Source organism: Bufo bufo, chromosome 2 (genome assembly GCF_905171765.1).
Source record: "Bufo bufo chromosome 2, aBufBuf1.1, whole genome shotgun sequence".
Taxonomy (NCBI): domain Eukaryota; kingdom Metazoa; phylum Chordata; class Amphibia; order Anura; family Bufonidae; genus Bufo; species Bufo bufo.
The window spans coordinates 368,070,111-368,142,199 of NC_053390.1; positions in this window are offsets into that span (position 1 = coordinate 368,070,111).

Sequence of the window (72,089 nt, forward strand, 5' to 3'; positions counted from 1 at the left end):
GTGTGATATACCAGTTGCCTCCAAAAAAATACTGATTGAGGCCGGGGTGTGATATACCTATAATATAATTTATATATAGTGCATTTGTATTGTGCTGCATTTGTGTGCAGTTCTACTGAGATACCGCAGCTATACAGAGGGACAAACGCTACTGGAACAACTAATTGCAACTGGTGTGATATACCAGTTGCCCCCAAAAAAACTCATTGAGGCAGGGGTGTGATATACCTATAATATAATTTATATATAGTGTATGTGCAGCATTTATGTGCGGTTCTGCTGAGATAACGCAGATATACAGAGGGACAAACGCTACTGGAACAACTAATTGCAACTGGTGTAATATACCAGTTGCCCCCCAAAAAACTGATTGAGGCAGGGTTGTGATATACCTATAATATAATTTATATATAGTGTATGTGCAGCATTTGTGTGGGGTTCTGCTGAGATAACGCAGCTATACAGAGGGACAAACGCTACTGGAACAACTAATTGCAACTGGTGTAATATACCAGTTGCCCCCCAAAAAACTGATTGAGGCAGGGGTGTGATATACCTATAATATAATTTATATATAGTGTATGTTCAGCATTTGTGTGCGGTTCTGCTGAGATAACGCAGCTATACAGAGGGACAAATGCTACTGGAACGACTAATTGCAACTGGTGTAATATACCAGTTGACCCCAAAAAAACTCATTGAGGCAGGGGTGTGATATACCTATAATATAATTTATATATAATGCATGTACAGCATTTGTGTGTGGTTTTGTTGAGATACCGCAGCTATACAGAGGGACAAACGCTACTGGAGCAACTAATTTTAACTGGAGTGATATACCAGTTGCCCCCCAAAAAAACTGATTGAGAAAGGGGTGTGATATACCTATAATATAATTTCCATATAGTGTATTTGTATTGTGCAGCATTTGTGTGCGGTTCTGCTGACATACCGCAGCTATACAGAGGGACAATTGCTATTGCAACAACAAATTGCAACTTGTGTGATATACCTGTTGTTGCCCCAAAATAAACTGATAAAGGGGTTTGTTATACCTGCTTCCAGCAAATACTCATAAAGAAGTTCTATATACCTTCTTCTACAAATACTGCTTTTCTATAGGGACTTTTTCATAGGGTCATTTTGAAAATGACAGGCAGAGGAAGAGGCAGGCCATTCCGCAGGGGTGGTAGGGGTCGGGCAGGGGCACCAGGCCGGAGCCTAATTGGGAAGTTGGAGAAGATGCGTGTGATTACATCAAAGGACGCACCAGAGCAGGTTGAAGGCTCACTCAGCCTTCTGCTTCTGCACCCTTCTCATCCTCTGTATCTGTACCCTCCTCACTCTCTGCTGTGTGCACCTCCAAAGACACCACCACCATAGACACTCTACTCGAGTCAGAGGAATTATTTTCTCATCAATTCCCAGACCTTACCGATGTGCAGCCACTATTGGCATTGGATGAGGAAGAGGAGGTAGCAATTGCTGCCACCCAGTAGTCTTACCACAGTACCAAGATCAGCCCAAGGAGGGTGGTCCCCGCTGTTGCTGCAAAATTAGAGATCTCTAATGTCAGTGTTGGTGAAGGTGACAATGATGACGTGTTTATGGACGTCACTTTGGTGCCCACAAGAGAGGAGGAGGAGGGGAGTTTAGAGGGAGAAACAGAGCAGCAGATAGGGAGGAGAAGGAGGAGAATCAGGCAGAAATCGCAGTGCACAGGAGGGAAAAAGCACACTGCAAATGTATGTGGAGGGAGCCATCCACCATGCACCGTCACATCTGTCGCTCCGATGAAGCCGGCACATGGCTCCGCAGTGTGGGCTTTTTTTAACACAGCAGCTGACAATAGTGTTGCCATCTGCAGCCTGTGCTGTCAACGCATAAGTTGCGGTAAGTCCAACACTCACCTAGGGACGACCGCCTTAAGAAGGCACCTGGCCTCCCATCACCAAGCCCAGTGGGAGCAACGTTGTCAGAATCCACAAAGCCACGCTCCCGGCGCTTCACGTCCTGCCTCTTCTCCTTCTCCTCTCTCCTCCCATTTGTCCTCCACTCCACCTTCCACTGTGCCATTGTCACGTTCATCTGGCAAAAGGCAGGCTTCCATGGCCCAAATGTTAAAAAGTAAAAAGCTGATGACGCCGGATAACCCTCTTGCACAATGACTGACCGCTGGCTTGTCGGAACTGCTAGCACGCCAACTACTGCCATATAAACTGGTGGACTCAGAGGCCTTTAGAAAATTTGTGGCCATTGGCACACCGCAATGGAAGGTCCCCGGAAGGAAATATTTCTCCGAGGGGCATCCCAGAGCTATATAGCCATGTTCAGCGGTAAGTGAATGTATCTCTGGCACATAGAGTCAGTGCCCAGATACATCTGACCACAGACACATGATCTAGCAAACACGTGCAGTAAAGGTACATACAATAACTTTTACTGCCCACTGGGTGAACCTTCTGATGTCCATCAAGCATGTAACCTGTGGCACCCGTGTGGATTTGGTGTTACCGCCATGGATTGCATGCAGGCCTGCCTCTTCTTCTTCTCCTCCTACTCCATCCTCAGTCTCCTCCTCGGCTGACATCTCCTTTTCCACTGCTACCACATCTTCATCTGCACCCCCAAAGCTCCCCAGAACCTATTCGACGTGCCAGGTGAGACGTTGCCATGCTATGCTGCAGCTGTTGTGCCTGGAAGCCAAGAGCCACACCGATCCTGCACTTCTTTCAGCTCTGCGGTCACAGGCCGATCAGTGGCTAACCCCGCTCAATTTGACAGTTGGTAAAGTGGTGTGTGACAACGGTGCCAATCTGCTGAGTGTGCTGAAACAGGGCAAAATGACACATGTGCCGTGCATGACACACGTCCTGCAGCGATTCGTTGCCAAATTCCCCCAGGCAAGCCAGGAAAATCCATTTTAGAAGATCTTACTATGGCTCGCCTTGCTGACGTTCAGTGGCGATACCACTTGCCCATCAGACGTCTGATTTGTGACTGCCCGACGCACTGGAACTCCACCTTGCATATGCTTGATAGGCTGCTCCAGCAGAAATGTGCTGTTAATGACTACCTGTACGAACTCTGCAGCAGAGCAGGTTCTGGGGAGCTTTGTTTTTTTTCCCTGCAACAGTGGCTGCTCATGCGCGACGCATGCAGACTTCTGCGGCCATTTGATGAGATCACCAAATTGGTCAGTCGTGTCATTGATCAAGCCATCGAGGAGCAGGAAGATGCGGAAGTCACAATTCTGAATGAATTCCCAGCGGGGCAACTCCATCTGAGACATGTCAGCAGGAGTCTGAAGAGGAGTCAGAGGAGGATGGTGCCTGTGGGGATGAGTAGGAGCAAGAACTTTTCTGGGATCCCTGGTGTTTTCCGTGGATGGGTGTAGGAGACCGAGGACAACATTCTCCTGGGTCGATGAGCTGGAGCCAGGCCGCTCCACCGCTTCCAATTTAGTGCAAATGGTGGCCTTCATGCTCCAGTGTTTGAAGAGGGACCCCTGTATAAAAAGCATAAAGGGCAAGGACCAGTACTGGGTGGCAACGTACTTAGACCCCCGGTACAAACACAAAATGGCGAACATTATACCAAGATCACAGAGGGCTGTTAGAATGCAGAATTTCCAGGCCTTGCTTCGAGAGATGCTGAATTCTGCTGTTGCGGGCAGAGGAATTTTAACCCACAGAGAAACAGTTGCGAGTACCAATCCTACAGCGCATGCAAGAAGAGGGCGGTTTGAATGATAATGTTGGTCATGTCCGTCATGTCGGATATGAGATCATTCTTGCAGCCAACCCATCGACAGCCGCCCTCCAGATCCAGCTTAAGGGAACGCCTAGACCGACAGGTTTCCAACTATATCTGGTTAACGGCCGATGTGGACGCTCTGAGAAGCTTGGAACCTTTTGACTACTGGATGTGCAGGCTTGACCTGTGTCCAGAGCTGACACAATTTGCCATGGAACTCTTGGCTTACCCCTCGTCGAGTGCTCTGTCCGAAAGGGCGTTCAGCGCAGCAGGGGGAATAATGACTCGCCTAGCTCACAACAGTGTGGACTACCTCATATTTATAAAAATGAATGAGGCATGGATCTCGGAGGATTTCAACACCTGTGACGACCATGTTTGATTGAATTTCCTCATGCCAGCCCACACATATCCACCCCCACACAGAACAAATAATGGTCCCTGTCTTATGTAAATACAGTAGCATAAAAGGCATTTTCTGTCCGTTGAATGCCTAATGTTTGGGGCATCGGAGGAAATCAACACCTGTGATGATCACGTGTTATCGAATTTTCTAGTGCCTCCCAGCGTGGGAGGAATCAATTGTGTCGGCGGGACCCAGTTCTGGACCGGGGGGCCAGTCCGCCGTCCCCAGCGGCTTGCAGCAGGTATTCTGGAGCAGGTGCAGCGGTACCCCCCAGTTCTGGAGGTGGGGGGAGGCCCGCTCGGCGAGGCAGAGGCAGCAGTGGTGGGCATGGGGCTGCGCAGGGTGAAGCTGGGAGCCTGCGCAGGCCTCTTCAGTTTGACGGACAGCCTGCGGTTGGTCCCGCCCATGGAGAGAAGGAAGAGGAAGATGAAATGGAGAGGAGAGCATCCAGCATGTCCGAAGCTGGGATGCAGAGTAGCGGCGTTGGAATGCCGGCGGGGAGGATACCTGTTGAAGACCGGCAGGAATCCGGACCATCGGCTGGCGGGTCCACAGCACCTGAGCAGCCAGGTGAGGCAGCATTGGAGTCATTTTGAGCATTGGTTCAGGGTTTGGGGGTGGGTGGTTCTGGCGGGCTTCGACATGATTTAATTGGGGGGTTAGGACAGTTGTGGGTGTAGGGGCTGGCGTTGGTGGGACGGCGAGTGGTTCTGGTGTCGGTTCAGGTGAGTTGGTGTCTGTGCAGAGGAGGATAGGCCCAGGGTGGCTGATGCTGAGAAAGGGGAGGTGTATGTGTGTTTCGAGGGCCCCCTCAGGGTGCATTTCAAGCAGGAGGTACGTGAGAGTATTTGGCAGGGGGAGTATGTGGAAATTTTTTCTTTTCTCCCCTTGGAGCGTTTTTACCTGGATTCAGTTAAGAGGGATGGGTGTAAAAAGGAGGAGGAGGATTCCGCGCACATTTGGGAATTGGCTGCAGGCGTTTGCGACTTTAGCGAGCGTGATTGGGGAAAAGTCGCCAGACTGCTGTTCGGCTCTTTTCTGTTATTTGGATGCTATAGGTGAGGCTTATAGTGTGTACGCGGGTTTGGGGTGGCTTAGGTATGACGAACAATTTTGTCAACGGAAGGCGGTCCGCCCGACCATGCGGTGGGATCACAAGGACATCGGGTTGTGGATGAGGGTGACAGCCAAATGTCAGCCAAGGGATTGTGCTTCCTGTTCAAGGAGGGTAGCTGCAAGTTTGGGCAGAAGTGTAAGTTCAAGCATGAGTGTTCATCATGTGGGGGAGGTCATGGGGCTAGCCGGTGCTTTAAGGGCGGCAGGCAGAGGGGGGACAATGTTGTTCAAGGGGCGGAGCCCAGTCCAGGTGGGAAAGATGTTGGGGTATCTAAATAGATATCCGAAACGGGAAGCCGCTGTGTTTTTGGAAATGGGTTTTTCGGAAGGGTTTCGTTTTCCGTCTAACCCTTTGCCAGTGGGAGAGGCAAGGAAAAATCTGCGTTCGGCGTTGGAGCACCCGGAGGTGGTGTCAGATAAGTTGGTGAAAGAGGTGGCGTTGGGGAGGATGGATGGGCCTTTTTCGGAGCTTCCATTGGCGAATTTATGGGTTTCTCCGTTGGGGGTGGTTCCCAAGAAGGAGATGAATAAATTTCGGCTCATTCAGCATTTATCGCTTCAAAAGGGTGCATCGGTCAATGAGGGTATAGATCCTGAGCTTTGTTCGATGGGTTATACCTCCTTTGATGCGGCTGTGAAGTGGGTGCGAAAATTGGGTCCGGGAACTCAGTTGGCAAAGACTGACATTGAGGCAGCGTTTTGACTTTTACCTGTGCATCCGGAGAGTTTGCATTTGTTGGGTTGTTTTTGGGATGGCGGGTATTTTGTTGACAGGTGTTTGCCGATGGGGTGCTCTGTGTCGTGCGCATATTTTAAAACATTCAGTTTGTTCTTGGAATGGGTGATGGAGGACGTGTCTGGTTGTTCCTCCATTATTCATTACCTTGATGATTTTCTCTGTTTGGGTCCGGCGGATTCGCGTGTTTGTGCGTTGTTGTTGTCTGCGTTACAGTCGGTTTTTACGTTGTTTGGGGTGCCTTTAGCGGAGGGTAAGACGGTGGGCCCGACGACCGAGTTGAGTTTTTTAGGTACAGTTATAGATACAGTTAAGATGGAGTATCGTTTGGCGGAAGACAAGGTGCAGGATCTGAGGGCGGCGGTGGCGGTCGCGTTGCGGGCAAAGAAAATAAGGTTGAGAGACTTGCAGTCTCTGTTGGGGAAAAATTGAATTTTGTTTACCGCATTATCCCTAAGGGCCGTATTTTTTGTAGGCGTTTGGCGTCGGCTACAGGAGGGGTTGTTTCCCCTGCATCATTTTATCAGGCTGGGTCAGGAGTTCAAGGGGGATTTGACGGTGTGGGACGTTTTTTTACAGCAATTTAATGGTAGGACATTGGTGAAGGGTTGTCATGAGTAAGGGCTAAGATTGTATTGTGCCCGAAACATGTAGACCTGCATTCTTGTACCTGGATTTTATTGAATATTGAATAAAGCCTTTGGATTACCACGAATACAAGCTGGACCAACCAATTTATTTTCTTCATACTTATATTTCTCCTATTTCGGGTGAAGGAGCCGGTCCGTGCTATACCAGTGGAATCCCTGGCAGGTGAGAGCTGCTCAAACCTCTGATTTTTACATTGGTGATGGAGAGTACTGTCGATAGTTTTGATTTTGAATAGTTTACGGACGCAGCGGGGGGAACTGGTTTTGGGGCATATTGTCAAGGACAGTGGTGCGCGGGGAGGTGGCCCGAGTCTTGGTTTGTGAGGGGTTGGGTGAGGAATGTGGCATTGTTGGAACTGTTTCCGATAGTGGTGGCAACAACGCTTTGGGAAACTGAGTTCAGAAATAAAAAAGTTTGTTTTCATTGTGACAATCTGGGGGTGGTGCAGGCTATTAATGGTTTGACGGCATCTTCGCCTCCGGTAGTTCGATTATTGCAGCATTTGGTTTTACGTTGTTTGTCGCTTAACGCTTGGATTGTGTCTGTCCGTGTGCCAGGGATTTTCAATGGCATTGCTGATGCTCTTTCTCGTTTACAGTGGGAGCGTTTGTCAGCTGGCCCCAGAAGCGAATGCAGAAGGATTGGTGTGGCCAGAGTCCCTGTGGGAGCTCTTGGAGGTACGGTAGTGGGACTTTTGAGGAATTGTTTGAGCGAGGGGACTTGGCGGGCTTATGATCGGGCGTGGCGTAGTTGGGAACAGTGGTGTGGGGAGTTGGAAGTGAGTGTGGATTCCGGGGAGGTACCTTTGCTGTTATTTATTGGGAGTGTCGAGGAAAAGGGTTGGTCGGTATCTCAGATAAATAGTTGTATGGCTGGTTTGGCGTTTGGCTTTAAGTTATGGGGTTTTCAGGATGTTACTAAAGCGTTTTTGGTCAGGCAAGTTTTGAAGGGGTGTAGGCGGGGTAGGCGGACAGTGGATTCTAAGCGGCCAGTGTCTTTTGCGTTACTGTTACGCTTAAGTGCTCAAGTGGGTTTGGTATGAAGGTCACCGAACGAGGGGCGGTTGTTTAGATTGGCATTTTCCCTGGCCTTTTTTGGAGCATTTCGTTTGGGGGAATTAGTTTGTAAGAGCGTGCGGTGTGAGGGTGGTTTGTTTGGAGAAGATGTGGATCTGTATGGGGACAGGGTGGTGGTTCGTATTCGTTTTTCAAAAACGGACAGGGAGGGTAGGGGTTGTTTTGTCACATTGTTTGAGGTTCCTGGGTGTGTGGTATGTCCGATTAAGTGCGTGAGGGAGTACAGGTTGGGCTCGAGTTTTGTGGGAGGCCCCCTTCTTAGACATGAGGATGGGTAATTTTTGTCTCGATTCCAATTTGTAGCGGTGTTCAAGAAGTGCTTCAGAGCTTTGGGAATGGACTCTGGAGATTTTACGGGTCATTCCTTTGATATCGGTGAGGTGACGGAGGCGGCTTGATTAGGCATGAGTGATGAGGTGATAAAAAAAGATTGGTAGGTGGGAATCATCCCGTTTTAGGTCGTATGTGAAATTGGGTGTTATGTGAGGGTTCTGGGTTTTGTCATTAATATGTGTGTTTATTTTTTGTGTTTCAGGGACCGTGGCGGCGCTTGTTTGGATTTTAGGCTATTCCTTTGTGTTTTGGGGGCCGCTGAGAGCTGATGTGCGACCGAACGGGCGGCAATTGGGGTTGGATCGGGAAGTGGCGGTAATTAGGTGGCTCGGGTGTAGAGGTATATTGTGGGGTTCAGTGTTGCGGGAGGTGCATCGTTATGCACGGTTGGATAGGGTCCCCGACATCCTAGTGTTACACGTTAGGGGTAATGATTTGGGTGTTAGGCCGTGGAGAGAGCTGATCAGAGACATTAAATTCTATCTTTTGCGTTTGTGGTCCCTTTTCCCGGCCGTGATAACTGTGTGGTCAGATACTGTGCCTAGGAAGTCTTGGAGGGAGGCGAGATCGGTGGAGCGGGTGAATAAGGCCAGGATTAAATTGAATTGGGCGATTGGGCGGTTCTGTGCAAGAAACGGTGCAGTGGTGGTGCGACATCCCGAATTGGAGGCTGGTAGCAGTGTTTTTTGGCGGATGGATGGGGTACACCTGAACGCAGTTGGTATAGATTTATGGTCACTGGGTTTACAGGGTGGTATTGAGAGGGCGTTGAGGTTGTGGAGGAACGCGCAAGCTTGAGGACGGTAAAGTCAAGCTGCGCGTTGTTGGCGGTGGGGGGTCCTATAAGCTGGTGGTACAGGATGGTATAGGTGAATGGGAGGGCCTCAATGGGGGCTGGACTCTCATAGGTTGAGCACCTGGTTGATTCGGAGAGGCGTCCATCAGTTGGTGTCTCCGAGCTGATGTTACACGGCTGGAGGCAAGATGGAATCGCCATGCTGGTTGTTTATGGAGGTTTAATTTTTGGGGCTTCTACGACCTCCCTCGTCAGGTTTATTGTTAATATTAATGTTATTTATGTTATATATTTTATTTATTAATAAAACAGCTGCTGTGGCCGATTTAATTTCTAATAATTTCTAACAATTTCTAGTTTCTAAAATTGGGTCATTTTTGGATGGTTTCTATTACGTAAGCCTCACAAAGTGACTTCAGACCTGAACTGGTCCTTAAAAAGAGGGTTTTGGAAATTTTCAGAAAAATTTTAAGATTTGCTTCCAAACTTCTAAGCCTTCTAAGATCCCCAAAAAATAAAATGTAATTTTTAAAATGATCCAAACATGAAGTTGACATATGGGAAATGTAAAGTAATAACTATTATATGAGGTATCACTATCTATTATAAAAGTAGAGAAATTGAAATTTGAAAATTTTGGAATTTTTTTAACTTTTTGGTAAATTTCAGATTTTTTCACAAATAAAGGTGCAGTATATTGACTCAAATTTATGACTATCATAAATTACAATGTGTCAGGAGAAAGCAATTTCAGAATGGCTTGGATAAGTAAAAGTGTTCCAAGGCTATTACCACATAAAGTGACACATGTCAGATTTGCAAAAATGGCCTGGGCAGGAAGGTGAAAACTGGCTTCGGGTAGAAGGGGTTAAACACATGGGCATGTATGCAAACATGACATAGGTCATAAACATTTAATTATAAAGAGGTATTAGAGGGTTTTAATCGACACACATTTAAAAAAATCTATAGTCAGAAAAATGTCAAATATGACAAATTTTTTAGGACATACAGTCAGGTCCATAAATATTGGGACATCAACACAATTCTAACATTTTTGGCTCTATACACCACCGCAATGGATTTGAAATGAAACAAACAAGATGTGCTTTAACTACAGACATATCAGTTTTAATTTGAGGGTATTTACATCCAAATCAGGTGAACGTTGTAGGAATTACAACAGTTTGCATATGTGCCTCCCACGTGTTTTTGGACCAAAAGTAATGGGACAGAATAATAATCATAAATCAAACTTTCACTTTTTAATACTTGGTTGCAAATCCTTTGCAGTCAATTACAGCCTGAAGTCTGGAACGCATAGACATCACCAGACGCTGGGTTTCATCCCTGTTGATGCTCTACCAGGCTTCTACTGCAACTGTCTTCAGTTCCTGCTTGTTCTTGGGGCATTTTCCCTTCAATTTTTTCTTCAGCAAGTAAAATGCATACTCGATCGGATTCAGGTCAGGTGATTGACTTGGCCATTGCATAACATTCCACTTCTTTCCCTTAAAAAACTCTTTGGTTGCTTTTGCATCATGCTTTGGGTCATTGGCCATCTGCACGGTGAAGCACCGTCCAATGAGTTCTGATGCATTTGGCTAAATATGAGCAGATAATATTGCCCAAAACACTTCAGAATTCATCCTGCTGCTTTTGTCAGCAGTCACATCATCAATAAATACAAGAGAACCAGTTCCATTGGCAGCCATACATGCCCACGCCATGACACTACCACCACCATGCTTCACTGTTGAGGTGGTATGCTTAGGATCATGAACAGTTCCTTTCCTTCTCCATACTCTTCTCTTCCCATCACTCTGGTACAAGTTGATCTTGGTCTCATCTGTCCATAGGATGTTGTTCCATAACTGTGAAGGCTTTTTTAGATGTTGTTTGGCAAACTCTAATTTGGCCTACCTGTTTTTTAGGCTCACCAATGGTTTACATCTTGTGGTGAACCCTCTGTATTCACTCTGGTGAAGTCTTCACTTGATTGTTGACTTTGACACACCTCCTGAAGAGTGTTCTTGATCTGGCCAACTGTTGTGAAGGGTGTTTTCTTCACCGGGGAAAGAATTCTTCTGTCATCCACCACAGTTGTTTTCCGTGGTCTTCTGGGTCTTTTGGTGTTGCTGAGCTCACCGGTGCGTTCCTTCTTTTTAAGAATGTTCCAAACTGTTGTTTTGGTCACGCCTAATGTTTTTGCTATCTCTCTGATGGGTTTGTTTTGTTTTTTTCAGCCTAATGATGGCTTGCTTCACTGACAGTGACAGCTCTTTGGATCTCATCTTGAGAGTTGACAGCAAAAGATTCCAAATGCAAATAGCACACTTAAAAGGAACTCTGGACCTTTTATCTGCTCATTCTAATTGGGATAATGAGGGAATAACACACACCTGGCCATGGAACAGCTGAGAAGCCAATTGCCCCATTACTTTTGGTCCCTTAACAAGTGGGAGGCACATATGCAAACTGTTGTAATTCCTACACCGTTCACCTGATTTGGATGTAAATACCCTCAAATTAAAGCTGACAGTCTGCAGTTAAAGCACATCTAGTTTGTTTCATTTCAAATCTATTGTGGTGGTGTATAGAGCCAATAATCTTAGAATTGTGTCGATGTCCCAATATTTATGGACCTGACTGTAGATGTTTTTATGCATACATTTTAACCCCAGCCCACAAGCCCAAGTCAAGTGTCCTCTTTGTCTTGTGAGTCCCTACACTATTAACATATAACCCCACCACCCAAAACAAAACACCTAGAAAATAATAAATACTATGATAACCAGTCGAGAAATATTCACAGTCTCCCATGCATTACGTCCATCTGCCATGGCAATGTGCCCTCAGGACTTGAAAAATACTCTTCATAGAGGGCCCGAACTGCAAGGCCTGCAGTTTCATGTCATCCATTAAGAGGGTCTGGTCCAATCCTCCTGATGATTAAGATGTACCAGGTTCTAATAGTTCAACTTCGGAGGGAGCATCATGAATCCTGGCAAAGTTATGCAGGATCACACATGCTTGAATAACCAGGGTGGCATTTTCTGGCGCCATCTGTAAGGATGACAGTAATACTCTCCACTTCTGTGTGAGTATTCCAAATGCACATTCAACATAACGAAGGGCTCTACTCAGCCGATAGCCAAAGCAAGCCCTTCATCAGCCACAATTACAAATGGAGCCGATTGTCCCGCAGAACCTGGCAGAATTCTGGGCTCTGGAAGGGCAAGCTGGTTGGCTCTAAGTCACTTACACATTCTAGAAGTACTGAAAATGCACACATCTGCAGTGCTCCCATAGGCCCCAATATCCACAATGATAAACTTATAAGTACTGTCAGCCAAGGCCATCAGCACTACCAAAAAATATTGTTTATAATTGTAGTACCGGGATCCTGAGTGAGGCGACTTCTTAACACGTATATGTAGTGCCCAATGCAGTTTGGAAACTGTGCATACACAGAAAAACCCTCAGAAATTCAGATCCAATCCTCAGCCTTGGATAGTGGCATCACCGCTTCCCGGAGTAGCTGCCAAATCCAATCACAAGTTTGACAAACTATCCGAGAAATCGTTGAGACTCCTAGCAGGAACTCAAAATGCAGAGATACAAATGAATTTCCAGTTGCCAAAAATCTGAAATACACAAACAAAAAAAGTTATGTAACACAGATATACTGTAACACCCAGCATTTACACCAAATTTAGATATGAACATTATCACATTGCAGCTACACTACCACGCATATAACAAAATAGAAAAATACTATGATGTAATACTTTGCACATTCCAAAAAATATAAATTATAATAAATATACATACCTCAACGTCACGATGAGCCGTTCCTCAAGAGAAATGCAGTGCCTCATATTAGTGTCCTGGTATGTGAGGCCAGGAAGCAGAGTCGCTAACAACAAGTCAAAGCTGTTCACAAACATACGACAAAACCCATGAAAATTCTCAGGATGCTGTCGCATATCCATGTACAGCGTGTGGAAATGACCCATCATGCGCCACTGAGACACAATTGGTTGAACCCAATGCCTCCTCCTCGGTTCCACATTCAGAATAGTTGGCTGCTGTTCCTGGTCCCGAGAAATCAGCCAGCACTGGAAAACCAGTTCTTCCTCAGCCATGATACAACAGAAAATTGTAGCCAGAAACCAATGTCTGCCAAACACAGGATTCCAAGTACGCTCTCAATGCTGCAACAAGATGCATAAAATGGAGTCAGAACAATCACATGACCAAGTTAAATAGGGGGAGTGAAAAAGTAGATGTGGCAAAAAATGATGACGGCAAACTTCCTTTATCCGTTTACGATCCGAAAAAATAAACGGTTCGTAAACGGGAACAATACGGATATGTTTTTGTGGAAAAACGGAAACGGAATGGAAACTGAAACTCAACGGAACAAAAAAATGGAACAGCGGATCCGTGAAAAACGGACCGCAAAACCATACATTTGTGTGCAATAGGCCTAGATTATATGCAACTGACTGCCCAGCTGTACAAATAAAGACATTTAGTCTCTATAGACCAGTTATTCATAGCAGTGTGTGCGACTAGAATTTGTGAGAAAAAATATTTCTGGAAATATTAAAAAGTGCATCAATTCTGTTTGAAAATGTACAAACCTACTAATGAGCCTCATCCTAATTAGCCAGAAATAATACTTTTCCCTTTCCAGATGTTAAGTTTGAATAATGTAAACAATGATTTAATTATAAGAAATTAGCATTTCTAACTACGCAGATCACATTTAGTATATTATAGAAATGAATAGTTGTATTTAGAGATTGTGCATATTATTTTTTTTCTTCCTTTATTTGCTATGTTTGTGTTAAGTAGATTTGTGGACAGGTCATTATAAAGCAACTGTATAATCAATTATGCTAACTTCTCCAATTGCCTTCATTTCCACTGCCCTTTGATAAGAGCCACATTGATTCTTTTATAAGCAAAAAAATCTTCTAAATCCTTTTTTAGTTGCTCAGCTGACCCTTTATAAATAGAAATGGAATACAAATGCATTACTTGTTCTGCTTTTGATACTGTTAAAAATGGTAAAATGCGTGGTATCTATTGACAACCACAGTTCATTATTCAGATTTGGCCAAATTAATTGCATTGTATATTTGCTTTGTTGCTACTGTGTTCTTGTCAGGATAACCTGACACAACATAATGGACTAAAATAGCAATATATTCAAACAGGAAAAAATCATGGAACGCTGACCGCTGCTGTTCTCTTCTTTCCATATCCTTTAAATCTACAGCATTTTAGATGTATATGCAGTTCAATAAATAATGTAAAATGAAATATTGACCCACTAACTTCTTCTCTATTTAAAAAAAAATCTATCATCGGAAAACAATTTTTTTCAAATCTCCCCATAATGTTCCTCCATAAAAGTCAATGAGTTATCTTTTGACAGAGGTTTTTTTTTGTCTAGGTAAAAAATGCATAATCATGAAAAAAAAAATTGAAATTATTCCTACATTAAAAATGTTTAATAAAAAAAAAAAGAAATCAAGTGTATAACATGAAATCAAGAGTCCTATTCCAGAATTTAGAATGTGGTCACCTTCATCATTAGGGCTCATGCACATGACCGTGCGGTCCACAAAAAACGGAACTGCAAAAAATACGGATGACATCCGTGTGCATTCCATATTTTTCGGAACGGAACAGCTGGCCCCTAATAGAACAGTCCAATTTTTGTCTGTAATGCGGACAATAATAGGAGACATTCTATTTTTTTGTTGAACGGAAATACGGACATATGGAAACGCAATGCAGACAACTTCCGCTTTTTTTGTGGACCCATTGAAATGAATGGTTCTGTATACGGTCCTCAAATAAAAACAAAAACGGAATGGACATGGGAAGAAAACAAATTTGTGTGCATGAGCCCATAAAAAAGACCCGTTTGTACAACCCAGCACTGTGTCAGACCACACGTATCATGTGAAGATATGTGTATTAGGTTGCCTGTGAAATGTACAATGTTATTCGTTGATTTGACTGTGTTTGTGGCATCTGAGCGCTGTTTGGATATGTTAAATGTCTATGTGTACTGTAGAGGGTGGGACATTGTATATTTGAGTAGTGATGTCTGTCCTATTGTCTCCACGTGTGTATTGGCGATTTCCCTTTGTCCTGAGAGATAATTGACTTACTTCTCAATTATCTCCAGGATAGAGGGCTCTGTAAAACCGGTCCGGGCCAGATAGCATGCTTACAGCCAGGCCCAAAAATACTTTTACTAACTTCGGAACCCCTGGTCTGATTCGTGCCATTTTTTTTATATTTTGTTCCCCTGAATGGATTGATTGTGAATATGCAATTTTTATGTAAAGTTATAGTATATGTGTAAAAACTGTATTTCTCTGCCTGTGATAATTACATTTCCCATTGTGTAAGGTAATTGTATCACAGGTAGAGGGGAGGATTTTGTGTGGGCTGTAACCCTTGTTTTATTGGCTACTGTAACATAATGTGTGTGTCCCTCCCCAGCATGGGAGCACATAATAAAAAGAGCTGCATCTGGCAGCTCAGGCAGTCTTCTTCTACCCTTCATCATGTTTCGGCTGGTGTTTGGGTATCTGTGATCGTTGTGGGATTTACACTGTTCCTGTGGATGCTGCATGTTACTCTGAGGGATTTTACCAAATTTCATCCGAACAGACTAGGGAATTACTGCAACCAAGGTCCGTTCGACACAAAGCAAACGAACTACACGCTACCCCTAATAGAGTTCGTTACATATAGTATTCTGCACAGTTCTGGGCTCCTATGAACAAGACAAACATAGCAGAGCTGGAAAGGGTTCAGAGGAGGGCAACTAAAGTAATAACTGGAATGGGGTAACTGCAGTACTAGGTAAAATTATCAAAATTAGGGTTATTCACTTTAGAAAAAAGACGACTGAGGGAAGATCTAATAACTATGTATAAATATATCAGGGGGCAGTACAGAGATCTATCCCATCATCTATTTATCCCCAGGACTGTGACTGTGACGAGGGGACATCCTCTGCGTCTGGAGGAAAGAAGGTTTGTACACAAACATAGAAGAGGATTCTTTACCGTAAGAGCAGTGAGACTATGGAACTCTCTGCCTGAGGAGGTGGTGATGGTGAGTACAATAAAGGAATTCAAGAGGGGCCTGGATGTATTTCTGGAATGTAATAATAAGGTTATAGCTACTAGTTGATCCAGGGAGTTATTCTGATTGCCTGATTGGAGTTAGGAAGGAATTTTTTTCCCCCCTAAAATGAGGAGAATTGGCTTCTAACTCCTGGGGATCTTTGCTTTCCTCTGGATCAACTTGCAGGACAACAGGCTGAACTGGATGAACGGATGTCCTTTTTCAGCCTTACAAACTATGTTACTACGTCACTATGGTACTAGATGTTCTACTTAAGTACTGTTTTTCATAGTCTGCAACCATCTCCACAAAGAAATTTGACAAAAGTCACCTACTTCCTCTAGTTTCTTTTGCATTTTTTAGTATTTTTTTTTTTATAGGGGATGGTTCAAAGCTTGCTCATGTCCATAAATGAATTTACCTAAAAATTAGCGAGCTGACTAATGAACAGGCCTCAATACATATATGATATACTGCATTGTCTTTAGCTTTATGACTAGCATATACTGAATTAAAAGTATGGTTTAGTTCAGGAGCTGAATCAAAAATCTATTGTGGGTCGGGTGGGGAATTTATTATGAGGGGAGTATTTGAAGTCAGTTTTTTTAGCCTGTATTGGTGTACTTTAAGCCACATTTGTGAAATGTCACGAGTTTGATAAATTTGTGTTATGCTTAAACCTAACACTTTTGTCTAGAAAAGCTATTTTAGTTTTCCTACTCCAGCCTCCTACTAGAGTGAGATTGTGACTTTTCTTGCAACTTTTAAAAGAATTCTTCATGATAATTCTGAAAGTCATTAACATAGCTAACCACTCCCACTTTTCCATCCATACTTAAAAACTGAAGTATGAGTGGTGTAGAAATGCAAAGGGCACAAGTTTTTTGCTCATGAGTAGAGATGAGTGAAGTTATAAAAAATTTGATTTGGCCTCTTTGCCGAATTTCACAAACAAATTTGATTTGTGACAAATTACTTCATCATGAAGCACACTTCTTTATATGTAGCGGGCACAATGACAGGGAATGCGTCCCATTATTGAACCCCTCAGATGCTACATTCATCGCTGATCACAGCATCTGAGGCTACCCTTTAGGCCTTTCATGAGTTAATCAGGGTAAAAATAAAAACAAAAGAAACATACTCACCTCATGCGTGTGAAGAGGCCGCTGTGGCCATCTTGATTAAAGACACTGCTCGAAATCTCACACGGTGACATGATGACATTATGATGTCATCACACTGGCCAGGTGTGGTCACTGGCCATTTCCAGCGGTATCTTCAATCAAGATGACCATGATGGCCTTCTCACATGTAAATGGATGAGGTGAGTATGTATTTTTTTGTTTTTACCACCATTTCAGGGAAAATTGATTCGTTAACACAAAGCGCGAGACAACTCAGCTTCGCGGTGAATCAAATTTTTCCTCAAATTCGGATAGAGGTTAATTTGCTTCAGTTTGATTTGCTCAACACTTCCCATGGGCCCGAAAAATCATAATTTTTTTTACTTTTTGAAGACAGAATTGTGGAATAAAGGCATGATAAATCAGGTCCTATATTTTCATTTAGGGTAGAGCTTGAGTTTTAGTAGTATAATTTATAACAGTTATGTGAATAATCAACACATTTGATATACCGTATACATATGTAAAAATCTATATTCATTAAAACCTTAAAAAAATTAATCTATCTTCCTAATTATCTACCTAATTATATATTCTTAATGTAGCTGAAGTACATTTATCATACTGGTTTAATAGAACATATTTGAATTAAAACTGATTGTGAAATTACTTTGAGAGACCTTGTGTTTTCATTTTAGTTGTGGCATTTGCAAAATTTCACAATCAGCAAAGCATCTAATTTTCAATGAGCCTGAAATAGCTACTAAACCTTATACTGGTAATCAATTTACAGAAATGCATATTTGGAGTTTTGTATCACATGATTTTATCTGTTCGTGTCTTACCAGCATCCATTAGCTGACACTATCGCCTTACATGCCATTAGTTAAATCAGTTTTAGGTGTCAGAATGGAATCATCTATACTATAGAATAATTCACTCACTTGCAAGAACATTAATGAACTAAAAAACAATCACATTTTGGCACTCACATTTTTTTTTTTTTTTCTTTAGTTGTAAGAATTACAAAAAAGTTTAAATTCTTGATATTGGAGAGATGTTGCTTTGACTTACAGTATTGGTGACCTTCATTGCTATTAGGTCTGTAATTCTAGATAATTATCTATGACTAAGAACTGAGAAGTAATTATTGACAAATAGGTATTGAATAATTATACATATGTAATGGAGACAGTATTCAATATGTTATACTAAAGATATTAATAATGTGCTTAGATTTCTAACAATTAATCCAAAAAGAGATATGCCAGCAATAACTGATGTGTCATATCTGGCAACTTAAAGAGAATCTGTCACAATTCAGGACTATTATCTGCTGTAATACAGGGGCAGTACTGATGATAAGGAGTCCAGAACTCCAGATCTCTATATTGTTACTTTCCTTCTGCCCTCTGTTTTCTCACTGTCCACTCTCAAAACTGTGCTAAAATACACAATCCATGCCTACTTAATGGAGATGCCTCCTGCGCAAGCACATCAGTCCTGACAATATGCTTCAGCACAGCTCTGAGTGCTGACAAAAAGGGAATGGGGGACAGAAGGAAATTAAAAAAATAGTTATCTGAACTCATTATCTGCAGTACTAATCATGTATTACTGCATACTAGTGATGGACGAACATCTGCCGGGACGGTTCGCGATCGCGCTAACGCGATCAAATGTTTGCGAACTGCAAGTTTGCGGGGGGTCCCATTCATTTTAATGGCAGGCGAACCTAAAAAAACACTACACAGATTGTCCAGATTTTGGAAAATCTGAGGGTGGAGCCACATTGGCTTATAGGGACTTTGGATGTCCAATCACTCTATACCGTGATTGATCACGAACAGGGCACAAACAGCATGAAATTACAGTTGAGGAACTATGGAAACCTCAAAGAGAGACAAATTGATTTCTTGGCAGAGGGTGTGAGATATATATTAACGCATAATTATTTCTTTTTTGAGGGGGCTTATTACCTCCAGACTCGGGGCACTGCCATGGGCACCAGATTCACCCCCAGCTATGCCAATCTATTTATGGCACAATGGGAACAGGAGACCATCTTACCCAGGCTGGGGTCGGATCTGGTGCTCTGGCAGCGTTATATCGATGATATTATTTTTGTCTGGCAGGGAGATATATCTAGCCTCCACACCTTCTTAGAAGAAATCAATAAGAACGAATACAATCTCAATTTTTCCTCTAACATTAATCAGGAATACACAGAATGCCTGGATATACGGATCACTACCCAGATGGATCACTATATATGTACTACTTTCCAGAAAAAGGTAGCTAAGAACAGCTTCATCCTCTTTTCTAGTTGCCATTTGCCTTCCTGGCCATTGAATATACCCACTGGTCAGTTCCGTAGAATAAAAAGGAACTGTACAAGCCAGGTAGAATTTGAGGAGGAAGCTGTTATTATGAAGAAAAAAATTTTCAGACAGTTGTCGAAAATGCCCTGTGTAAAGTTAGAAAAATGGATAGGAAAATGTTTTTTGAAGCCAATCAAAAGAAGGATGATAAACCCACTGACGAGAATAAATTCCGTATAATACTGCCCTATAATGCACAACATAAGAAAATTGAGCAAAGTATTAAAAACAATTGGCACCTTATCCAGAAGGATAAAATTATAGGTCCTTTGATCCCACCAACACCGGAGATAGTGTATACAAAGGCCCCTAATTTGGGTCTGAAGATAGCACCATCTATTAAAAGTCAGATAAGAGAAACCGGATCCATTAATAAATGGTTAAAAAGGAGTGGGTTCCACAGATGTGGATGCTGCATTAATTGTAGGAATACGTCTTTTGCAAAAAAGACTATACGAGTGAGCTCAACACAAAACAACTTTTCAGTTGAGATAAAAAAATCTTCTCACATGCAATAGCTCAAATGTAATCTATGTTATTGAATGTCCATGTGCTAAACAATATATCGGCAGGACCAAAAGAACTTTAAAAATTAGGATAGCGGAACATATAAATAATATTAAGAAAGGATATGAAAAACATGTACTATCCAAACATTTTAAATTGATACACAATCAAGATCCTAACACTCTAACATTTGCAGCATTCGAACAGATAGAGTGCCATTGGAGGGGAGGCAACCATATTGCCCGAATGTCTAGGGCCGAGTCTAGGAGGATTTTCGAATTCGGCAGTTTGGCTCCAGCAGGGCTGAATGCCGAGTTGGAAATATTTGGGTTTCTGTGATGGGTTGGATGTCTTCGGCCCATGGGGGGTACTAGTCGGGCTGTTTAGCAGCACTATGACCCTCCCCTGGACTGGAGGTCTCCGGCCCTAGTTCATCTATACCATCCTTCTATTTACCCTGCCCGAACCATTTTAGGGGATGACCCCCATTGGGTCTAGCATGCCGCTTATTAAGAGAATCAGGCCAGTTGGTCTACTGGTTGGAACTATCTCTGCGTCACTCTCAAACTATAATGTTTATATATATATATATATATATATATATATATATATATATATATATACACAGTCATGTGAAAAAATTAGGACACCCTTTGAAAGCATGTGGTTTTTTGTAACATTTTTAATAAATGGTTATTTCATCTCCGTTTCAACAATACAGAGAGATTAAAGTAATCCAACTAAACAAAGAAAACTGAAGAAAAGTCTTTTCAAGATCTTCTGTAAATGTCATTCTACAAAAATGCCTATTCTAACTGAGGAAAAAGATAGGACACCCTTGCCCCTAATAGCGAGTGTTACCTCCTTTGGCTGAAATAACTGCATTGAGACGGTTCTTGTAGCCATCTACCAGTCTTCGACATCGGTCTGAGGAAATTTTACCCCACTCCTCAATGCAGAACTTTTTCAGCTGTGAGATGTTTGAGGGGTTTCTTGCACGTACAGCCCTTTTCAAGTCACCCCACAGCATCTCAATGGGATTCAAATCTGGACTTTGACTTGGCCATTCCAGGACTCTCCATTTCTTCTTTTTCAGCCAATCTTTGGTTGATTTACTAGTATGTTTTGGGTCATTGTCATGTTGCATGGTCCAGTTCCGCTTCAGCTTTAATTTTCTAACTGATGGTCTCACATGTTCTTCAAGCACCTTCTGATACACAGTAGAATTCATCGTGGATTCTATGATGGTGAGCTGACCAGGTCCTGCTGCAGCAAAGCAGCCCCAAACCATGACACTTCCACCTCCATGCTTCACAGTTGGTATGAGGTTCTTTTCTTGGAATGCTGTGTTTGGTTTACGCCAAACATGTCCTCTGCTGTTGTGTCCAAATAATTCAATTTTGGACTCATCTGTCCAAAGAACATTATTCCAGAAGTCCTGCTCTTTGTCAACTTTATCGCTGGCAAATGTCAGTCTGGCCTCGATGTTTCTCTTGGAAAGCAAAGGTTTCCTCCTTGCACACCTCCCATGCAAGTTAAACTTGTACAGTCTCTTTCTGATTGTAGAGGCATGTACTTCTACATCAACAGTAGCCAGAGCCTGCTGTAGTTCTCGAGATGACACTTTAGGGTTTTTGGATACCTCTTTTAGCATCTTGCGGTCTGCTCTTGGGGTGAACTTGCTGGGGCGACCAGTCCTGGGCATGTTGGCAGTTGTTTTGAAAGCCCTCCACTTGTAGACTATCTTCCGGACAGTGGAATGGCTGATTTCAAAATCTTTTGAGATCTTTTTAAATCCCTTCCCAGACTCATAGGCTGCTACAATCTTTTTTCTGAAGTCCTCTGACAGCTCTTTTGCTCTCACCATGGTGCTCACTCTCACTTCAACAGTCAGGAGCACACTAAACTAAATGTCTGAGGTTTAAATAGGGCAAGCCTCATTCAACATGCAGAGTAACGATCTACTAATTATGTGCACCTGGTGTGATATACCTGTGTGAGATCTGAGCCAATTTAAGAGGGAATACATGTGAGGGTGTCCTATCTTTTTCCTCAGTTAGAATAGGCATTTTTGTAGAATGACATTTACAGAAGATCTTGAAAAGACTTTTCTTCAGTTTTCTTTGTTAAGTTGGATTACTTTAATCTCTCTGTATTGTTGAAACGGAGATGAAATAACCATTTATTAAAAATGTTACAAAAAACCACATGCTTTCAAAGGGTGTCCTAATTTTTTCACATGACTGTATATACACACATATATATATATATATATATATACACTAACCTAAAGAATTATTAGGAACACCATACTAATACAGTGTTGGACCCCCTTTTGCCTTCAGAACTGCCTTAATTCTACGTGGCATTGATTCCACAAGGTGTTGATAGCATTCTTTAGAAATGTTGGCCCATATTGATAGGATAGCATCTTGCAGTTGATGGAGATTTGAGGGATGCACATCCAGGGCACGAAGCTCCCGTTCCACCACATCCCAAAGATGCTCTATTGGGTTGAGATCTGGTGACTGTGCGGGCCATTTTAGTACAGTGAACTCATTGTCATGTTCAAGAAACCAATTTGAAATGATTCGAGCTTTGTGACATGGTGCATTATCCTGCTGGAAGTAGCCATCAGAGGATGGGTACATGGTGGTCATGAAGGGATGGACATGGTCAGAAACAATGCTTAGGTAGCCCGTGGCATTTAAACGATGCCCAATTGGCACTAAGGGGACTAAAGTGTGCCCAGAAAACATCCCCCACACCATTACACCACCACCACCAGCCTGCACAGTGGTAACAAGGCATGATGGATACATGTTCTCATTCTGTTTACGCCAAATTCGGACTCTACCATTTGAATGTCTCAACAGAAATCGAGACTCATCAGACCAGGCAACATTTTTCCAGTCTTCAACAGTCCAATTTTGGTGAGTTTGTGCAAATTGTAGCCTCTTTTTCCTATTTGTAGTGGTGATGAGTGGTACCCGGTGGGGTCTTCTGCTGTTGTAGCCCATCCGCCTCAAGGTTGTGCGTGTTGTGGCTTCACAAATGCTTTGCTGCATACCTCGGTTGTAACGAGTGGTTATTTCAGTCAACGTTGCTCTTCTATCAGCTTGAATCAGTCGGCCCATTCTCCTCGGACCTCTAGCATCCACAAGGCATTTTTGCCCACAGGACTGCCGCATACTGGATGTTTTTCCCTTTTCACACCATTCTTTGTAAACCCTAGAAATGGTTGTGCGTGAAAATCCCAGTAACTGAGCAGATTGTGAAATACTCAGACCGGCCCGTCTGGCACCAACAACCATGCCACGCTCAAAATTGCTTAAATCACCTTTCTTTCCCATTCTGACATTCAGTTTGGAGTTCAGGAGATTGTCTTGACCAGGACCACCCCCCTAAATGCATTGAAGCAACTGCCATGTGATTGGTTGACTAGATAATTGCATTAATGAGAAATAGAACAGGTGTTCCTAATAATTCTTTAGGTGAGTGTATATATATATATATAGGTATATACCCTGCAGTTAATATAATACCTCAAAATATTTTATATTTTATTTTACATATTTTATATATTTTTTAAACCTAATACAGATGTCCCCTACTATTTAATATATTCATAATATATTTTTAATCTATTATTAAATAAAGGATTTTTAAAGTTAATATAGTATCACCACATATGCTAGTTAATATAGAAAACAAACAAGGAATAAAATGTCAAGGGACCCTATAATATTATATAATATTTTATTTTATAGACTATAGATTTTATATATTCAATTTTATATGCAGAAATGTGCTCTTGAGAATGTATGACATTTGATCTAATTACTTATATAAGATCAAAATGCAACCAGCTACAACAAAACTAGATATGAGTAATGTTTCTGGTGGACTCAAGATCACATAATACAAAAAAATGCATAAATGTATAAAAAACCGCAGATGTACCGCAGGAATACCGCAACACATGAAAATTGTATCTGTGAAATCCAGATCTTTTTAGATCCATCTCGGGTTTAACATAGAGTCCCCTGGATGTAAAAATGAATAAATAGCCGGCAAGTTAGTCAGATCCAACTGAGCCACTGAGGAAGAAGGAGGATAACCTTCGAAACGCGTCTGGCGTGGAGGAATTGGACCTGACAAAATACCGGCTAAACTTTCAACTATAATAGCTTGTTATTATTTGCTGGACTGAGAAAGCGCTTTCCAAGGATAAATGAACCGCGGCTTTCTTTGGACACAGTGCAGCGATTGACGGGTGAGATTCAACCACCTGTGCTGATCCAGATAGGTGGAACACCTACTTTAATCAAGGAAACTCGATGTGGATTTGCAGCGTGACACAGCAAGCGCTCTCGTTTACAGCCGGACTTGCTAAATTATAACATTAGTCTGCATAGCATTCTTATCCAGCAGCAAGGCAGCTTTTGATTGTGCTGCCCAAAGGCAAGTCCACCCTGAATCTACACCACGTGGGACGCCACGGTGGGAATAGTAGGACTGTACGTGAGTAACAAACCTAATACTGCTGCATCTATATGTACTGCTGCATAATTATCTTACCGTATCCACTGCACTGTCGCCGTTGAATCCAAAGCCCGTCTAAGTAGATATCTGCTGGATTACAATTGTGTGAAACCTAGTGTACTCCTAGGAATTGTGTGGATTTACCATTGAAATATAAAGCCGATTCCCAGAAGACTTGCTATAACACTACAGAAAGATTGAGCTTTAGGAATAGAACTACTAGTGGGACGAAGTATCCATTAAATACTGCCGACTCTCCAGAGACACTTTATATTTTTATTTTTATATGGATATTTACACTGAAATGATTTGAGCACTGTTATATATATAATATTGATATATTTATTTTATAGGCATTATCACATAATGCACTATTATTCTATTGCTTTTTATCATCTATTATCACTCTTGATTTAATGTTTTGCCAGCACTTGGTACTTATACTCACTTGTTGGTATATCTATTATCACTTTGTATTTCATTTGTGGAGATTCATTCGGTATTAGCCACTGTTCTAACTAACAGAGGATAACAAGCCCGCTAGTTCATATATAGTCTGTTTAGACTCTGTTCCACTCACACTTGCTGGACCGGATTCCCGGTTTTCTATTTACTAGTTATATATGTGGACTGATATTTGATATTTTATCTCATATTTTATTTGATTTTTATCTATTTTTAATACCTATTTTGGGGTCAAAGCTCTGTTTAGGCTATTATTTGTGTATGGTGACAATTTGTATATATTTGTATACTGTCATCTATTCGTATATATATACTGTCATTAATAAATTATTGTCGCTTTGCTAACTCTGTGGACTAGGTATATGATTGCCCATCCTTTTTACATTACAATTGTTCTTTGGTGATCAGGGTACGACATCTGGTTGGTGCACCTTGCCATCTTGAGCCAGAGGTGAGCCGTCCTATACCTTTCTTGAACCTAAAAAACCTTCAGCTCATATTTGCAGCCAAGAAATAATTACTAGGAGTGCACAAATAGTCCCACAACATGGACAGTGACATACCAGATGTATTATTCAAATTTGCGATCTCCATTCATTATTTTTTTCAATGCAAAATATCGGCAATATAATTTTCGCGTACGCGCATGTGCAAAATAGGCGCGATCTACTACAGCAACTGTTTCCACCAGACCGAAGTTGGATGTGATTAGAAAAGATGGTAGTATATTATTGGTATGATGAAAGTATATTATTGGTATATAACACCCTGCTTCAATCTGTCGTTTTGGGGGGCGACTGGTAAACCACACCAGTTATAATTATATTTTCCAATACCGTTTGTCACTGTGTGTAGCAGAGGGAACGCAGCAAAACCGCAAACAAATGCTGCACTTCCCAAATGCACTATATAGAAAGTATATTATTGGTATATAACACCCCGCTTCTATCAGTTTTTTGGGGGGCGACTGGTATATCACACCAGTTATAATTATTTTTTCCAATACTGGATTTTTACTGTGTGTAGCAGAGGGAACACAGCAAAACCGCAAACAAATGCTGCAGTACCCAAATGCACTATATAGAAAGTATATTATTGGTATATAACACCCCAGGTAACATCAATGCCTGCGGCCCCATATGTGTACTGCAACAAAGGGAGGGGGTGTCTCATCTGTCCCTTTATTTCTTTCCCTTTATGTTTTGCACCTACCTGTGCATTCTATTCCACTTGGGAGCTATCTTTCCCAGTGGTTCTTGTACCTGCTGGTGAGTACTTCTCCCAGCAATTGCTTGGTGGTGAACATCATGTCCGGCAAACGAAACATACTTTGGCCCATTTTACATATTCCCCTGATGAGAGGTTTGTTTCTGCCTCAGAAACGTGCATGTTGGGATCTTTTCAGGGCAAAATAGGGAACGCAATTCCAGGGTTAGGTTCCGGACTGGGGCCCAATTAGTGGAACACCCCGTGGCTAGACTAACAGGGCTATTGTAGGGCCCCGAGGGTTGTTTAGGGATAAATAGGAACACCTTCCTGTGATCCCCCCATATCGTGAAGACTCTCTTCCGTCAAACCGGACCATCCTACCAAGAAACAACGGAACGGAGGTTTCTGAAGAGCCCATCAACTGTAGGGTAGGACACTGGGTTTCAATGGTGCCGCTGTGCACTTTTATGATATAGGTGCCGCTGTGCATGTTTGTTGCACGATGTCTTTTTGCACCTAATCATTGTATGTTTTTTTTTTTTTTTTCTGTATGCCGCTGTGCATTATTGTATACACTGCTACATGTTGTTTTCTGCATTATTGCTTGAATTGTGCACATAGGGTGCCAGTATACATTGATTTCTGCTACCTTGTTTTTGTGCACTTAAGGTGCTTGTGCATATCAGCTCTTGTCACCTTCTAGTGTCTGACACTGATTGTATAAGTGTAGACACAGCTGTTTTCGTTTCCAAAGAGCCCCCCTGAGCGTGGGAATGTGGAAAACTGTATTTTACATTCAACCTCTAGTATATTTTGAGGGATATATTTTATAGTGTATCAAAAGTAAAAGTTAAGTCTTAATTAATCCAGATCACTATATACACTACTTTTTTCTCATGATTCATGCGAGTGATCATTTATGAATATCATTTCTCTGATTTTATATAACACCCCGCTTCAATAAAAAAAAATTGGGGGGCGACTGGTATATCACACCAGTTATAAAAGAAAATTCTATTTGCATTTGTCACTCTGTGTAGCTGCAGTATCGCTGCGGAACCGCTCACCACTGCTGCACAATACAAATCCACTATAATATGCTTTCTATGTTAGAAAGTATATAAGTGTATTACACCCCTCTTTACTGCACACCTATCAAGATTGGTGTGTATCCAGGTGCCAAACTGCCCCCCAATTGTTTGAACAAAAGGATTGATGCACCCCTTTTCGCAACATGCTTTTTTGACTTCTAATGTTTTTTTTTAACATGAGAGAGCCATTGTTTATAATGCATATTTATCGTACTTTCATATTACTACAGGGGCGGACTGAGCGATCAAGCACTTCGGACGTGGCCTGAGGGCCCGGCTGGGAAGGGGGCCCGCCGGCCGGCCTTTGGGGTGTGCGGAGGGTGGAAAAAAATGAATGACTTTTTTCTTTTATTTTTTTCTTTACGGTCCTTTACCTCACTTGTGCGGCGCGAAGCTGGCGGCGGCGGGGCACAGGGAGATGAGCGATTCCATTGTGGAAGCGCTCATCTCCAGTCATCTGTATCGCCGTCCTCAGGACAGCGATACAGATGCCTGTGCTAGTGTGCTGCGGCAGGGGTGGGAGAGGCGTGTCCCTTTCCCTTCCTCTGATAGGTTGCAGGCACACTAGGCCGGCAGCCTATCAGAGGCCGGCGCAGGCGGCGCAATGATGCCATCGCGCCGCCTGAGCCATACAGAGCGGGACACAGGCCGGAAGAGGCCTGCATCGCATCGCTGACATGGAGGTAAGTATGTGTTTTTTTTTTATTTTATTTTTTTATATATACAATGCTGTTATTACTGGCACAGGGGGGCTGTTATTACTGGCGGGGGAGGGGGCTGTTATTACTGGCGGGGGAGGGGGGCTGTTATTACTGGCGAGGAGGGGGGCTGTTATTACTGGCACGGGGGGGCTGTTATTACTGGCACATGGGGGGGCTGTTATTACTGGCACATGGGGGGGCTGTTATTACTGGCACAGGGGGGGGCTGTTATTACTGGCACAGGGGGGGGGCTGTTATTACTGGCACAGGGGGGGGCTGTTATTACTGGCACAGGGGGGGCTGTTATTACTGGCACGGGGGGGGGCTGTTATTACTGGCACGGGGGGGTTGTTATTACTGGCACGGGGGGGCTGTTATTACTGGCACAGGGGGGGGCTGTTATTACTGGCACAGGGGGGGCTGCTATTGCTGGCACATGGGGGGCTGTTATTGCTGGCACATGGGGGGCTGTTATTGCTGGCACATGGGGGGCTGTTATTAATACTAGCACATGGGGGGCTGTAATTAATACTGGCACATGGGGGGCTGTTATTAAAAAACTGGCACATGGGGGGCTGTTATTAATACTGGCACATGATTGGGGGCACTATAGGGGCATCTACTGAGGCCACAAAGAAGGGGTATTTTATATGGGCGCTCTGTACAGTACAATTTTATACTGGGACACATTATGGTGGGTACTATGGGGAAGGGGGAGAGGAGTACTATGGGATCATCTATGGGGGCACTAAGAAGGGGTATTTTATACTTGCAAATTATGGGGGACACTGAGGGCATCTACTGGAGCATTTTATACTGGTACATTATGGGGACACTAGGAGGAAGGAGGGTGTGGAGCACTATGGGGGCATTTAATAGGGGCACTATATAGTTTTTTTTTATACTGGGACATTATGGGGGCACTATGGGGACATTAGCTCAACTGGGGGCATTACAAGGGGGTATTTTTTGCACTGTCACATTATCAGGAGAATTATTTCTACTGGGGGGGCTTTATTACTCCCCCATGGAATGACCCCCTAGTAGAAGCACCAGCCTCTCCCTGCTCTGCTATCCCTCTGCCCATTCTCCAAATCCTTATTATGAAATCTTTCTCATTAGGATAAAACACAACATCAGCTCCGCCGAGCCCCCGGCCAAAGTGTGGAAGTGGAGTCCGAGATCCCCAAGGGCCAAGTCAAGTAATTGTAAGTTTTCATGTGAAATATGTTTGTTATACACATATAGCATACACTGTGTAGTCTGTTCTATAAGCACCATTGTTTTGTGGCGGCGGACAGAAAAAAATCTGGAAGTGCCCCTCCCGAGACCACTTGAATATGACAAACTGGGAAATCCCTCAGGGGGTTGCTACGCTATTCTATTAATTGTTTTGAAATTAGGTGGTCACTAGGACCTGAGCGTAACTTTGCAACCTCACTAACTAATTTTAAATCCTGGATCCAACACTGTCCCCAGCCTGCTGCTTGTGATAGGTAGCCCGGCCGCCACTTGCACTGCCCTCTGCCTCAGCAACATGGGCTCAGGGCAGGCCACGGGGGCGTGACGAGCGGTGCCGCAGCGGCGGGAAGCAGGAGACAGGAGTGCAGCCGCAGGTCCTACCTAGAGGTGAGCTGACTGACTGTTTGTCAGCCGCCCTCAGCCAGAGCCCCAGATTGATAAATTATTGCACTTTTGTTCTTTGTGTAGTGCGTGGCTGGAGGCGGGATAGGGGCGTGGCTGGAGGTGGGACATGGGCGTGGCTGAAGGTGGAACATGGGTGGGGCCTGGAAGGGGGCCCTTGATTTATTTTGCACGGGGGCCCTAAGGGTTCTCAGTCCGCCCCTGTATTACTACATGGTAATACTACATATTACCATGTAGTTTTTTAAATATTTGTGACACATGATATTTTTATGATTGTATCAAACCTTACATTTAAATATGTGTCATTAATCTTTATATTGCATTACATTAGCACAGTGAAAATTGAAAATCAAAAGTGAGCAGCTGTCGACTGGTTTTTACCGTATAACTGGGGGTTGTATTATATCAGCAAATGGCATTTATCATGTAGAGAAAGTTAATACAAACCATTTACTATTATATTGTGATTGTCCATGTTGCTTCCTTTGCTGGCTAGACCAATTTTTCCATCACATTATACACTGCTCGTTTCCATGGTTACAGACCACCCTGCAATCCAGCAGCGGTGAAAAGAGCACCAGCCTACAGTATGTGCGGTCCTATGGTCCTGGTCACCAGAAAGGCCAGTGCTTTTTGTATAGTGTGAAAGCACGGCCACTGCTGCTGGATTACCGGGTACTCATACCCATGGAGCGTATGATGTAGAGAAAGTGTATTAACTTTCTCTACATGATAAATGTCATTTGCTGAAGTGAGACAACCTCTTTACGTATGTGGTACCTAGAGGTTGTAGCGCAGAAGTATAGTACAAATAGGATTTTATTTGACGGTTTATTGTGGCAAATGCTATCTAGGTACTGTGGCTGGCAGAGTAACTGTCATTATACTGTGTATCTACTGTAGCTGATATACACTATAGCTGGCAGTGTATATATTTTGGATACGTATTACATACTGTATGCATTGTGGCTAGTATGTTTATTTTATATGCATAGTAACTGGATAAATGTATTAAAGCTTGCACTTTAATACTATTATATGTCCACCCGTCCATCTAGCGTGAATACTGTCATACCAAATGTTTCCATATGTCATCATATGCTATTATAATGTATTCATCATATGTATGTTTTACATTTATTCTCAATAAAAATGTATTAAAAAATAAAATAAAAATTATATGTGGCTGACAGTGTTACATTTGAACTATTGCTGCATACATACTAATGTTTCTGAAAGCTTCATACATGACAGAATAGAAGTTTTAATCTGTAGAGGTCCAGTTACTCAGACCCTCACCATTCACTGAAACAAAAGGACAAACGTGTTTAGCCTAATGTTGTGTCCCTTTAGCTCTGGTTATGTGCAGGGAGAAAAATCTAACTTTTTGCTATCAAAGTATAAATGAAACACTGTACTATGTAACTAGCAATGTATTTCAGGACTAGACCAGTCCCTTACTCAGGCTTTACACAAAGAATCAATGACACACTTGTATAAAAAAAAAGTTAAAACAAAATGCCAAGCAAATGTTAATTTCAAAAGTCAATACTAAAATTATGCATGTAAATATATTTTAAAAATATTAAGAGTAACAAAACTTTTTTTTAAACTTTTTTAAAAATGTCCCAAATGCCCTAAAAATATTTTTTCTAATATAGTTTATTAATAGGGTTGAACGAACTCGAACTGTAAAGTTCGGGTTCGTACCAAACTTTAGTTTTTTTGGACCCCGGACCCGAACACAAACTTTTCAGTAAAAGTTTGGGTTCGGGTTTGGTGTTCGGTGAGTTAATGGAGCATTTTGAAAGCCTGCAGAGCAACCAATCAACAAGCGTTTTACTGTTGTGCCCTTAGAAGCCATCACAGCCATGCCTACTAATGGCATAGCTGTGATTGGCCAGTGCACCATGTGACCCAGCCTCTATATAAGCTGGAGTCACGTAGCGCTGCACGTCACTCTGCTCTGATTAGTGTAGGGATAGGATGCTGCTGTTGTGAGGGAGAGAATAGTACAGAATCTTTAATCTGAAGTGCTTGTTAACTCAGCGATCTACCTAGATTTAGTTTTGTGGGTGCAGTGCACAAACTTTTTACCCTGCCCTGAGCCCAGTGACCAGAAAAATAACTTTTATTTATCTGTTAGTTAGGTGGGCGGCGGCGGCCATTTTATGCAAGTTCTGTGCACCAGCACTCCATATGTGCATATGTGACAGTCAAATAGAAGCTTGAAATACTGCAATAATTTTCCGGGTTATAAAAAACAAAGATTTTTGGCAATACCCTCTATCTGGGGCCTATTCCGCACTTGTCAGTGTGCAATTTAAGCTTGAAATACAGCCATAATTTTCAGGGTTTTTAAAAAAACACCCTTTTTGGGCAAAATCCAAAATTTTACAGCCCTTGTTGCATCTGTCAGTGTGAAATACAAGCGTTATATACTGCTGTCATATTCTGTTATTAAAAAAACACCCATTTAGGGCAAAATCCTAATTCTGCGGTGTTTGCTGCATCTGTCATTTTTAACCCTTTAAGGACTCAGCCCTATTTCACCTTAAGGACTTGGCCATTTTTTGCAAATCTGACCAGTGTCACGTTAAGTGCTGATAACTTTAAAACGCTTTGACTTATCCGGGCCATTATGAGATTGTCTTTTCGTCAGATATTGTACTTCATGACACTGGTAAAATGAAGTAAAAAAATAATAATTTTTATTTATAAAAAAATACCAAATTTACCCCAAAAATTTTAAAAGTTGCAAATTTCCAAGTTTCAATTTCTCTACTTCTATAATACATAGTAATACCTCCAAAAATATTTATTACTTTACATTCCCCATATGTCTACTTTATGTTTGGATCATTTTGGGAATTATATTTTATTTTTTGGGGATGTTAAAGGTTTAGAAGCAAATCTTGAAATTTTTCAGAAATTTTCAAAAACCCAATTTTTAGGGACCAGTTCAGGTCTGAAGTCACTTTGTGAGGCTTACATAATAGAAACCACCCAAAAATGACCCCATTCTATAAATTAAACCCCTCAAGGTATTCAAAATTGATTTTACAAACTTTGTTAACCCTTTAGGTGTTCCACAATAATTAATGGAAAATAGATACAATTTAAAAATTTCACTTTTTTGGCAGATTTTCCATTTAAATTTTTTTTTTTTACTTTTACAAAGCAAGGGTTAACAGCCAAACAAAACTCAATATTTATGGCCCTGATTCTGTAGTTTACAGAAACACCCCATATGTGGTCGTAAACTACTGTACGGGCACATGGCAGGGCGCAGAAGGAAAGGAATGCCATACGGTTTTTGGAAGGCAGATTTTGCTGGATTGTTTTTTTTACACCATGTCCCATTTGAAGCCCCCCTGATGCAACCCTAGAGTAGAAACTCCATAAAAGTGACCCCCATCTAAGAAATTACACCCCTTTAAGGTATTCAAAACTGATTTTACAAACGTCGTTAACCCTTTAGGTGTTCCACAAGAGTTATTGGCAAATGGAGATAAAATTTCAGAATTAAAATTTTTGGGCAAATTTTCCATTTTAATCCATTTTTCCTAGCAACAAAGCAAGGGTTAACAGCCAAACAAAACTCAATATTTATGGCCCTGATTCTGTAGTTTACAGAAACACCCCATATGTGGTCGTAAACAGCTGTACGGGCACAGGGCAGGGCGCAGAAGGAAAGGAATGCCATACGGTTTTTAGAAGGCAGATTTTGCTGGACTGTTTTTTTTGACACCATGTCCCATTTGAAGCCCCCCTGATGCACCCCTAGAGTAGAAACTCCAAAAAAGTGGCCCCATTTTAGAAACTACGGGATAGGCTGGCAGTATTGTTGGTACTAGTTTAGGGTACATAGGATTTTTATTTGCTCTATATTACACTTTTTGTGAGGCAAGATAACAAGAAGTAGCTGTTTTGGCACCGTTTTTATTTTTTGTTATTTACAACATTCATCTGACAGGTTAGATCATGTGATATTTTTATAGACCAGGTTGTCACAGATGCGGCGATACCTAATATATATACTTTTTTTTTATTTATGTAAGTTTTACACAATGATTTCTTTTTTGAAGCAAAAAAAATCATGTTTTAGTGTTTCCATAGTCTGAGAGCCATAATTTTTTCAGTTTTTGGGCGATTACCTTGGGTAGGGTATGATTTTTGCGGGATGAGATGATGGTTTTATTGGCACTATTTTGGGGTGCGTGTGACTTTTTGATCGCTTGCTATTACACTTTTTGTGATGTAAGGTGACAAAAAATGGTTTATTTAGCACAGTTTTTATTTTAAATTTTATACGCTGTTCATCTGAGGGGTTAGGTCATGTGATATTTTTATAGAGCCGGTCGATACAGACGTGGCGATACCTAATATGTATACTTTTTTTTATTTATGTAAGTTTTACACAATGATTTCATTTTTGAAGCAAAAAAAATCATGTTTTAGTGTTTCCATAGTCTGAGAGCCATAATTTTTTCAGTTTTTGGGAGATTACCTTGGGTAGGGTATGATTTTTGCGGCATGAGATGACGGTTTTATTGGCACTATTTTGGGGTGTGTGTGACTTTTTGATCGCTTGCTATTACACTTTTTGTGATGTAAGGTGACAAAAAATTGTTTATTTAGCACAGTTTTTATTTTTTACGGTGTTAATCTGAGGGGTTAGGTCATGTGATATTTTTATAGAGCCGGTCGATACAAACGCGGTGATACCAAATATGTATATTTTTTTTTATTTATGTAAGTTTTACACAATAACAGCTTTTTTAAAACAAACAAAATGATGTTTTAGTGTCTCCATATTCTGAGCCATAGTCTCAGGTAGGGGCTCATTTTTGGCGGGATGGTTAGATTGGTACTATTTTGGTGGGCAAACGCCTTTTTGATCGCTTGCTGATCGCTTTTTGTGATATAAGGTGACAAAAAAAATAGGTTTATTTAGCACAGTTTTTATTTTTATTTTTTTACGGTGTTCATCTGAGGGTTTAGGTCATGTGATATGTTTATAGAGCTGGTCGATACGGATGCAGCGATACCTAAATATGTATACTTTTTTTTACTTTATTTGGGGAAAATGACGTTTTTGTTTATTTTTACTTGAAACTTAAAATTTTTGGGGGGGAAAACTTTATTTTATCAACTTTTTCTTCACTTTATTTTTTGTCCCACTTTGGGACTTGAACTTTTGGGGGTCAAATCCTTTACAATGCATTCCAATACTTCTGTATTGGAATGCTTTGGCTGTATGAGTAATACAGTGAGTATTACTCATACAGCTTCCGACCTGTCTCACAGGCTCGTCACCGGAAGGCAGCGCGATGCCTTCCTTAGGCATCGCACTGCCTTCCATGCCATCGGGTCCCCCCCGCATGGGGACCCGATGGCACCGCCACAGGCCGCCGCAAACTGCCGGTCTGAATTGACCTGCGGTTTGCGCGATCACCGACACGGGGGGGGGGGCTTCACGGGACCCCCTCGCGCATTTAGCCAAGGTGCCTGCTCAATGATTTGAACAGGCACCGGGTTCCGATCACCGCCCGCCAGGCGGCGGTGATCGGAAATACACATTACCTACCGATACGTCATGGGTCCTTAAGGACTCGGGAACCATGCTGTACCGGTACGTAATAAGTCCTTAAGGGGTTAAATACAAGCTTGAAATACTGCAATAATTTCTTGGTTTAAAAAAGCACTCCTTTTTGGGCAATATCCTTCATCTGGGGCCGATGCAGCATTAGTCAGTGTGCAATTTAAGCTTGAAATACAGCAATAATTTTCTAGGTTTTTAAAGACACCCTTTTTGGGCAAAATACTACATTTTACAGCTCTTGCTGCATCTGTCAGTGTGAAATACAAGCGTTACATACTGGTATTCTATTCTGTTATTAAAAAACACCCATTTTGGGCCAAATACTAAATACTAAATTTGCAGCCTTGGCTGCATATGTCAGTGTGATATACAAGCTTGAAATACTGCAATAATAATCTGGGTTAAAAAACAAAACTAAATTTTACAGCCCTTGCTGCATCTGTCAGTGTGAAATACAAGCGTTATATAGTGCTGTAATATTCTGTTGTTAAAAAACACCCATTTTGGGCAAAATCCTAATTTTGTGGCGTTTGCTGAATCTGTCATTGTTACACACAAGCTTGAAATACTGCAATAATTTTCTGGGTTAAAAAAAGCACCTCTTTTTGGCCATACCCTCCATCTGGGTCCGATGCAGCATTAGTCAGTGTGCAATTTAAGCTTGAAATACTGCAATAATTTTCTGGGTTTTAAAAAACACCCTTTTTGGGCAAAATACAAAATTGTACAGACATTGCTGCATCTGTCAGTGTGAAATGCAAGCGTTAGATACTACTGTCGTATTCTGTTATAAAAAAAACACTCATTTTGGGCAATACCCTACATCTGGGGGCTATGCTGCATTTGTTAGTGTGACATACAAGCTACAAATACTGCCATAATATTCTGGGTTTAAAAAAACAACCATTTTGGGCAAAATACAAAATTTGCGGCCTTGGCTGCATCTGTTAGTGTGAGATACAAGCTTGAAATACAGCAATAATAATCTGGGGTTAAAAAAACACCCATTTTTGGCAATACCCTATATCTGGTGCCTTTGCAGCATTTGTCAGTGTGAGATACAAGCTTGAAAAACTACAATAATTTTCTGGGTTTAAAAAAAACACTCATTTTTGGCACTATCCTGCATCTGGGGCCTATGCAGCATTAGTCAGTGTGCAATTTAAGCTTGAAATACAGCAATACTTTTCTGGATTTAAAAAAACACCCTTTTTGGACAAAATACTAAATTTTACAGCCCTTGCTGCATCTGTCAGTGTGAAATACAAGCGTTATATACTGGTATTCTTTTCTGTTATTAAAAAAACACCCATTTTGGGCCAAATACTAAATTTGTGGTGTTTGCTGAATCTGTCATTGTTACACACAAGCTTGAAATACTACAATAATTTTCTGGGTTTAAAAAAGCACCCCTTTTTGGCCATACCCTCCATCTGGGGCCGATGCAGCATTAGTCAGTGTAAAATTTAAGCTTGAAATACTGCAATTATTTTCTTGGTTTTAAAAAACACCCTTTTTGAGCAAAATACAAAATTTTACAGCCCTTGCTGCATCTGTCAGTGTGAAATACAAGCGTTAGATACTGCTGTCATATTCTGTTATTAAAAAAACACCCATTTTGGGCAATACCCTACATCTGGGGCCTATGCTGCATTTTTTAGTGTGACATACCGTACAAGCTAGAAATACTGCAATAATATTCTGGGTTTAAAAAACACCCATTTTGGGCAAAATACCAAATTTGCGGCCTTGGCTGCATCTGTCAGTATGAGATACAAGCTTGAAATACTGCAATAATATTCTGAGCTTAAAAAAACACCCATTTTTGGCATGACCCTACATCTGGTGCCTTTGTCAGTGTGAGATACAAGTTTAAAATAAAATATAAAAAGAGAAAAAGACACAGTCGGCACTGCACCATGCGATTTCTTGTAATTTATGACTGGTTTCACACTTGTCACGGCTACTCACGTCACGCTACGGAGGTGCTCTGCTTACAAAGTGTTGATAACAATCACAATGTTGAAGAGATGAAGGAAAACCGGCACCCATTTTGGGGCAATTACTAAATTTGCGGCATTAACTGCATCTGTCAGTGTGAGATACAAGCTTGAAATACTTCAATAATTTTTTGGGTTTAAAAAAACACCCATTTTTGTCAATATCCTACATCTGGGGCCTATGCTGCATTAGTCAGTGTGCAATTTAAGCTTGAAATACAGCAATAATTTTCTGAGTTTTAAAAATGACCCTTTTTGGGCAAAATACGAAATTTTACAGCCCTTGCTGCATCTGTCAGTGTGAAATACAAGCGTTATATACTGGTATTCTATTCTGTTATTAAAAAAACACCAATTTTGGCCCAAATTCTAAATTTACGGCCTTGGCTGCATCTGTCAGTGTGAAATGCACATGTTAGATACTGGTGTTCTATTCTGTTATAAAAGAAACACCCATTTTGGGCCAAATACTAAATTTGCAGCCTTTGCTGCATTTGTCAGTGTGAAATACATGCGTTAGATACTGCTGTCATATTCTGTTATTAAAAAAACACCCATTTTGGGCAATACCCTACATCTGGGGAGGACCACCGCAGCACGACTCGGATGATGACGAAACACAGGTGCCAACTGCTGTGGCTTTCTGCAGTGTGCAGACCGACAAGGAGGGCAGGGGTGAAGACTGGGTGAAAGATGACGTGGAGGACGATGAGGTCCTCGACCCCACATGGAATCAAGGTCATGCGAGTGACCTGTGTAGTTCGGAGGAAGAGGCGGTGGTCGCACAGAGCCACCAGCACAGCAGAAGAGGGAGCAGGGTGCAAAAGCGGAGCGGCTGTCCTCTAGACAGTATGCCTGCTACTGCCCACCGCAGCAAGGGACCGAGCAAACCAAAGCCAGCTCCAAGGAGTTCCTTGGTGTGGCAGTTCTTCAGACAATGTGCTGACGACAAGACACGAGTGGTTTGCACGCTGTGCAATCAGAGCCTGAAGCGAGGCATAAACATTCTCTACCTGAGCACAACCTGCATGACCAGGCATATAAGTGCAAAGCACGAGCTGCAGTGGAGTAGACACCTCAAAAACCAAGAAAGGTCTCTGGCTCCTCCTGCTTCCTCTTCTGCTGCAGTCTCAGTCTCTTCATCCACCTCTCGAGTAACAGTGCCACCTGCCACCCTGCAAACAGAGGATCTGCCAGCAACACCACCACCTAGGTCACCAAGCATCTCCACAATGTCCCTGTCACGGCTGAGGATGGGGGAAACCCTCAGCCGTGAGGTGCCAGGTGTTTAAGTAGCTACTCGGCCCTGAAGCCACAGGACAGGGAGCAGGTCACCTCCTACAGCGTCCCTACCCTGACCCTAACTCCTAACCTGCATGGGCCGACCTTTAAGGTAGGAGGGCCCATGCGCCGGAACCTCGGAGCCCTGTCTTACCCTCCGCAGATCCCTGAGCTAGGAGCTGGGTAAGGCAACCTACTCCTCCTTGACACGGAGGAGCAGGAGCCTCAATGGCCAAGCTGTTGGGAAAAGGGGAACAGAAACAGCAATACGGAAATGGCAGGTGAACAGACATTCACCAACCTGCCACAGCCCTGCTGACTGGATCCCTAAACAGACAGGGATCCAGAACCGTTATGCTGCACAAACACATATGAAAATCCCAACAGACAAACTTGCTACAACACACACATAAAGACATAGGCATACATAAAACTTTAACTTAAACCTATACTATGAACTGTAAACTCAAACTTAAACTATGACCACAGTGGTGGCTCTCACTGGCGGATGAACAAACACAGGAGGCTGCTATCAGCAAGCATGCTGAAGCAACCTACTGAGCTCTGCAAGAGAGAGGGTCTTTATAGGCCCCAGTGGCCACACCCAAGGATTGGACACACCCAGTGACTTCACACACACACTGGGAAGGAAGTTAACCCTTCCAGTAACACAGAAGGGAAAACAAACATACATAAAGGGAAAGTGCACACAATAACTTACAACACAGTGCACACAACAAACACACCTAACAAAAGGAACGTCAGGTGAGACCGCATGCCAGGGCAGCAAGCTGCCTAGCGACGCTCAGGCTGCTCTGCTGCTAACAACAACACTGGTTGCCCGCGGCAACCACAAGTGAGGCCACAGACAAGCAGCCCTCACCCGTGGTTGAACGCCCATACAAAATCGCAGGCAACCGCATGCGGTAAAGGAGTCACGGTCATGGGCATGGCCGTGACAGTCCCACGGAAGCGTTCAGCTCTCCATCTCCCAAACATTGGAGCAAAAGAGGAAGTACCCCCCTACCCACCCGCGATCCCTGGCCCTGAATGCCAGCATTTCAAAATTACTGGCCTTTGAAATGCTGTTATTCTGTTGGGGGAGACAGAGAGTTTTAAAAGTCTTATGGCGGTGGCTGTCCCACAGTGCGTCATGCCCAGCTGCCACTACTTTTCCAGGCGAGCCATCCCTTTCCTGCACAACCAAGTGGGGGACAAAATCACGTGTGCACTGAGCAACACCATCTGTGGCAAGGTCCACCTAACTACGGATACGTGGACCAGTAAGCACGGTCAGGGACGTTATATCTCCCTAACAGCACACTGGGTAAATGCAGTGGCGGCTGGGCCTGAGGCGGATAGCAGTTTGGCGCATGTCCTTCCACCACCGAGGATTGCAGGGCGCTTCTCTTTGCCTCCTATTGCTTCCTCCTCCTAGTCTGCTTCCTCATCCTCTACCGCCTCCTCAATCTTTACCACCAACTTCAGCACAGCCAGGGGTAAAAGACAGCAGGCAGTTTTTAAAATTATCTGTTTGGGGAACAAACTCCACACCGCACAGGAGCTGTGAACAGGCATGGTACAACAGACCAATGAGTGGTTGGTGCCAGTGAGCCTCAAGCCCGGCCTGGTGCTGTGCGATAATAAGCAAAATCTTGTAGCAGCTCTGGGTCTAGCTGGTTTGAAGCACATCCCTTGCCTGGCGCATGTGTTGAATTTGGTGATGCAGAGGTTCCTTAAAAATTACCCCGATATGTCAGAGCTGCTGCAGAAAGTGCGGGCCGCCTGTGCACGCTTTCGGCGTTCTCACCCTGCTGCTGCTCTCCTGTCAGCGCTGCAGCGTAACTTCGGCCTTCCCGCTCATCGCCTCATATATGACATGCCCACAAGGTGGAACTCCAAATTGCACATGCTGGCCAGACTGTGCGAGCAGCAGCAGGTGATAGTGGAGTTTCAGCTGCAGCACGCACGATTGAGTCGCTCTGCGGAACAGCATCACTTCACCACCAATGACTGGGCCTCCATGCGAGACCTGTGTGCATTGTTGCGCTGTTTCGAGTACTCCACCAACATGGCCATTCTCAGCGTTACTATAGCACTTCTATGCCTCCTTGAAAAAACGCTTCTGGCAATGATGGAAGAGGATGTGGCACTGGAGGAGGATGAGGAAGAGGGATCATTTCATAGGGTTTCAGGCCAGTCATTCACAAGTGGCTCCAAGGGTGGGTTCCTGCACCCACAAACGCCAGGTACACAATTGTCCAGCCAGGGCACAGTTCTGGAGGATGACAAGGTGGAGGATGAGGAGGAGGAGATGGAGGAGGAGGAACCGTGTTCACAGTAGGGTGGCACCCAAACCAGATCATGGCCATTACTGGTGCGTGGCTGGGGGGATACAGAGGACACAGACGATACACCTCCCACAGAGGACAGCTTTTCATTGCCTCTGGGCAGCCTGGCACACATGAGAGATTACATGCTGCAGTGTCTCCGCAACGACTGCCGAGTTGCCCACATTCTAACTTGTGCTGATTACTGGCTGGCCACACTGCTGGATCCCCATTACAAGGACAACGTGCAGTCCTTAATTCCGTCACTGGAGCGTGATCGTAAGATGCGCGAGTACAAGCGCACGCTGGTAGACGCGCTGCTGGTGGCATTCCCACCTGACAGCGGGGGCACAGTGGAAGCACAAGGCGAAGGCAGAGGAGGAGGAGGAGGTCGCCAACGCAGCTGGGGCACCACCAGCACCTCAGAAGACAGGGTTAGCATGGCCAAAATGTGGAAAAGCTTTGTCAGCATGTTACAACAACCAGCACCACAAGCTGATATGGAACGTCTTAGCAGGAGTCAGTATTTCAGCAACATGGTGGAACAGTATGTGTGCACACGCCTACACATACTCAATGACGGGTCTGCCCCCTTCAACTTCTGGATCTTTAAATTGGTCACATGGCCTGAGTTTGCCCTTTACGCCTTGGAGGTGCTGGCCTGCCCTGCAGCCAGTGTATTGTCTGAACGTGTGTTTAGCACGGCAGGGGGCGTTATCACATACAAGCGCAACCGCCTGTCCACAGCCAATCACGTTCATTTAAAAGAACTAGTCAAGGATCCCATAGGACTTGTCCGTACCTTGTGCAAAATAGACATTTATACCGGCCTTACCCAGCCATTATTATACTACAGAGCAATCGCTCATTGTTATATTTTGGATATTTCTCACTCTTTTGGAGTGTACCCTAATAAAAAAAAATATAAAAAATATAAAAAATTAAAACTAAAACCCAGTGTTGGCTACCTCGTCCTCCTCCACCGACACTTCCACCTACACCGCTACGTACACCGCTACGTACAACGCCTACTCAAACTTCTACTTGGACCTCCATCTCATAAATCAAGATTTTATTTTTTATTTGTACGTATTTAATTTTATTTTATGTCATTTCACTAATTTGTCTGTTATACTTTTGGGTGAAATTCACCAATTTTTGGCTGTGATATACCCCTGCTATACCTAGTAGACAGGTCATAAAAATTCACTACTTTGTCTGTTACATATTTGGGTGAAATTCACCAATTTTTCGGTGTGATATACCCCTGCTCTACCTAGTAGACAGGTAATATTTCACTAATTTGTCTGTTACATATTCGGGTGAAATTCACCAATTTTTGGGTGTGATATACCCCTGCACTACCTAGTAGACAGGTAACGTTTCACAAATTTGTTTCATATTTGGGTGAAATTCACCAATTTTTCTGTGTGATATACCCCTGCTCTACCTAGTAGTTAGGTAAAAAAAATTCACTAATTTGTCTGTTACATATACGGGTGAAATTCATCAATTTTTGGGTGTGATATACCCCTGCTCTACCTAGTAGACAGGTAAAAAAAAATCACTAAATTGTCTGTTACATATTCGGGTGAAATTCACCAATTTTTGGGTGTTATATACCACTGCTCTACCTAGTAGACAGGTAATAAAAATTCCCTAATTTGTCTGTTACATATTTGGGTGAAATTCACCAATTTTTCTGTGTGATATACCCCTGCTCCACCTAGTAGTTAGGTAAAAAAAAAAATCACTAATTTGTCTGTTACATATACGGGTGAAATTCATCAATTTTTGGGTGTGATATACCCCTGCTCTACCTAGTAGACAGGTAAAAAAAATCACTAAATTGTCTGTTACATATTCGGGTGAAATTCACCAATTTTTGGGTGTGATATACCACTGCTCTACCTAGTAGACAGGTAATAAAAATTCCCTAATTTGTCTGTTACATATTTGGGTGAAATTCACTAATTTTTCGGTGTGATATACCCCTGCTCTACCTAGTAGACAGGTAAAAAAAAATCACTAATTTGTCTGTTACATATACGGGTGAAATTCATCAATTTTTGGGTGTAATATACCCCTGCTCTACCTAGTAGACAGGTAAAAAAAAATCACTAATTTGTCTGTTACATATTCAGGTGAAATTCACCAATTTTTGGGTGTGATATACCCCTGCTCTACCTAGTAGACAGGTAAAAAAAAAAATCAGTAATTTGTCTGTTACATATTCGTGTGAAATTCACAAATTTTTAGCTGTGATATACCCCTGCTATACCTAGTAGACAGGTTAAAACATTTCATTAATTTGTCTGTTAAATTCTTGGGTGACATTTGACCATTTTTGCCGTATACAAACCCCTGCTCTTCATAGGTGACAGGGAATAAAATTTCAAAAATTATTCTTTAATTTCACCCAAATATGTAACAGACAAAGTAGTGAATTTTTACGACCTGTCTACTAGGTATAGCAGGGGTATATCACAGCCAAAAATGGGTGAATTTCACCCAAAAATGTAACAGACAAATTAGTGAAATGACATAAAATAAAATGAAATACGTCCAAATAAAAAAAAAAAATCTTGATTTATGAGATGGAGATCCATATGAAGTAGAAGTTTGAGTAGGCGGTGGACGTAGCGGTGATATGCACTGTGTGCACTGTGTTAAAAAATAAAAAAACTAATATTCGTCATTACGAATATATAGCACTATGTTCTCAAAGTGACAATATTCACGAAAAAAATTGCTTTTCGAATATTCACGCTCAACACTAATGAATAGTTATGCAGATTCTTGTTATGTAACTACATTGTTACTAGTTTTCTCCTGGTGGTGGAACAGTCTTTTTCTTCTTGTATACTACAAATTGCAACCTGTTTAGTTAGAAGAATATGAAATAAAGTCCATCCATTCATTCCAAAGCCAAAAGGTGGACATCCAGGCAAAATATTGGAGTCAACAAGTCGGCTCATCACAAGGTCTATCAGTTCTGGCGTGACAAACATGGCACTGGAAATGGATTGTATGCTTCATAATAGTGAGATCACAGACAGCCATGCAAGCACTGTGCGACACACATTACACAAGTCTGGAATGGTGGCCTGATAAAGGTGAAGAAGCCTCAACTTGAATATATACATAAGAAGTGTCTGCTCGAGTTTACAAAAAAACATTGGACAGTAGAAGATTGGAAACGGATGTTTTAGAGTGATGAGACAAAATTAAATAGACTAGGCCCTGGTGGGTACAAATAAGTCTGGAAGAAACAAGGGTAAAGGGGACTAACAGATCTAGAAATTTAAGGAACTGTTGAGTTCAGTGGAGGAAGCCTCATGATATAGGGTTATTTCATAGCCAAATGCATTGGATACTTGACCTTATCTATGGTGGCCTCAGTGCTAAGATATATGTGAGTATCCTACAAGATGAGTTACTTCATACACTCAAGTTCTATGGGTATAAAAAGGAAAACATGATGCTCCAGCAAGAAAATGACATCGAGATTGGCAAAGAAATGGTTCAATGACAATGAAGTAGAGGTGCTGGATTGGCCCCACAATCCCTAGACCTCAACCCAATCAAACACGTGGGTAGAGTTGAAGAAAAAACTATATTCGTAGCCAAGTGAGTTGACCAGTATGCACCAACATTGAGAACATGTAGAAGAGACCTGGGAACGGATTTTGATAGAGACATGCTTGAATCTGATTGAGAGCATGCCCAGAAGGATTCAAGCAGTGTTAAAAGCCAAAGGTGAAATTATAAAAATACAAAAAAAATAATATATAAATAAGCAAAACAGTAACAATACAACTATATGACAAGAATCTGCATAGCTAATCATATGCTAAATAGTTGCAAGTCCAATTTATGTATAAGAAAGCTAACATGATTGTCTATAAAATGATGGTAGTCTCATGTTCAAAGTTGTAGTGGATGGTGACATATGGAGCCTGAAAGTCAAAATTTCAAAACATTGTTACCCTTTTGCTCGTCAGTGTAGAGGATGAAGTAAAAGGGCTCATGTTTTAGTAGATTTTTATATAAGAATATACAGGAGGACACACTTCTTTGTCATGGTTACCACAAAAGAGGAGAGTCTGAGTGAAGTTACTAGAGTAGACAAGGCACAGTGGAGTAGTCATACTAAAGCAAGGGAAATTCAATTTCTCCATGGTTGGTATAATATCCATCCAATCACCTTACGTGATAGAAAAAGAGGTATGTGGAATAAATCTCCAGAGAATGTATATATTAAATGGTAGATAATGATGCATATGAAATCATGGAACAGTAGTGCAGTGGAAGTACTTAGTATACCTGTAATAAACAGTTTGAATTCAGAGGTAAATGTAAGTATTATGTACATTTTGGAATGTTATTGTACAATAGACGGTAAAGATAGGAATATAGTCATTAGAGATGTGATTATTGATGAGGATTCGGGAGAAGAGAGAACTAATTTAGAAATAAATATGTGGTTGGGGAAATAGGGAAATGTGCTATAGTAAAAGGAAAACCACAGCACTCCAAGGTCTTCAAAAAAAATTGTCGTCTGTGGTGCAAATCATACCTGTATCACATGCTGAGGGTGATTCCGATCGGAGGATTCATGTACAATGCGATGCTGTCGGCGTCTTCCAGTTGTTACTGCGCCAGCACCAACCTCATACTTCGCATGTCCTCTTAGAAGCCCATACAATCCAGCGCTTCCACCCCATACAGGGAAGTAATTTAGTTAGCACGTCATAGACATGTGACTCACTGGAGTCACATGACCTCTTTGTTTGTGTACAGGTGACTTACTGCGGTCCCCGTGACTTCTCTACCTAAACGTTGTGCATCGTAGGATTGCAATATCATAACAGTGGGAGCGAGTATATGGGTGTCCAGAGGATTTATCTCATATATGCCTATATTTTTTGTTATAGCGGTATCTAGGGATTAACAATCACCAGTCCAAATATTCCAGAGATAGTTGGACCCTCAACACAACGATGTACCCCATTCTGAGTATAAACTATATTATTTATAAATCAGGCTAGCACATTGAATCAGGGATCAATCAGGCACTCCAGGGGGAATCCAAATAATAACTTATAATTATCCTAACCAATAGGTGGGTAGGGAGATCATAACCCCAGGGATATTCCATTCAAGCATCGGTGTCGAGATATAAAGATTCCAGTCTGGCCAATCAATACACTTCTGTTTTTAGCACACAATATACCTTACCTAGTGATTCTCATCCTGGGGTTAGGAATTTCAACAGTCACCATTTATCCTTAGTTAAGGGGTCCCCTCAACATACTCAACCCCATCCGTAGGGGAGTTGCACGCAACAGGGTTCCCCAATATCCCCTCTCAAACTCAAGACAGGTAGACATACTAATGGAACCATAGATCTCAGTCACACTCTTTTGTGTCAACACCGTGTCAACAGTACAGGTGATGGATGACATTTAATACTCGTATCCAAAGCCTGGGTTTGATCAAATCCCAACTCCCCTGTAGCGAAATCAGAGACTTCTAACCCCTGGGGGGTCCTGCCAGAATCCAACTCAATGTGCATGCCGGAAAAGTTCATTTTATATCTTGTCCCTGGAAAGGTATTTTTCAACAATAATTTTTCATATTAAACCTTAGGACCATTGTTATTGGAGATCCATGTACGTGCCACTCCATAAGAATACATCCCTCAGCATGTGTGTGTATCCCTCTGTGAAAGAATAGACAAAAAGATAACAGTTAAAATCTCGACCAATGTCAGGTAACAATCTTTCAGTTTCCAAATAGATCAAGGCAAATCACACATATATGTATAAAAACAAATATACATCAGAGAATAAGGAATATAAAACTTAGAAGAGAGCCCCTACTTTAAATTCACAATTAAGTCCTTTTGGCTCTAGAGTGTCCAACTCAAAGATCCATCGCAGTTCCAGTCTTTTCAAAATCCGTTCTCGGTCACCCCCTCTCCTCAACGGGGGTACCCCGTTAATAATTCTATATCTCAACTGCGAGACATTATGGTGTAGTTTTACAAAGTGTTCAGATACAGGTAGCTCAGACTCACCATCAATTGTCTCTGTCCGTTACTGCGCCAACAATTTACGGATTGTATACCTATGGTTAATCCTGGATTTACATTGTTGTGTGGTTCCCCCCCATACAGCAAACCACACGGACACTGTAACGTGTAAATCACAAATTCCGAGGCACAAGTGTAAGATCCTTTTATCTTACATTTTTTGCCTGTTCTTGGGTGTGGAAAGGTGTCTCCCCTAATGAGGTTGCCGCAATTACAGCAGCCCAAGAACAGGCAAAAAATATAAGATAAAAGGATTTTACACTTGTGCCTCGGAATTTGTGATTTACACGTTACAGTGTCCGGACAGAGACAATTGATGGTGAGTCTGAGCTACCTGTACCTGAACACTTTGTAAGACTACACCATAATGTCTCGCAGTTGAGATTTAGAATTATTGACGGGGTCCCCCATTGAGGAGAGGGGGTGACCGAGAATGGATTTTGAAAAGACTGGAACTGCGATGGATCTTTGAGTTGGGCACTCTAGAGCCAAAAGGTCTTAATCGTGAATTTAAAGTAGGGACCCTCTTCTAAGTTTTATTTTCCCCATTCTCTGATGTACAGGTGAAACTCGAAAATTTTTAATATTGTGCAAAGTTCATTTATTTCAGTAATGCAACTTAAAAGGTGAAACTAACATATGAGATAGACTCATTACATGCAAAGCGAGATATTTCAAGCCTTTATTTGTTATAATTTGGATAATTATGGCTTACAGCTTATGAAACCCCAAAGTCACAATTTTGAGGTCCCCTTTGCTCAGGGGGTATGGATTAATTAGCTGACTAGAGTGTGATACTTTGAGCCTAGAATATTTAACCTTTTCACAAAATTCTAATTTTAAGCTGCATTAATGCAATTCCTTTTAATTTGCATTACTGAAATAAATGTACTTTTTCACAATATTCAAATTTTTCGAGTTTCACCTGTATATTTGTTTTTATACATATGTGTGATTTGCTTTGATCTATTTGGAAACTGAAAGATTGTTACCCGACATTGGTCGAGATTTTAACTGTTATCATTTTTTCACAGAGGGATACACACACATGCTGAGGGATGTGTTCTTATCGAGTGGCACGTACATGGATCTCCAATAACAATGGTCCTAAGGCTTAATATGAAAAATTATTGTTGAAAAGACCTTTCCAGGGACAAGATATAAAATGAACTTTTCCGGCATGCACATTGAGTTGGGTTCTGGCAGGACCCCCCGGGGGGTTAGAAGTCCCTGATTGAGCTACAGGGCAGTTGGGATTTGATCAAACCCAGGCTTTGGATACAAGTATTAAATGTCATCCATCACATATGACTTGAGGGTTACTTAGGAGTTTAAAGGGATTATTTTAGGGATATGTACCGCATGTGAGTGTCTTACCCACCACGTGTTGTTAGCGTGGGGTCCTTTTAAACCGCATTGACATTGTATATTTATGTATTGTTGGTCTTGAATAAAGTTTATTGATTTTCTATGATATAGTGGTCCATCCCATATGATAAACTTGGCAACACAATTGTCATAAAAATGCAGTCAACGTACAAGCTAAGAGAGGTAGGGAATCATATGATGCTATTAATTAGTGATGGGACAGTGTAGAAAAAAAACTGAGGCCGATGGATATATAGACATTAATAGTAAGTATCAATGTTAGGGTCCATTCACACGTCCGCAATTTTATTCCGCATTTTGCGGAACGGAATTGCGGACCCATTCATTCCTATGAGGCAGCACGATGTGCTGCCCGGACACGGAAATGCGGATCCGCACTTCCGGGTCCGCACTTCCGTTCCGCAAAAAAATAGAACATGTCCTATTCTTGTCCGCAATTGCAGACAAGAACAGGCATATTCTATTAGTGCCGGCAATGTGCGGTCCGCAAAATGCGGAACGCACATTGCCGCTTTCCGTGTTTTGCGGATCCGTGGATCGGCAAAACACGTTGCGGACGTGTGAATGGAGCATAATAGGCACAGACACGGGGACAGTGCTCAGGTCATAGAAGTCCACAGTTCACATAAGTTCAGTTTTGATAACAAACATACCTGCTCCGTAGTAGATCAAGAGACCATTTAAGTGATTTCTTTGAGATCAATAGAAAATGTTGTCAGTTGTAGTGTCCCTAGGGGGAGTAGCAGCTGTGGGAGAAGCAGCTATGGCAGCAGCAGCTGCAGTACAGTATGGAACATGATGAACAGGAAGATAGGAGCAGTTGTATCATTGGTTCGTTGACAAATAGCCACTGTCAGCAATGGCAAATCTGATCATTGTCATCAGGCACAGATGTGTGTAAATCCCCATTTGCAGAACAAGACAATTTCTAAGGATAGCCGGCAAAAAGTATTATGCCTGTTGATTTAAATTTGGTGAAGGTGCGGAACTGTATCACATTTGCAGTATAAGACAATTATTAAGGACAGCTGGCAAAAAGTATTCATGCCTGCTGAATAAATCTTTGGTGAAAGCATGGAACTGTGCCACATTTGCAGAATGAGACAATTTTTACTGAGAGCCATTTAGGATGCATGACATATCGATGCCAGGCTGTTTTCCAGAGCCTTGACATGACCTGCACCCTCTCATTAGCCTCTTTACCCTATATGAGACCTGCAAGCAGTAATTATTTAATATTTCTGGAAGTGTTATTTTTTATTTAATTTTTTCTACCTCTATATTCTCTTCTATTCTTATTTATATTTTATATAGTGATTATGTCTATATACAGTATATATATATATATATATATATATATATATATATTTATTAATGATCTTGTAGAAAGCTTGCACAGTGAAATATACATTTTTGCTGATGACACTAAACTGTGTAAAGTAATTTACACTGAAGAGGACAGCATACTGCTACAGAGGGATCTGGATAGATTGGAGGCTTGGACAGAGAAGGGGCAGATGAGGTTTAACACTGACAAATGTAAGGTTATGCACATCGGAAGGAATAATGCAAGTCACCAGTACATACCAAATGGTAAAACACTGGGTAACACTGACATGGAAAAGCACCTAGGAATTTTAGTGAACAGCAAACTAATCAGTCAGGCCAAGGCCAATAAGATAATGGTTTGCATTAAAAGGGGCATAGATACCCGTGATGAGAACATAGTCCTACCACTTTACAAATCACTAGTCAGACCACACATGGAGTACTGCTTACAGTTCTGGGCTCCTGTGAACAAGGCAGACATAGCAGAGCTGGAGAGGGTTCAAAGGTTATTCACTTTAGAAAAAAGACGACTGAGGGGAGATCTAATTACTATGTATAAATATATCAGGGGTCAGTACAGAGATCTCTGCCATCATCTATTTATCCCCAGGACTGTGACTGTGACGAGGGGACATTCTCTGTGTCTGGAGGAAAGAAGGTTTGTACACAAACATAGAAAAGGATTCTTTACGGTAAGAGCAGTGAGACTATGGAACTCTCTGCCTGAGGAGGTGGTGATGGTGAGTACAATAAAGGAATTCAAGAGGGGCCTGGATGTATTTCTGGAGTGTAATAATATTACAGGCTATAGTTACTAGAGAGGGGTCGTTGATCCAGAGAGTTATTCTGATTTAAATTGAATGGCTACTGTAGCCACTTGACTTATTTGGGATTCGGCTATTGAATATTAACATATTTTACATATTCTTATGATAATTATTGGACTTTATATTGGACTTTTATATTAGTAACATTGATAGCTGGTAGGATACTCTCTTTCATGAGGCTTTCTATCCCCAATTGGCTTGTTAGATATACTTTCTGTTTTCATTATCTGACAATGCATTAAGTTAATACAAATATTACAAAATTGTGCCTCCATTGACTATTTTTTTTTGAAAATGTTGTTTTCTGAAGTGGTAGTACTGTTTATACAGGCTTAAACATGATTTACCCTTAACATTAAAACTGAAAATATGTTGGTCTGCCTCATTCTATCAAATTAGTTCTGACCAATCAAGGACAGGGATGCTACCAGACCTCTTTGTCCTGTGGTATCTGGCACTAAGACATTAGAAACAAATCCTGAAAGTCCTGTAGGTTGTGTGAGGTGACTGCAGCGACCAAGCCACAGGGGTGTGTGTCTCAATGGCCAGATAAGTGCAGTAGTAGTTTTACCCATGGTTCTGATGCTCCCTGTGATGGCATGCAGTGATGGGAAGAGCGTGCCTTTCTTTCCTTCGGGCAGTGGCGGACCTACCATATAGGCAGACCACGTAGCTGCTATGGGGCCCGTGAGGAAGAGGGGTCTGCAGTGGAGGAGAGGCCCCACCCCCTAATTGCTCCTGTCTATCTTTCTAAAGCTAAAGGACCTTTGATGATGTCATCACAGGTCCTGTAAGGGAACTGCACAGTGTAAAGTGTAGTTCCCTGGTTAGAACAGTACATCTGCCAGGACCTATGATGACATCATCTTCAGCATCACAGGTCCTGCAGGATCTAGCAAAGGAACTGCACCAAAAATGATGTAGTTCCTAGGTTTGAAAGGTACCTCTGCCAGGACCTGTGATAACATCATCACAGGTCCTTCAACCCCCTAACAGCAAGTATTAGAAGTTCACAATCAGCTCTGCATTGATCCATACAGACTGGAATGGTGTGGTAAGAGGAGGTCCTCCACTTCTTGTCATTTAACTCCCCCCCCCCATGCCCTGTTTTTACTGATTGCGCACTCATGTATAATACTTCAGACAGTTACAGTGACCACGACCTCATGTAGCTCACACACAGTGACCATAATGCATAACTGACCACATATTTCTATAAATAAATGCATCTACAGTATAATACCTTGTATGCCGCCTCACATCAATACTGCTGTGTGTATATATATATATATATATTGCATATATTACACAGTATTATAGATGCATTATGTACAGATATATAGTATATATTGCAGTGTACTGATATGTGAGGTACGAGGTATAATATATGCAGTGTGTATAGAGATTTAGTATATACAGCAGTGTACTGATATGTTAGGTACGAGGTATAATAGAGGAAGTTTGTACAGGTATATTGTATATACAGCATTGGATTGATATGTGAGGTATGAGCTGTAATTTATAGCTCATACCTCACATGTCAGAACCTGCTATATATACAATATATCTGTACAGACGGCATCTATTATACCTCGCACCTCAAATGTCAGTTCCTGTTGTATATACAATATATCTGTACACACTATTATACCTCGTACCTCACATATTACACTACTGTATATACCAGTGATGGCTAACCTTGGCACTCCAGCTGTGGTGAAACTACGACTCGCAGCATGCTCCATTTATTTCTATAGAGTTCTGAGAGCAGCCAAGCAAGGGGGCATCTTGGGAGTTGTAGTTTTATCACAGCTGGAGTGCCAAGGTTAGCCATCACTGGTATATACTATATATCTGTACAGACTGCATATATTATACCCTGTACTGCACAAATCAATACACTGCTGTATACACTATACATCTGTACACACTGCATCTATTATACCTCTTTTGTGTGCCAGGGCTGTTTTGTAATCCCAATCCGGCCCTGATGGCATAAATTATAAAATGCAGCAGCAAGCATAGTTCATGGAACAAAGAGTGGGTAGTGGGAGGGGCTATAAAAGGGGCATGGGGGCCCAATTTAGATTCTTGCTATGGGGCCCAGTGATTTCTATGTACGCCCCTGGGACAAACTCTTGTTCCAGCACCTCAGCCGTCAGCCCACTCTGACGAGGGCTAAGGTGCCCTTGGTGCTGAAGGTTTTCAGGTGCAAGGCAGGGTTCTAGTTGTCGTGATGCCTAGAGTTGAGCGAACACCTGGATGTTCGGGTTCGAGAAGTTCGGCCGAACTTCCCGGAAATGTTCGGGTTCGGGATCCGAACACGAACCGAACTTCGTCCCGAACCCGAACCCCATTGAAGTCAATGGGGACCCGAACTTTTGGGCACTAAAAAGGCTGTAAAACAGCCCAGGAAAGAGCTAGAGGGCTGCAAAAGGCAGCAACATGTAGGTAAATCCCCTGCAAACAAATGTGGATAGGGAAATGAATTAAAATAAAAATTAAAAAAATAAAAATGACCCAATATCAATTGGACAGAGGTCCCATAGCAGAGAATCTGGCTTCACGTCAGCAACGAATCAGTCTGTCTTTTCATGCCATAGCAAAGAATCTGGCTTCATGTCAGCAGAGAATCAGTCTCTTCATGCCATAGCAGAGAATCTGGCTTCATGTCACCCACCACTGGAACAGGCCACTGTCACACATTTAGGCCCAGGCACCCAGGCAGAGGAGAGAGGTCCCGTAACAGAGAATCTGGCCTTATGTCAGCGCAGAATCAGTCTTCATGTCATAGCAGAGAATCAGGCTTCACGTCACCCACCACTGGAACAGGCCACTGTCACACATTTAGGCCCAGGCACCCAGGCAGAGGAGAGAGGTCCCGTAACAGAGAATCTGGCCTTATGTCAGCGCAGAATCTGTCTTCATGCCATAGCAGAGAATCTGGCTTCATGTCAGCGCAGAATCAGTCTTCATGTCATAGCAGAGAATCAGGATTCACGTCACCCACCACTGGAACAGGCCACTGTCACACATTTAGGCCCAGGCACCCAGGCAGAGGAGAGAGGTCCCGTAACAGAGAATCTGGCCTTATGTCAGCGCAGAATCTGTCTTCATTTCATAGCAGAGAATCAGGCTTCACGTCACCCACCACTGGAACAGGCCACTGTCACACATTTAGGCCCAGGCACCCAGGCAGAGGAGAGAGGTCCCGTAACAGAGAATCTGGCTTCATGTCAGCACAGAATAAGTCTTCATGTCATAGCAGAGAATCAGGCTTCACGTCACCCACCACTGGAACAGGCCACTGTCACACATTTAGGCCCCGGCACCCAGACAGAGGAGAGGTTCATTCAACTTTGGGTTGCCCCGCAATATAATGGTAAAATGAAATTAAAAATAGTATTGAATGAGGAAGTGCCCTGGAGTAGAATAATATATTGTTAAGGGGAGGTAGTTAATATCTAATCTGCACAAGGGATGGACAGGTCCTGTGGGATCCATGCCTGGTTCATTTTTATGAATGTCAGCTTGTCCACATTGGCTGTAGACAGGCGGCTGCGTTTGTCTGTAATGACGCCCCCTGCCGTGCTGAATACACGTTCAGACAAAATGCTGGCCGCCGGGCAGGCCAGCACCTCCAAGGCATAAAAGGCTAGCTCTGGCCACGTGGACAATTTGGAGACCCAGAAGTTGAATGGGGCCGAACCATCAGTCAGTACGTGGAGGGGTGTGCACAGGTACTGTTCCACCATGTTAGTGAAATGTTGCCTCCTGCTAACACGTTCCGTATCAGGTGGTGGTGCAGTTAGCTGTGGCGTGTTGACAAAACTTTTCCACATCTCTGCCATGCTAACCCTGCCCTCAGAGGAGCTGGCCGTGACACAGCTGCGTTGGCGACCTCTTGCTCCTCCTCTGCCTTCGCCTTGGGCTTCCACTGGTTCCCCTGTGACATTTGGGAATGCTCTCAGTAGCGCGTCTACCAACGTGCGCTTGTACTCGCGCATCTTCCTATCACGCTCCAGTGTAGGAAGTAAGGTGGGCACATTGTCTTTGTACCGGGGATCCAGCAGGGTGGCAACCCAGTAGTCCGCACACGTTAAAATGTGGGCAACTCTGCTGTCGTTGCGCAGGCACTGCAGCATGTAGTCGCTCATGTGTGCCAGGCTGCCCAGAGGTAAGGACAAGCTGTCCTCTGTGGGAGGCGTATCGTCATCGTCCTGTGTTTCCCCTCAGCCACGCACCAGTGATGGGCCCGAGCTGCTTTGGGTGCCACCCCGCTGTGAACATGCTTCATCCTCATCCTCCTCCACATACTCGTCCTCCTCGTCCTCCAGTAGTGGGCCCTGTCTGGACACATTTGTACCTGGCCTCTGCTGTTGCAAAAAACCTCCCTCTGAGTCACTTCGAAGAGACTGGCCTGAAAGTGCTAAAAATGACCCCTCTTCCTCCTCGGCCACCTCCTCTTCCATCATCGCCCTAAGTGTTTTCTCAAGGAGACATAGAAGTGGTATTGTAACGCTGATAACTGCGTCATCGCCACTGGCCATGTTGGTGGAGTACTCGAAACAACGCAACAGGGCACACAGGTCTCGCATGGAGGCCCAGTCATTGGTGGTGAAGTGTGTCTGATCCGCAGTGCGACTGACCCGTGCGTGCTGCAGCTGAAACTCCACTATGGCCTGCTGCTGCTCGCACAGTCTGTCCAGCATATGCAAGGTGGAGTTCCACCTGGTGGGTACGTCGCATATGAGGCGGTAAGCGGGAAGGCCGAAGTTACGCTGTAGCGCAGACAGGCGAGCAGCGGCAGGGTGTGAACGCCGGAAGCGCGAACAGACGGCCCGCACTTTATGCAGCAGCTCTGACATGTCGGGGTAGTTGCGAATGAACTTCTGCACCACCAAATTCAGCACATGCGCCAAGCAAGGGATGTGCGTCAAACCGGCTAGTCCCAGAGCTGCAACGAGATTTCGCCCATTATCGCACACCACCAGGCCGGGCTTGAGGCTCACCGGCAGCAACCACTCGTCGGTCTGTTGTTCTATACCCCCCCACAACTCCTGTACGGTGTGGGGCCTGTCCCCCAAACATATGAGTTTCAGAATGGCCTGCTGAAGTTTACCCCGGGCTGTGCTGAAGTTGGTGGTGAAGGTGTGTGGCTGACTGGATGAGCAGGTGGAAGAAGAGGAGGAGGAAGCTGAGTAGGAGGAGGAGGAGACAGGAGGCAAAGAATGTTGCCCTGCGATCCTTGGCGGCGGAAGGACGTGCGCCAAACAGCTCTCCGCCTGGGGCCCAGCCGCCACTACATTTACCCAGTGTGCAGTTAGAGAGATATAGCGTCCCTGGCCGTGCTTACTGGTCCACGTATCTGTGGTTAGGTGGACCTTGCCACAGATGGCGTTGCGCAGTGCACACTTGATTTTATCGGACACTTGTTTGTGCAGGGAAGGCATGGCTCTCTTGGAGAAGTAGTGGCGGCTGGGAACAACATACTGTGGGACAGCAAGTGACATGAGTGTGTGTCCACCAGCCTAAATGACAGCATTTCATAGGCCAGTAGTTTAGAAATGCTGGCATTCAGGGCCAGGGATCGAGGGTGGCTAGGTGGGAATTTACGCTTTCTCTCAAATGTTTGTGAGATGGAGAGCTGAACGCTGCCGTGTGACATGGTTGAGATGCTTGGTGACGCAGGTGGTGGTGTTGGTGGTACATCCCATGTTTGCTGGGCGGCAGGTGCCAACGTTCCTCCAGAGGCAGAGGAAGAGGCCGAGGCGGCGGCAGCAGCAGCAGAAGAGGCCGAGGCGGCGGCAGCAGCAGAAGAGGCCGAGGCGGCGGCAGCAGAAGAGGTAGCAGGGGGAGCCTGAGTGACTTCCTTGTTTTTAAGGTGTTTACTCCACTGCAGTTCATGCTTTGCATGCAGGTGCCTGGTCATGCAGGTTGTGCTAAGGTTCAGAACGTTAATGCCTCGCTTCAGGCTCTGATGGCACAGCGTGCAAACCACTCGGGTCTTGTCGTCAGCACATTGTTTGAAGAAGTGCCATGCCAGGGAACTCCTTGAAGCTGCCTTTGGGGTGCTCGGTCCCAGATGGCGGCGGTCAGTAGCAGGCGGAGTCTCTTGGCGGCGGGTGTTCTGATTTTGCCCACTGCTCCCTCTTTTGCTACGCTGTTGGCTCGGTCTCACCACTGCCTCTTCCTCCGAACTCTGAAAGTCAGTGGCACGACCTTCATTCCATGTGGGGTCTAGGACCTCATCGTCCCCTGCATCGTCTTCCACCCAGTCTTGATCCCTGACCTCCTGTTCAGTCTGCACACTGCAGAAAGACGCAGCAGTTGGCACCTGTGTTTCGTCATCAGACGTTGAGGTGGTATTCCCATGTCCTCATCATCAGGAAAAATAAGTGGTTGTGCGTTAGTGCATTCTATCTCTTCCACCCCTGGGGAAGGGCTAGGTGGATGCCCTTGGGAAACCCTGGCAGCAGAGTCTTCAAACAGCATAAGAGACTGCTGCATAACTTGAGGCTCAGACAGTTTCCCTGATATGCATGGGGGTGATGTGACAGACCGATGGGCTTGGTTTTCATGCGCCATCTGTGCGCTTTTTGCAGAAGACTGGGTGGGAGATAATGTGAACGTGCTGGATCCACTGTCGGCCACCCAATTGACTAATGCCTGTACCTGCTCAGGCCTTACCATCCTTAGAACGGCATTGGGCCCCACCAAATATCGCTGTAAATTCTGCTGGCTACTGGGACCTGAGGTAGTTGGTTCACTAGGACGTGTGGCTGTGGCAGAACGGCCACGTCCTCTCCCAGCACCAGAGGGTGCACTAACACCACCACGACCATGTCCACGTCCGCGTCCCTTATTAGATGTTTTCCTCATTGTTCCCGTTCACCACAATTTTGAGAATGGCAAATTTGGGAATAGTTTTTCAACCCAGAACAAAAAGTGTGCTTTTAAGGTCACTACAAATAACTTGACCAGCTAACACAGTACAGATTTGGTTGAATAGAAATGTCAGGCCTGTTTTTTTTTTTTGCGCTGTGTGACAGCGATAGGTTTAATCACAGAATCAGACTTCTATCTGCACGGTAGCGTGTGTCTTAGGTTTTTCTGAATGACACTATCAGCACCTTCAATGTAAGATATCCTTTTTGGGATAGATTTCAAGTAGGCCTCATATACCAGAAACTAGTTATTTTGAGAATGGCAAATTTGGGAATAGTTTTTCAACCCAGAACAAAAAGTGTGCTTTTACGGTCACTACAAATAACTTGACCAGCTAAAACAGTACAGATTTGGTTGAATAGAAATGTCAGGTCTATTTTTTAGGCGCTGGGTGACAGGCTCAACTTGCCCCTGATGTAGTATATGGCCAAAAAATAACCACACTATTGATGGTTAAATGCACTTGGGGGACACAGGCTCAGCCTGCACCAGATGTAGTATATGGCCAAAAAATAACCAGACTGTTGATGGTTAAATGCACTTCGGTGACACAGGCTCAGCCTGCAGCTGATGTAGTATATGGCCAAAAAATAACCAGACTGTTGATGGTTAAATGCACTTCGGTGACACAGGCTCAGCCTGCAGCTGATGTAGGATATAGCACAAAATAACCACACTATTGATGGTTAAATACACTTGGTGATAGCTTGTGCTGGTGCACCACAAGTCACAAAATGGCCGCCGATCACCCCAGAAAAAAGTGATCTAAAAACGCTCTGGGCAGCCTCAAAAAACTGAGCAAGTCGATATTAGCACTTCAATGATCCACAGCTGCAGATCGATCACAGAATAAAGTCTTTTGGAGGAGTTAATCTGCCTAATCTCGCCCTAACGTCGCAGCTGCAACCTCTCCCTATGCTTGAATCAGCAGAGTGACGTGCAGCGCTACGTGACCCAAGCCTATATAGAGGCTGGGTCACATGCTGAACTGGCCAATCACAGCCATGCCAATAGTAGGCAAGGCTGTGATGGCCTCTTGGGGAAAGTAGTATGACGCTTGTTGATTGGCTGCTTTGCAGCCTTTCAAAAAGCTCCAAGAAAGCGCCGAACACCGAACCCGAACTTTTACGAAAATGTTCGGGTTCGGTCCGTGTCACGGACACCCCAAAATTTCAGTTCGGGTTCGCTCTTCCCTAGTGATGCCAACACTTTGCAGTGTAATAGTGGTGTAGGAAAAAATGCTGAGGCAGTTGTGCAGCAGAACAGTTCTTTGCTGAAGAAGGTAATAGGCCAAAAGGTGTCTACTTAAATTAGTCTTGCTCATGCTTCACTTCTATGGGTCCGTGAAAATTGCGGTATGCCTTTTATTCTCATCCGTGTGCTGTCCGTTCCGTGTGTCCGTTCCTTTTTTTTTTTTAGAACATGTCCTATACTTGGCCGCAAATCGCGGTCCGTGGCCCCATAGAAAGTCATTGGGTCCGTGAAAAACGCATAGCACACGGAAATGCATCCGTGTGTCATCCGTTTTTAACGGACCCCTGGACTGAAAACATTCTAGGAAACCCCATTTCAGTCACATGTGGCTGCACCTAGGACCAGGAAGTAGAGAAAGGAGGCTGCAAGAGAACCATGGCACTCATCAATGTGGAGAAGCTCATCATTCTTGTCCAAGAACGGCCCCTATTATGGGACACCAGGTCAGAGCTCTACCATAACTGTGTCAGAAAAGATGCGGCATGGGAGGAACTCACAAAGGAGCTGCATCTTGAGGAGTGGGAGAAAGCAAGCAAGGTCCAGCAAAAGAATATGGGTATGTGTAGACCTGTAATTTTACCATGTGCACCCCAAAGTATGTGACAACACTAAGTGCACCCCAAAGTATGTGACAACACCAAGTGCACCCTAAAGAATGTGACAACACCAAGTGCACCCTAAAGTATGTTACAACACCAAGTGCACCACAAAGTACGTGCCCCCCAAAGTATGATACGCCCCCCAATGTACTGCAAAGTATGTGATGCCCCCCAGTGCACCGCAAAGTATATGACAACATCAAATGCACCCCAAAGTATGTGACAACACCAAGTGCACCCCAAAGTACGTGCCCCCCCAAAGTATGATACGCCCCCCCAATGTACCGCAAAGTATGTGACGCCCCCCAGTGCACCGCAAAGTATATGACAACATCAAATGCACCCCAAAGTATGTGACAACACCAAGTGCACCCCCCCAAAGTATGATACGCCCCCCAATGTACCGCAAAGTATGTGACGCCCCCCAGTGCACCGCAAAGTATATGACAACATCAAATGCACCCCAAAGTACGTGCCCCCCCAAAGTATGATACGCCCCCCAATGTACCGCAAAGTATGTGACAACACCAAGTGCACCCCAAAGCACGTGCCCCCCCAAAGTATGATACGCCCCCCAATGTACCGCAAAGTATGTGACGCCCCCCAGTGCACCTCAAAGTATTTGACAACATCAAATGCACCCCAAAGTATGTGACAACACCAAGTACACCCCAAAGAATGTGACACCCCCTAATGCACTGCATAAATAGAATGTAAATATATATTATTATTTTTTTACAGTAAAAATAGCAAAGACAAGGTGGAACAGCACCCGTGATCAATTTAGAAGGGAGCTGTCGAACACTTCACGTAGCGGTGACGGGGGTGCAAAGAAACGTCCCTACATTTATACCAAGCAGCTGCGGTTCTTAAGAGATATCATGGAGTGTCGACCGTAAGTAAATATATATTATAAAATTTTTATTTTTACTGTCAAGTGACGTACTATTATTACACTGGGGCGAAGTTATGGCACGGTTGACAGAGGCGACACTCGGAGCCCTCTCTGTGTGCACCTGCAAAAACCAATTGGTGGTAAAACTAAAATAAAGTTGTATAGAAAATTAAGACAAAAACTGTAAATTTTTTAATTTTTATTTCAGCACTGTTGATAATCTGGAGGAGCAGACTGGGTCGATAGATTCGGATGAGACCCAATTAGAGACACAGAAATCACCGGATGACGCCACAACAAACCCACCAGAGATGTCACAGCAAATTCAGACATCAAGTGGTCCAGAGGAAACACCAGCAGAGATCCATCCAGCACCAAGACGCCGGAGCCGGAATCCTCCTGTGCAGGCACCAACAGATAATCGTGCTGTCATAGATGGTCGAGTACTAGACTATCTAAACAGAAATCAATCAAAGAGCCCTGAGGAATTAATGCTCCGATCTCTGGGTCCATTCCTCTCTCGTGTGCCAGAAGTGCGTCGGCCCGTGTTCATGTTTACCATGAACACGATCCTTGATATCTTCTCATGGCCCCAAGACCCCGCAGAATTGGTACATATAATAGAGCAATACAAATGGAGAGTAATTTGAACACCATGGGTGTTCCAGTAAGCACCCCTGGGCCTCGTCAATCTCTGTCCAGATGCCCTGTTACTTCCCCACCACTGTACAGCCATGATTGGCCAGCAGCCAGCAGCTCTTATACTGGCCAGATACACCGACGTGAACATGAAGAGGGACGGGCCACCTCCACAAGGTCTGCAGGCCAATTTACTAAGGAATTATTTGAGTTGTAAAAAAATTTTTTAGTTTTATATATGCCTATCTTCAGACATAAAGTTTATTTTGGTTCTAACGTATTTGTGCAATGTTTTTATTTTTAAAGGGATGGGAAACCTCTCATTTTTGGAGTACAGTTAGGAGCCTCTATTAAGGCTCTTTCGCACAAGTGGATGCCATGCGAGTAATCCGCTGTGTGAAAGAGTGCGATACCCCGTTCAGTGTGGTAAGCACGGTGATGTCACTGCAGGTCCTGCAGAATGAATATAGAGAAACCTATCTCTGTACATCCAAATGGTATATTTTAGGGTACTTTCACACTTGCGGCAGTGTGATCCGGCGTGCAGTTCCGTCGTCAGAACTGCCCGCCAGATCTGCCGATGACTGAAAGCATTTGTGAGACGGATCCGGATGCGGATCCGTCTCACAAATGCATTGCAATCTCACAAATGCATTGCAAGGACAGATCCGTCTCTCCGCTTGTCATGCGGACCGACGGATCCGTCTTGTACATTTTTTCAAATTTTTACCAATCTGCGCATGCACAGGCCGGAACGACGGATCTAATACATTCCTATGGGAAAAAATGACGGATCCGGCATTCAGGCATGTCTTCAGTTTTGTTCGCCGGAGAGAAAACCGTAGCATGCTGTGGTTTTCTCTTTTGTCTGATCAGTCAAAACGACTGAACTGAAGACATCCTGATGCATCCTGAACGGATTACTCTTTATTCAGAATGCATTAGGATAAAACTGATCAGTTCTTTTCCGGTATAGAGCCCCTGTGATGGAACTCTATGCCGGAAAAGAAAAACGCAAGTGTGAAAGTACCCTTAGCTTCCTATTACATCAACCTCATAGGTGACATAGTACCCGGATATGGTCCCAGTGTATGATAGGTATTGGTGTCACCCGGTCGATACATACCTATCACATACTGGGACCATATCATGATGATATGCCCCATCTCATACATGTGCTGAAGTACTGATTTTTATTATAATAATGTCATGGCAATGGTTGATAGTATTGAGGTATTAGAGGGTATGTAATGGCAAAATCCAATTTTATATTTTAATATGCAGACCAAATTTTATTTTTTAAATTTAGATTTAAAAAAACAAAAATTTCAGTAGAGAATAAAATTTGATTTTGCCATTGAAAGATACCCCAGCCCGCAAGCCCGCGTCAAGGGTCCTCATTCTCTTGCGAGTCCCTACTCTAACAATAACAACTTGGAAACGAACTAAACTAACTGATCAATATTGTTCTGAGTCAATATTCATTTAGTGCCTGCCATGAATTGCTTCTAACTGCCATGACAATGCGCCCTCTGGGCTGATAAAATAGTCAGCATATAAATCTCGAATAAGCAGGCCTGATGATCCTGGTCTTCCATGCAGCTTTTGGTCCAGGGAAAACGATGAAGAGGTCATGTATTGGTCCAGGTCTGCATCGAAGGAAGCATCGTACATCCTGATGAAATTGTGAAGAACACACGCCTGAATCACCAGGGTAGCATTCTCAGGATCCATTTGTATAGCTGACATAAAGACCCTCCACTTATTAGAAAGTAGCCCAAAAGCGCACTCTACAAATAACGGCGTGCACGAGTTAGCCTGTAGTTGAAGACAGACCTCCTTTCATCTAAATCACGTCTAGGGAAGGGCCGCATCACATGTGGTGTCAGTGCAAAACCTTCGTCAGCCACAATGACAAAAGGAGCCGGACGTCCAGCTGATCCAGACAGTCTTCTTGGCTGTGGCAGGTCGAGTTGGTTGGACTGAAGACGTTCACCCATTCTGGAAGCACGAAATATTCGTGCATCAGAAGTGCTCCCATAGGCCCCGATGTCGACAATTATAAACTTGTAGTCACTGTCAACCAAGGCCAACAGGACCACAGGAAAATATTGCTTATAGTTGAAGAATCGGGACCCTGAGTGAGCCGGCTTCTTCACACGTATGTGCTTTCCATCCAGCGCCCCAATACAGTTAGGAAACTGGGCACATTGTTCAAATCCCTGAGCAATACGTAGCCAATCTTGCACTCTGGGCTCCGGCATCACCATCTCTCGAAGTCGCTCCCAGATAACTTTACAAGTGTGTGGAACGATCGTAGAAATGGTAGAAATCCCCAGCAAGAACTCAAAGTGCAGTGAGGCAAAAGAGTTGCCTGTTGCCAGGAATCTGGTAAAAAAAAAAAGGTCTAAATTAACTCATACATATATGAGGAGGTGGAAAAAAATAAAAAAGTTTACATACGGTACTTTAGAATATTGGTATTTACCTCAAGGTGACGATTAGCCTTTCTTCAGGTGATATGCTGCGCCTCATATTAGTGTTCTGGAAGATGAGACCAGGACGAACAGACTCCAGCAGACGGTCAAAGGTGGACACCGACATCTGGCAAAATAGATGAAATTTCTCCGGGTGTTGCCTCAAGTCGGCGTACAAAGTATGAAAATGGCCCTTCCTGCACCGTTGAGACAATGGGGTAAACCCAAAGGCGCTTCCTACTCGGTTCCTCGTCCAACATTGGTGACTGCTGTCCGTATCGCCGAGAGAGAAGCCAGTACAGGAGAACTGTATCCACACGTGTTTTGGGCATGCTAAATTAACAAAAATCGCCAGAAAGCTATGCAAGCAAAACTGAGGATTCTAACAAAAGCACACTACGCTCTGAACAAGCCGTAGAAAATGGTGCCTGAGCGATCATGTGACCTTGTGATGTCAGTTTGAGGGGTTGGACATTTAAATTTGTCAATTTTAACCCATCCGTTTTTTTTTGCGGACCGTGGAAAACGGATGACACACGGAAGCACCACGTCCGTATTATACGGACTTGCGGAACTGAAAAGGAAAGATAACTGAAGACATACGGAACACACGGATCCGTGATTTACGGACCGCAAAACCAACACGGTCGTGTGAATGCTCCCTTACATTGTGGCCTGACATAAACCATCTGTTAGTTTGGTGGGTGAATGCAATGAATGAGGAGAGCGTCAAATAAGGGATGGGGCCCTGGTCGTGGTGCTGCTGGTGTTGGTGGAGCTCCTGTTGCAGGGAGAGGACGTGGTCAATCTGTGCCAGCTACACGCAAAAGTGAAACACCTTGCTCAGGTGCGAGTAGATGACAGAACTTTTAGCGTTATTTGGTAGGCCCGAATGCCGCTCTACGAATGGTGAGGCCTGAACAAGTACAGGCAATAGTAGATTGGATGGCTGACAGTGCTTCCAGTTCCTTCACATTGTCTCCCATCCAGTCTCCTGCTGAAAGATCAGAGTTGGCACCTGCAGCCCATGGCCATCAGTCTTTCACCTCACCCCCTTGCAAATTAGCCAAGCAGTCTGAGCCCCAACTCATGCAGCAGTCTCTTCTGCTTTTTGATAACTCTGCTAGAAGGGTTTCCCAGGGCCATCCACATAGTCCTGCCCCAGAAGTGGAAGAGATTGAGTTCACCGATGCCTAACCACTTATGTTTCACGATGAGTACATGGGAGGACCACCGCAGCACGTCTTGAATGATGATGAAACACAGGTGCCAACTGCTGTGGCTTTCTGCAGTGTGCAGACCGACAAGGAGGGCAGGGGTGAAGACTGGGTGGAAGATGATGTGGAGGACGATGAGGTCCTCGACCCCACATGGAATCAAGGTCATGCAAGTGACCTGTGTAGTTCGGAGGAAGAGGCGGTGGTCGCACAGAGCCACCAGCACAGCAGAAGAGGGAGCAGGGTGCAAAAGCGGAGCGGCCGTCCCCTAGACATTACACCTGCTACTGCCCACCGCAGCAAGGGACCGAGCACACCAAAGCCAGCTCCAAAGAGATCCCTGGTAAGGCAGTTCTTCAGACAATGTGCTGACGACAAGACATGAGTGGTTTGCACGCTGTGCAATCAGAGCCTGAAGCGAGGCATAAACGTTCTCGACCTGAGCTCAACCTGCATGACCAGGCATCTAAGTGCAAAGCACGAGCTGCAGTGGAGTAGACACCTCAAAAACCATCTGTGGCAAGGTCCACCTAACTACGGATACGTGGACCAGTTAGCACGGTCAGGGACGTTATATCTCCCTAACAGCACACTGGGTAAATGCAGTGGTGGCTGGGCCTGAGGTGGATAGCAGTTTGGCGCATGTACTTCCACCACCGAGGATTGCAGGGCGTTTCTCTTTGCCTCCTGTTGCTTCCTCCTCCTACTCTGCTTCCTCATCCTCTACTGCCTCCTCATCCAGTCAGCGTAACACCTTCACCACCAACTTCAGCACAGTCAGGGGTAAACGACATCAGGCAGTTTCAAAATGTATCTGTTTGGGGGACAAACCTCACACCGTGCAGGAGCTGTGGATGGGCATGGAACAACAGACCGATGAGTGGTTGGTGCTAGTATGCCTCAAGCCCGGCCTGGTGGTGTACGATAATGGGCGAAATCTCATAGCAGCTGTGGGACTAGCCGGTTTGACGCACATCCCTTGCCTGGCGCATGTGCTGAATTTGGTGATGCAGAGGTTCCTTAAAAATTATCCGATATGTCAGAGCTGCTGCATAAAGTGCGGGCCGTCTGTGCACGCATTCGGCGTTCTCACCCTGATGCTGCTCGCCTCTCAGCGCTGCAGCGTAACTTCGGCCTTCCCGCTCACCGCCTCATGTGCGACGTGCCCACAAGCTGGAACTCCACATTGCACATGCTGGCCAGACTGTGTGAGCAGCAGCAGGTGATAGTGGAGTTTCAGCTGCAGCACGTACGGGTGAGTCGCTCTGCGGAACAGCACCACTTCACCACCAATTAGTGGGCCTCCATGCGAGACCTGTGTGCATTGTTGCGCTGTTTCGAGTACTCCACTGACATGGCCAGTGTTGATGACGCCCCCTTCTATGCCTCCATGCGAGACCTGTGTGCATTGTTGCGCTGTTTCGAGTACTCCACCGACATGGCCAGTGTTGATGACGCCCACTTCTATGCCTCCTTGAAAAAACGCTTCTGGCGATGATGGAAGAGGATGTGGCACAGGAGGAGGAAGAGAGATTATTTCATAGGGTTTCCGGCAAGTCATTCACAAGTGGCTCCGAGGGTGGGTTCCTGCACCCACAAACGCCAGGTACATAGTTGTCCAGCCAGGGCACAGTTCTGGAGTTTGACGAGGTGGAGGATGAGGAGGAGGAGGAGGAGATGGAGGAGGAGGAACTGTGTTAACAGTAGGGTGGCACCCAAACCAGATCATGGGCATCACTGGTGCATGGCTGGGGGAATACAGAGGACACAGACGATACACCTACCACAGAGGACAGCTTGTCGTTGCCTCTGGGCAGCGTGACACACATGAGCGATTACATGCTGCAGTGTCTCCGCAACGACCGCCGAGTTGGCCATATTCTAACTTGTGCTGATTTCTGGGTGGCCACACTGCTGGATCCCCATTACAAGGACAACGTACCTTCCTAATTCCGTCACTGGAGCGTTATCGGAAGATGCGCGAGTACTAGCGCTCTCTGGTAGATGCGCTGCTGATGGCATTCCCACCTGACAGCTGGGGTACAGTGGAAGCACAAGGCGAAGGCAGAGGAAGAGGTCGCCAATGCAGCTGGAGCACCGCCAGCACCTCAGAAGGCAGGGTTAGCATGGCCGAAATGTGGAAAAGCTTTGTCAGCATGCCACAACAACCAGCACCACCAGCTGATATGGAACATCTTAGCAGGAGGCAGTATTTCAGCAACATGGTGGGGCAGTATGTGCACACGCCTACACATACTGACTGATGGGTCTGCCCCCTTCAACTTCTGGGTCTCCAAATTAGGCACATGGCCTGAGCGTGCCCTCTACGCCTTGGAGGTGCTGGCCTGCCCTGCAGCCAGTGTATTGTCTGAACGTGTGTTTAGCTTGGCAGGGTGCGTTATCACAGACAAGCGCAGCCGCCTGACCACAGCCAATGTGAACAAGCTCACGTTCATTAAAATGAACCAGGCAGGGATCCCACAGGACTTGTCCGTACCTTGTGCAGAATAGACATGTATACCGGCCTCACCCAGCCATTGTTATACTCCAGTGCACTCTCATTGTTTTATTTTTTTATATTTCCCAATGTTTTGGGGTGTACTCTAATTTAAACAAAAAAAAATAATTAAATACCAGGGTTGGCTACCTCCTCCTCCAAAGTCACTTCCACCTACACCGCTACGTCCACAGCCTCCTCATCCCCCTACTCCATATGGACCTCCACCTCCTAGATCAAGATTATTATGTTTTATTTTTACGTATTTTATGTTATTTTATGTCATTGTACTAACCACATTTTTTTGCTGAGCACTTGCAATGCTCTTAAGCACATTTTGCTGCCTTTTGCAGTAAAATATAATCAGTAAATACAGTAAGTACCTTTTCGGCCTTATAATCAGTAAGTACCTTTTCGGCCTGCGCTGTATTTGTGTTGGTGAAAGAAAATCTGTTAAATCCATCTTTCATTGTTGGTAAAAAAATTAGAAAAATAAAAGTTTTTTTTATGCCAGAAAATACCTTTGCAACCTGTGCTGCATATGTGACAGCCAGGCAAATAAATACACTAAATTCATCTGTTGGACTGTGGGGTGACATATTCACAGTTTGGTCTTTCAACTAATTCTGTGGCCTGCACTGCATACGTGACAGCCAGGCCAATAAATTCAGCAAATTCATCTGTTTGCGTGTGGGGTGACATTTTCACGGTTTTCAGGCCAGTCATTCACAAGTGGCTCGGATGTTGGATCCCTGCACCAACATAGGCCAGGTACACAATTGTAGGCCAGGTACACAATTGTACAGCGATAATGAAAAATAAAAAATGCTCCTGGAAGCCTAACATGGATACAATGGTAGGTTGTGAGTAAACACAAGGCAGCTAAGGGGAGCAGTAGGTGTAACTAGACTGTCCCTACACTCACCCTGACTGAATCCTCAGCCCAGGGACGTCCCCTGAGGGTGGAGACTCCCTGTCCTCGTGCCTGGGCTGACTGCCCTGCGTTTACCCTCCTCTCCAACAATGGACAGTTACCAAAAAGCTCCCCAAGAGCTGACGGGTGATACTCTACGTCCAGGGTAAAAAAAATTACTACCCACATGGACACCAGTAGATCCGTTCAGACCAGACTATACATATAAACAGGTGAACGGGATACGTGTCATCTATGAAAGAGCCAAGCACAAGGGCATCAACCGATGCGTTCCCAGGCTGGTTCACATAAACCCCTACGCGTTTCCCCTATTACTAGGTTCATCAGGGGGCATTCACGGTCAAGGGTACAACCGTCATAAATGACAAGATAAGTCAGATATACTTAAGATATAGTGGAGGACACAGGACCAGAGACGCAGACGATAATGTGCATAGGACCATGGGACCAATTGATAAATCCCACCTGTGAAAAATAAAAACATTATAAATTTGGGTGCTACGTGTAAGATATATCATAAGACTCCTGCATCTCAGCACTTACTTAGTGTCCTAGGCAGTCAGGAGGCTAAAGGGCCCAATAGGATAGGGGCCAGCACTTCACCCAGGAAGCTGTAAGCAAAGAATTTTTCATATAGTGTGAGGCACATTGCATGCCAGGATGTTCAATAACCAGCTCCCAGTAGATGGTCCTTACCTACATTTAGGCTGTGTCCCAGTAACGTCCTGTTCCTCCTACCATTCACACTCTCACTCATTTCCCTATATACCCCCTTACCAGCTGTACGAAATTGGCGCCGATTAGCACGTCAGGCGGGTCACATCCGGAAGACGGACGCCACAATCGGCGTCATTACCGGTCCGTGAGCCGCATACATAGATTGCCACCGGTCCCTGCAGTGAAGGAAGACGTCACTTCCGTCCAAGGGACCGCTGTTGGAGCCTCAGTGCGCCGGCTACACCCTGTGGAACGCATAGAGCGGCCACATCCGGTCCAATGGAACGCATGAACGCGTCACATCCGGTCCATCAGCCGTCCCATTCAAAGTGCATCAGATGCTGTGTCATAGGAGGCGGCCCCACGGGCCTGGCAGCAACATCCATAGGTTTATAGGCGGCAGCGGCGATCTAATGTATAAATGTGATATTACAAAGATCAGCTGGCAGGGGGCAGGGGAAATAGGTGTGAAAATGATAAGCAAACGTTCATTTCCATAATTTTCACTCAGGTGTACTCCCTCCGATATAGGTGACACCATACGCACATTAGATGTTCAGTGTGCAATGTCTGGATACAAAATGTATCCTATTTGTTTCATCTTTGCTTTAATAGAATTACCGAAATAGCGCTATTCTTGATCAGAGGGATAGGGGGGACAAAAACACACACAGCCACCCCCGCAGATCATAAAAAACAAGAAAAGGTGAGTCTTTCGTTAATCCCGAGTGGTGCCTGGGATCTAAAGCGGTGAATCCAGACGCACTCCTTCTGGAGGATTTTACGGTCCCAGTCTCCACCCCTAGGTGACAATGGGATGGTCTCAAGGACCGAAAATCTCAGACAACTGGGATCACCACCGTGGACGTCAATCACATGTGACGCGACGGGTGTGATCTTTTTCTTAACCACGTCGTTCACATGTTCACAAATCCGCCGCCTGACCTCCCTAATGGTTTTGCCTATATAGTCCATAGGACAAGGGCACTGGCATATATATACCGCACCTGTAACAGTCGCGTACACACACACACACACACACACACACACACAGGGGGAAGGGAAGTGACCACTGCGCTCCACCCTTACCCCTGGCCCTGCCTACTTGCCTCGCGAGTCCTAATGACAGGGGACAACTGGACGGCAATCCCTAACTTGGAGTAAGTGCAGGGATGACAGACAGACAAACAACAGGACGTGAACGGACCGAGTCAATACCAGGAAAGCTGCAAAGTACAAATGGAGCAAGCAGAGAATTGTCAGGAGAAGCCGGGGTCATAAATACCAGGAGAGCAGAGAAGTACAAGAGGAGTCCTAAGAGAGTAGTCAGGTGGGAGCCGAGGTCACAATACCAGGACGGATGCGCAGTACAGGAGGATCAGGCAAAAGGATGGTCAAGGAACAGGATCAGGTAAGTATTCAGCAGTCCAACAAATACCAGGAACCTAGAAATTAACAGGCAACCTGTGGCCAGCAGGCTGCCTGTATTTATAGTGGGGAGTGAGGGTCATGTGACGTGGCCAGCGTCACATGACTGACAGACCAACCAGTCGAGCACCGAGTGATCAGCTCGGCGCTCAAGGCAGACTTAGGAGCAAGGAGCCACCCAGCTAGTAAAGCCGCCCTGGGAATGAGGTCAAACACAGAACCTCATTCCAAAAGCTAAGCAACAATTCTGCGGGCAATGGGGGACCGAGTGCACCTTCGGAACCCCGTGACAGTACCCCCCCTTTTACGAGGGGCCACCGGACCCAAGACTTCAGGCAATGGCTTTTCAGGGTGTTCTAAATGAAATTTACGAACAAGTCTAGGAGCATGAACCTCCCTGGCAGGTACCCAAGATCTCTCTTCAGGTCCATACCCCTTCCAGTGAATCAGGTACTGCAAGGAATTACGCACCTTCCTGACATCCACTATTTTAGACACCACATACTCGACAGCATCATTAACAAGAACTGGCGGAGGCGAGGCTTTTGATGGTACTACCGGTTCAAAATATTTTTTAAGCAGAGATTTATGGAACACATTATGAATGTGGAATGACTCAGGCAGCTCCAACCTAAAAGATACCGGGTTAATCACTTCCGTGATCTTATATGGTCCAATAAAACGAGGAGCAAATTTTTTAGAAGTTACCTTGAGAGATAGATTCTTGGAGGACAACCATACTTTATCCCCAACCTGAAAGTTTACCCCCCTTGAACGTCTCCTATCGGCCTTGAGTTTTTGAGAACATTGAGCCTTTTCTAGGTTCGATTGAACCCGGGCCCAAACTGTGCACAATTCGGAGGAGAGTTTATCAGCTTCAGGGTTAGAGGAGGAGACGGACGACCCAGAATTAAAACGGGGATGAAAACCATGGTTACAAAAGAAAGGGGAGACCCCAGCAGAAGAATTGACACAGTTATTCAGAGCAAATTCAGCCAATGGAAGGAATTTGACCCATAATTGCTGGTCATCAGCAACATACAACCTCAGGAATTGTTCCACAGACTGATTAAGGCGTTCAGTCTGCCCATTACTCTCAGGATGGTAGGCGGAAGAAAAAGACAACGAAATTTTACATCTTTGACAGAAGGCTCTCCAGAATTTGGACACAAACTGCACACCCCTGTCCGAAACAATATTTTCCGGGATACCATGCAATCGAACAATTTCTTTCACAAAAATAGACGCCAGGGTTTTGGCATTCGGGAGTTTAGACAGGGGAATGAAATGGACCATCTTGCTAAACCTATCCACCACTACCCACACTACAGTCTTACCCTCCGCCAGCGGTAGGTCAGTTATAAAGTCCATCGAGATATGGGACCAGGGTCTACTGGGAATGGGTAGGGGTCGTAGGTTACCAGCAGGGCGAGTCCTAGGTGTCTTGGACCTGGCACAAACCTCACAGGCTGACACATAGGACTTGACATCCCTAGTTAGAGTGGGCCACCAATAAGATCTAGAAACCAGATCCTTAGTGCCCTCAACACCCGGATGTCCACAAAAGGCAGAATCGTGACACTCACCCAACAGCTGGAGACGAAATTGTACGGGAACAAACAACTTATCTGTTGGGGTGGATACCGGTGCCAGATGTTGTTCCGACCTAATGCGAGCCGAGATATCCTGGGTAAGAGCTGCTAAGAAGATTTTTGCTGGTAGGATGGATTCAGGTGGTACCTCAGTAGGTTGAAAAGCCTGGAAGCTCCGAGATAATGCGTCCGCCTTCACATTTTTACTTCCCGGCCTGAACGTGATGGAAAAATCAAAACGAGTAAAAAACAGAGCCCATCTGGCTTGACGGGGATTCAACCTCTTAGCAGACTCGAGAAACATAAGGTTTTTATGGTCAGTGACAA